Here is a 72089-nt window from a genome sequence, read left to right as displayed (position 1 = left end):
TTATTCACGAGGCATCAACCACAACATAAAGGAATACGAAGAACTGTTTAATGAGTGTACTTGCGCATGTCGGTATTCTCTTGAAAAAAGATACTAGTGACGAGAGTTTATAAAGATTTTCTAGACACAAGATGTCAAACGTATAGTGCTGGCCAAGTAGATAGTTCAACTGGCGCTGTTCTCCTGTGCATATTAACTCACATGTAATTTTTCTACCTTCCACTTGTATCTCTATACAAGAAGTACTTTCAGCGGAACAAACAAAAGTGCACAAAATAGCCTATAGCGATTGAAGCCGAGATTAAATATTAAAGAAACAAAGCTTTTTCAAAAGTAACCAGATGACATAGTTTGCTTATATGTGATATAGTGGAGGCTTCCGCACTATCTGAAAGGCCACCTGACATACATGTAAAATCGTTTTCTAAAAAGGCTGCAAGTATGTGCACGCGTGACCTACAAGAGGAAGTCATCCTGAACGACCATTTTTAAAATGCTCCTTACCGGAAACAGAGTATATGCTGTTTACCGAGGTCTTCCGACGCACGGAAGTACCATAGAATCATACAATATTATTCTTCCTTGACCTCGATCCTACCGATACTACTCGATATGAATACAATTTTTCTGCATGCTGAGCCTGTATTGAGCTCTTAACTTTCCTGACGCTCTCGCTCACATTTTAGACCCTTGGGCAATTTTGTATATTGACCACTTAGAGTAGTTCCTCCAACAGAAAGCTTATAGGTAAAGCTGAGTCTCTTGTCAAATGACCTGAGATTGGCGTCTGGCCCGGACACGAACCATGCCAAGGTCAAGCTGCTTTGGCTTCCCGGCTATATGGAGCGTCGGAGGATTGTAGAAGCATCGAAGGCTTTCGGAGCTGTGCAAAGTGTCTAAAGACAGTAGTGGCAGTACCCTCAGAGGGAGCGTATCGAGCGGACCTTGAAGTCTCGCTCAGGCTTAAGGACGGAGTGTCAGGATGTACAATACGAGAAGTTACCGTATTTGGTGTAGATCGAGGCTTCAGTTATGATCTCTGGGTGGCCTACGTGACGTTTGCACTGTACCCGAGTGTTATATGTACAGCGCCAGCGGCCCGTGCTTCGATGCACACTTTGCACGTGCGTGTACGTAGAAAACGAACTTTTTCGGGGCAAATGTGATTGAGCTTTATTTTTCATATGTTCTATAACTTCACTATTAAACTGATATACCTGCAGTTTCTTTCTCGGTAGGCGTATACTTTTTGCCGACCAATTTTCAGAAATGGTGCACATCCTGTTTCTATGATGGTTTTGATCTTTAGTTGTGAGCCTATGAGAAAATTTGAGAAACAAAATTTTGCTACGTGTGTTACGCTTAGGCCATTTCTATCAATATGCCCAAAAATAATCACGTAATATTCTACAATTGAACATACAACATGTTTGGAAGAGCCCACGCTATTGGTTTTTCATCATTATCGTCAAATTCATTGTATGCATTGCAGTGTGGAGGCTTCTCTTATATCCGATCTTCAACTTATTGAAATTTGTACCAGTTGCATTCAATTGGTCCCCGCGAAGATCCCAAGCATAAGTTTCCTACAGCAGTTTTAACTACTTGTTGTGAGAGCACGACAAACTTCAACGTAACATTCTGCCTCGAATTGGACGCGTAAGCTATTTCTATCAGTGTGTTGGAAAAGATTGCCTGCAATATCCAACACTGCCTCACAATTATTCTGCAAAAAAAAAAAAAAAAAAAACGCAACCTATAAGTGTTCTACTCCAGTTTTTACCACTGAATCTAGAGGACAAAATTCTGAGGATACGCAAGTTTTGTTGTTAGAGGAGATCCTATCTCACCGTTAGTGAGATATTTCATTCCGGAAAATAAAAAAAAAGACAGTTTAAATGATATAATGCAGCATGCGTACACACCCAAAATGCACGTTAGGTCATTCATACGCCCCACAATGCATTCACTATGTAGATCTCTAACACGCTAGGTACGAACGACACTTCGTTGCATATGCGTTCCATGCGCGCCTGGTATGCTTTTTATGCCATTTCCAGCCGAAATGAGGTTAGATTTATAAGCTATTACAAAAGTGCATATACATAAACAAGGAACCGCGAAGGTAGCTGGCAGATGGGAGCGATTAAAACTGCCCCATCATAGACCTAATGGAAGAGCTTAAGTGCCCACCCTATTTTAAAGCTAAAGCCTTTCATAGGCTCATGGTGAAAATCTCGCGTTCTTGAGATATGTCCGCCATGGAGGTGTCCGCACATGAGATGTGCTCCTGAGATTCCACGGGATGTGTCCGCGAGAGTGTCGTCGACGAAATTGCACAGTTCGACTAGTTAAGCGTAGTCGTTATAAAAAGCCTCGTGAGGCACGTGTAAGTCATTTCAGCCTTGCATGTTGAAGAGAGGAGTCCTGAAATGCTGATATCAATGGAAAGAAATTAAAGGAAAGAAATGAAATTATAATAAGTACATAAACACGCAATACAAAGGTAGAAGATAAGAATGAGAAAAGGATTTCGCCATTAGGCTCGTAAGCGGAGCTGAGTGCAATCCTGTAATTTTTTTCTTACCGCCGTCTACGGCGGCGGCGGTTTTTGAGCTGAACGACCTGTATTACGCTATCGCGTAAAAAACTAATGTCAAATTTTGCCTCGTATTAGAAGCTTCGTTTTTTGCATCAACATTTGCGACAGAGTATCTTAGGTTGGAAAAATTAATGTAATATACAATGTACTGTAATCACCTGTGTTTATTTCATTTATTTATTTATTTACAAAATGCTGCAGGCCCTAACTGGGCCCTAGCAGGAGGGGCGAAAAGAATACAATGCAATAAAATATGAATTCATCAAAAGTAATATACCAAATACAAGTGATAAGCAAATTACGATAAGACATGTTCAACACTAACAAGAAAATATACATCAATATGAAACAGGACTATGGTTAAAACGCCAGCAACTTATCAATAGATTCAATGGACATTATTACATCAGAAGGCAGCTTGTTCCATTCTTCAACAATACGAGGGAAAAAAAGAATACTTAAATGCATTGATTTTGGCTTGATACGGAGTTACAGATTGTGCATGATGCTGTCTGATGTTTCATGTATATTTGGTCCTTGTATGCTGTCTGGCTTGTACTGTACCTGTTTTTTTATTAAAATGTTCCCACTATTCGTAATAATCCCATTCGGGATAGACAGTGATCTGAAATAAATAACTAAATTATACTGTAATTCTCTCAAAGTCAAATGATGTCCTAGAGTCCTAAGAACCATTTTATGAGCAGTGCCTGCAGGTTTCTTTAGGGTCTCTGGACTCTAACGAAACCGAGGACGCGTCAGAATGGATGCGTCAGGTGCGAATGTATTCGACGAAGTGAGTCATTAAATCCTAACAGGACGGCAGAAGTCTTCTATGTTAATTAATAACATTGGAAGGCCTGCAATCACTAACAACTGGAGACCGTATCTCGATAGCCAAAGCTCTCAGAGCTGGCCCAGATGAGCATGCCTCTCGAAACCCTATGCTTCCTCAAGAGCAAAACACTGAAGATAAGCGCAATATGTCGCATTGCTTTGTTGAGGAGAGGCTAGTTATACGCAACGCCCTTGCAATATCGGTTGTATGGCGGGGATCTTTATGTGCTTATGCACTTGTAAGGCAATGAAATAAACCTTTCTTTCTGTCAACAGCTGAACATTTGGGCGCAGATTGTCAGAGCTTACTAATGTGAGATGCCAGTTGCGTTTACTGAGGTGAGGACCGAACAGTAATAAGTGAACGCAATGACTATAGGGCTGCTATACATGACTATTTTGCATATGAATACAACCTTGTGGATATCGGGCAAGAAGGTTGCGACAGTAACCGTATAACTCATTTTATTCGTCACAATAGTGATCAGCTTCACTTAACCGGCGCCTCTGCAAACGTGTTAGCCAGTGTGTTTGGGTGCGGCCCAAATTTTTCACTGGCCACTGCATGGTGACCCTTCAGACAGGGAGGCACATGGGCAGCATCTTTCATCCTAGGTAGAGCTGTGGAAGATAGATGACTTCCTGCTGACCGACGAAATTATTCACCATGGTGCATCGACCTGGTTGAAGGTACTACATGACGAAGTGATGATCTCTCAGGTATTTGAAAGTGGGCTTATTAAAACAAGATACCAAAAACCTGGTAATCGAAGCACTGGCAATACGACGTTAATGAAGAGGAATCACCTTCGTGAGCTCGCGCGCACTGTAATTGGAATATTCAAGATGGAGGGGATTACAGTAGGCGTGTGTATCGAGGAAATCAATAATGTGGAGGCCCAGCTTAAAGACGTTCCCATTGAAATATAGAAGGGGGCTCTTGACCAGGTCTAGATCTCGTAGATTTTTAAATGGTCAAACATCTCCTTAAGTCCTGAGTGATGGGGACAAACTTCTCGTGCGCTGAAAATACTGGAAAATCAATATGAAGATTATAGGCACAGTGGAGTATATGGTATTGTCGTATGCCTTCCTTGATAATAATTGCAAGCTTTTTGAGGGCTGTGGTGTAAGAAATGAGGATCAGGTTTTGTTTTTGTTTACATCATGATCATCCGTCATCATCATAAATCACAACTGAATCTTAGTTACTTATTCAAGCCTTTTGCTCGACTTGATGAAGAAGTAGCCACAGTGAAGGAATCAAACGCTCTCTTTGGGCGAAATTGAATATGCCATTTCTGACCTGCAAGGTCAAAATTCTCATGATCCGGATGGTATTACTGGCAAGTTCTAAAAAAACTTTCATTGCGCCTCTTTTGATGAAATTTCCAATCATCTTACGATATCGTATTTTTGCCGCTAAATTTTTATTCCAGGTTCTTGCAATATTTGCAAAACTCCCATGCAGTATTCTGTTAAAAAACTGTAGAAAGGTATCGTCCACTAGGTCGCTGTAATGTATGTTGCCAAAATTGTGCCAAAGTACTTTGTTGCCGCTTGCGGCTGGAGGCAATGTGTTAACCGGCTATCATTTGGCCTTTGAATCAGAGCTCGTATCATTCAAGGCCCCAAGCGCATATACATTTTGCATGTTTGGTACATGAGAGTGTGTCAGATAATGTTGATAAGTAGCTCTTATTCAGACCGACATTGCAAAGACGTTTGGCACACGTTCATCGCGATTTGTTATTGCGTCTTAAAACATGCACATGTTGGTGATTTTTATTTAGAGGCATTTGGCAGCGCATAAGCAATCCTATACAAAGCTTAGTATCACTAGACCTATACCACAGAAGTCATCAATTTGCCGAATTGGTCCGCTATCGAGTGTTTTACCATATAAACCCTTTCCACTGGAGAACACTGGAGCCGTATGTGGTTTCACTAGTATCTTGAAGTAGTCTGCTCCGCTCTTATTGTGGAGAGCTATCTGTTGGTTCATAAAGCTTCATTCTGAAACTAAAATATTTGCGTGTGCTGTTGACAACGTAATTATTATTTTTACAAAATTTTACAAAACAATTAGTTGAGGCTTTAAAGTTCACTATACGGTTTTTGTGAGGCACTAAACAGGGTTGTTAAATTAGATATCTCCAAATTACTTTTGTTTTCGGTCATCAAGGTATCAGGCCAAGCTATTTTAGTGGTCAACATAATTGTTAAGCGGGCGAGTTCTTGATACATAGTTATAAATAAAATAGCGCGAAACACTCTTTCTCTTCTTTCCTCTTCGTGTTTCGCGCTGTTTTATTTATAACTATTTATAACTGAGCATTAAAAAGACAAAGATCATGGCGTCTTGCCCTATCAAGTCCTGGAGCATCAATGGACAAGAAGTGGAAGCTGGGACAGATTTTCTCTTCTTGGGCTCCAAGATTGCCTCGGAAGGAGACTGCAGCCATGAAATTAGGAGAAGCCTGCTTTTGGGAAAGAGAGCAATGGTTAACCTTGACCGCCTAGTAAAGAGCAGAGACATTAGTCTGCCAACCAAGATCCGTATAACTCGTGCTATGGTCCTTCCAGTTGTGATGTATGGATGCGAGAGTTGGACTGTGAAAAAGGCTGACCGCCGAAGAATTGACGCATTTGAATTGTGGTGCTGGCGCAAACTCTTGAGAGTTCCTTGGACTTCCACAAGATCAAATAAGTCGATATTGTAGACCATAAACCCTGACTGCTCATTGGAGGGTCAAATTCTAAAGTTAAAGCTCAGCTACTTTGGTCATCTGATGAGAAGAGAGGAGTCGCTGGAGAAAGATTTTTTTTTATTTTATTTTTTATTTCAGTACCCTCAGGGCCCGAGGGCATTACAGAGGGGAGTGGGGTACAATAAAAGAAAGAAAAAAAAAGGAAAAGAACAGCAATCAGTATTAAAACAAATTTGAACAGTAGTATGGTTGAAACACATAAGCAAGTTACAGCAAAATAAGAACACAAATTATTAGCTATTGACATAGACGTATGAGCGAATTGTATAAGCACATAAAATATACCACGTGAGCAAAACAAACAATTTTACTAGCAGGCAGGAAACAAAGTTGCTGAAATATACCATCATACACGTAATCAGCAGCACGATTCGGGGGCAAAAAGAGAAAAAAAGTTTATAAAAACAGCAGATGAACTAAAAACAATAAACAAATGGCAGTGTGGGAGAATTCAATGTTCTATGTTAACATCAGATTAGCTAAAGCAGATTTAAACGCAGAATGGTCACTCACTTCAACAACCGATGGGGGAAGGCGATTCCATTGTGCCGATGTGCTGGGGATGAATGAGTTGTAGAAGTGATTTGTTTGGCACGAAGGAATACCAACCTTATGACGGTGATCGATCCGAGCAGACATGTAGCAAGGAGGCGTAATGAATTTTCTCTTAAGGATGGGGTTATTATAGTAGATCTTATGAAACAGACAAAGACGGAATATATTTCTACGTTGAGACAGTAGTGGCAGTGATAAGCTTGATTTCATAGCAGTGACACTAGAATTACGATGATAGTTATATAGAATGAAACGGGCCGCACGGTTCTGAATAGATTCTAGTTCGTAGATTAGTGTCTCTTGATAAGGGTCCCAGATGGATGAAGCATACTCCAGTTTACTACGAACCAACGATTTGTAAAGGAGCAATTTTACGGAACTGGAGGAAAGACTAAAGTTACGACGTATGTAGCCTAGCATGCGATTAGCGTTGTTGGTTATGTGATCTATATGAGCCTTCCAGTTAAGATTATGGGAAATAAATACACCTAAATATTTATAACAAGGCACAGACTCAAGGCTACTATTATTAAGAAGGTATGAGGGTAATAAAGTGTTACGACGAGAGACACGCATATACTTGCATTTGTTAATATTTAGTTGCATATTCCCCCTGTTAGTCCATTCAAGGGCATGATTAATATCGGATTGAAGGAGAGCAACGTCAGAATCACTGTTAATTTCACGGTATATGACACAGTCATCCGCGAAAAAATTTATTGTTGAGCATAAGTTATCAGGTAAGTCATTGATATATATATAAGAAAAATGATTTGATGATGGGAAAATTTGATGATGGGAAAGGTTGAGGGTCGCCGGAGAAGGGGTAGGCAGCGAACGCGATGGTTAGATGGCATCTTCGAGGCACTGCAGATGAAGTTATGTGATGTTAGGAAGACGGTGAGAGACCGGAAAGCGTGGCGTGACATGGTCCATAGGGTCACGAAGCGTCGGACACGACTGAACGACTGAACTGAACTATTTTAGTGGTGTGTAATAGGCCGATGCTAATCAATAAGCGTAAAGTGGCCGATATAAGGAAGTATAACATGGAGAAAATTGAGCATGCTGTAAAGAACGGGGGAAGCCTTAAAGCGGTAAAGAAGAAATTGGGCATAGGTAAAAACCAGATGTATGCGATAAGGGACAAGGCGGGCAACGTCATCACTAATATGGACAAGATAGTCAAAGTAGCCGAGGAGTTCTATACAGATCTCTACAGTAGCCAAAGTTGTCAGGACCGTAATGAGATTGGCGGTAGGAAAAAACAGTCAGACGTTCCACCAGTGACGAAGGACGAGGTCAAGAAAGCACTAGAAACTATGAAAAGGGGGAAATCAGCTGGAGAGAATCAGATAACTACAAATTTGCTGAAGGACGGGGGGGATATCGTGCTAGAAAAACTGGCCACCCTGTATACGCAGTGCCTGGTGTCATCGGCGGTACCGGAACCATGGAAGAATGCAAACATTATCCTCATTCACAAGAAAGGGGACTCTAAGGACCTTAAAAATTACAGAACAATCAGCTTACTGTCTGTTACGTATAAGGTATCTACTAAGGTAATCGCTAATAGAATCAGTACAACCTTAGACTGCAATCAAGCAAAGGATCAAGCAGGGTTTCGGAAACGGTACTCTACTATCGATCATATCCATACCATCAATCAGGTGATAGAAAAATGCTCGGAATATAACCAGCCATTATACATAGCATTCATTGATTACGAAAAAGCATTTGACTTAGTTGAAACCTCGGCGGTGATGCAGACATTGCGAAATCAGGGGGTAGACGAGACGTACGTGAAAGTGCTGGAAGATATATATAGTGGCTGCACAGCAACCATAGTTCTGAATAAAGAAAGTAACAAAATTCCCATAAAGAAAGGTGTTAGGCAAGGAGACACAATCTCCCCAGTACTATTCACAGCTTGTTTAGAGGAAGTATTCAGAGACTTGGAATGGGAGCAGTTAGGGATAAGGGTAGATGGAGAATACCTCAGTAATCTGCGATTTGCTGATGACATTGCTTTGCTAAGCAACTAGGGGGATGAACTGCAAATAATGATTGATGACCTAGACAGAAAAAGCAGAAAGGTAGGCTTGAAAATCAATATGCAGAAGACTAAGGTAATGTTCAACAGCCTCGGGAAGGAACAGGAGTTTACATTAGGTAGTGAAATACTGGAAGTAGTAGGCGAATATGTCTACTTAGGACAGGTAGTAACCGCAGATCCAGACCATAAAAAGGAAATAACAAGAAGAATAAGATTGGGATGGAGCGCATTTGGCAAGCACTCGCAGATTATGACTAGCAGCTTACCGGTATCGCTCAAGAGGAAAGTATACAACAGTTGCGTCTTGCCTGTACTCACCTATGGGGCTGAAACGTGGAGGCTAACCAAGAGAGTTCTACTTAAGTTGAGGACAACCCAGAGGGCTATGGAACGAAAAATGGTAGGGGTAACATTAAGAGATAGGAAGCGTGCAGATTGGGTCAGAGAAATAACTCAAGTTACCGACATTCTAGTTGGAAATTAAGAAGAAGAAATGGACATGGGCAGGACATGTAGTGCGAAGAGAGGATAACCGATGGTCGCTGAGGGTAACAAACTGGATTCCAAGGGAAGGAAAGCGGAGCAGGGGGCGGCAGAAAGTTAGGTGGGCGGATGAGATTAAGAAGTTCGCAGGGGTGAAGTGGATGCAGCTAGCACAGAACCGGGTTAAGTGGAGAAATATGGGAGAGGCCTTCGCCTTGCAGTGGGTATAATCAGGCTGATGATGATGATGATGAATAGGCCGATAGAGCACCTTTACTACCTGGCCATCCCTCTGCATTCGGATGAGGACAAACGTAGTGAATTCAACTGTGATTCACGACCCTGATCAATAAAATCACAAACAGAACCTTGGAGGAATTGCAGGACACCCGGTGCTTGCTCAGGCTCAAGCCGGTGACAGTGGTTGGTCGCAAAGCTAACCTATGTCCTCCAAATCCGAAATTTCATGAGAAATAAGATGCAGTTTAAGGACAGATTTTTCGAAACCTTCGTGTAGCACTCAATGAGATCCCAAACGCCGGGACTTGTTTCTACCGCTAGTCTGACGCAGTAGGCCTTTTTCACCTGTTAATGCATCACATTGTTTAGCGTTTATTCGTTTTAAAATCGGCAACACACCTCGCTTTTAGCTGTCCTGCTTATTAGGGCTCAAAAGTGCTCGTTTTGGTTACGCATTCGCAGCTTCTGGACTGGCTCGTAAGGCGTCCTTATGTGGCTTTGTTAAAGGCTTTGCTGGCACCGTCATTTTCCTTACTATGAGCTTTTTTTTCTAGATTACTTTGAAAAACGTGACATGCATGTTGTTATTGTATCTGTTTTATTTTTTGCAACACATTGGTAAAGAAAGCCTTAAAAGGAGTTTCTTGACACAGTGTTTGAATACACATTCAATATATGTGATTCCCTCGAGCCCTGAAGGTAAAACAGAAATAAATAAACAATCAAATAAATATTCTGCGGCGAAAAGGCAATTTTTAATTACAGATATCAATGCTACCTTTTAACAGCTGGCTTCACGCTAAGATGGTTTTGCCATCAACTCTGAATTGCCTCCTCTGTAATTCCCGAGAAAACGTTTATTACTGTTATAACTAGTTACAGTTATAATATGCTATGTTCATCTTGGATATATTATAACGAGCGGTTAAAAAGAACGTTGTCGTAACACCTACGTTATTTACTTTTTTCCTGTTGAGAGAATGCGTGTTGTGCTTTGGGTTCTCTTTGTGTGCATGGGATCATCACTCTGCGGAAGAGCCTTATGTTAGACCGGCAGGTCGGATCACCACATCATCGAAAGCAATATTCTGAGAGCTGTGCGCTTTGGTGCGGGAGTATAAGCTGCGTTGACGAGCCCTTTGACTGTCTGCCCTATTGATAATTTTGTGTTGCTCTTATGAATTTGATATTTGTAATGCATGTAACTTGGGGAGACAGTGACTTTAGATCTAAATATGTATGAAATTTTTTTATATGCATGAATTGCCGTTCATAAAAAAAATTGCCTGTGTATGCTAGAAGCAGAGTGTCTGGACGTCGCCGCAAAGAACTTAACGTTGTGACGGTAAGACAAGGGTCAGGGGTTCAGTACAGATTAACTGCCCCCATTTTGTTTTAAATGTGGTTCATTTACTTTAAATGCATACACTTCCTAGCATGGCCTGGATTGAATTGTGAGGTTTAACGTCCCAAAGCAACCAGGCTATGAGAGAAGCAGTATATGAAGGTTCCGGAATTTCTGACCACCTGGGGATATTTTACGTGCACTGACATCGCACAACTCACGGCGCCTTTGTTTTCCGCGTCCATCAAAAAGCGGCCGCCGTGGCCAGGATTCGAATCCGCATCCGTGGGCATAGATGTTGAGCGTTCTAACCGCTGAATCACCGCGTCGGGGTCATAATCATCATCCTGACTATACCCACTGCAGAGCGAAGGCCTCTCCCATATGTCTCTAATTAACCCGGCCCTGTGCTAGCTGCATACACTTGACCCCTGCAAACGTCTTAACCTCATCCACCCACCTAACTTTCTGCCGCCCCTTTCTACACTTTCCTTCCCTTGGAATCTAGTTGTTGCCCTAAGCGACCATCGGTTATCCTCTCTTCGCACTACATGTCCTGCCCATGCCCATTTCTTCTTAATTTCCACTAGAATGTCAGTAACTTGAGTTATTTCTCTGACCCACTCTGCACGCTTCCTATCTCTTAATGTTACCCCTACCATTTTTCGTTCCATAGCCCTCTGGATTGTCCTCAACTTAAGTAGAACCCTCTTGGTTAGCCTCAACGTTTCAGCCCCATAGGTGAGTACAGGTAAGATGCAACTGTTGTATACTTTCCTCTTGAGCGATACCGGTAAGCTGCTAGTCATAATCTGCGAGTGCTTTCCAAATGTGCTCCATTTCAATCTTATTCTTCTAGTTATTTCCTTTTCATGGTCCGGATCCTCGGTTACTACCTCTCCTAAGTAGACATATTCACCTACTACTTCGCGGCGGGGTATGCCCTGGCAATGGTTGACTTATATTGCAACTGCGTGATAACAATTTTAGAATTGTGAGATGGGTTTTATTGGAAAGCGTTGGGATCAAAGGGGCAGTGACGGCAGCGGTCCGTGGTCAGACATGTCGATCCCGGAGAACACACATGAATCGATACCAATGTCACTCAACAGAACGTTCAGAAGTTCTTCCTCTTCGCAAGAATTTCCTTCATCGTTACAATTGCCCCGGGGAGAAGAGAAGCTATCCTGGCGGGTTACAGTGTAGGCAAAATGGAAGGGTCACAATAAGGCTAAGCCACTGAACTTGACCACCCTCACGTCCTCCCCGGGAAGATAAGAAGATGGCGTCGGTCAGAGGTGCCACAAAGTGATTAAGGCGCCGTGGAAGGCGCCGAGGTGTCTTCCAAAACTTGGTAGGGGCCATAAAACTATAAGAAGTTTCGAAGAGAGACCCGGAGTACTGGATAGAACCCTGAGCAACACGAGGCTCCCAAAGGAAAAGTGCGGGGTCGTTTGATGGCTGTCATGACGAGGTTTCGGATGGCACTGGGTGTAATTTGTGAGGAAGCGGGCGATTTGGCGACATTCTTGCATGCCGTGCTGCTTGCGAAACAGCAACATACTCAGATGCGTCAGGTCGGTAAAGAAGAATGGTAGAGAGCGGATCAGTAAACTACAGCCGTAAAGAAAGAACGGAGAGAAGCCGGAGTCGTCGACTTGCTTTGCGGTATTGTAGGCGTATTTGACATATGGAAGGATGAGATCTCAATTTGAATGGTCGGATTAGATTTAGACGGAGAGCATATCACCAAGGGTACGGTAAAATGGTTCTGTGAGGCCGTTAGTCTGAGAATGATAGACGATGCCGGTTCAATGAATGATATTGCACTCGCTTAGCAGAGTTTTGACAACGTCCGATAAGAAAACGCGTCCTCTGTCACTGAGCAGTTCGCGAGGTGTGCTATGACGAAGGATGAATCGCTGCCAATATTAGGGAGGTTATGCTAGACGTTAATGCGGATGGACAGGCGGGGGTTTCTGCATACCTCGTCAAGTGATCAACTGCGACGATGGCCGAGAGGTTACTGGCGGCAGTGTACGTAAGCGGTCCGTATAAATCAATACCTGTGCGGTCGAAGGGGCGCGGTGGGCAAGATAGCGGCTGCACGTCTCCAGCAGAATGGCGAGCTGGGGCGTGTTAAGACGTTCACAGACCAGGCATGAGCGCATGTATTTGAGCACAAAGTTGTACATTTCACATCAGAACTAACAGAGCCGAATCCGGTTATACGTCTTGGAGACTCCTGCGTGACCGCACGAATAACAATGTGGGGTCATCTTCGTTGTAGTTGCGGCAATAAAAAGATTGTTACGAATGGCGAAGTGAGAAGACTGGCGGCGGAGAGCACATGATGGAGAACCGCCGTAGAGTCGTAGAGGAAATCAACCAGAGATGCAATTCACGGTTCAGTGCACTGCGCTGAAGACATATGTCTCTTATGTGAAGTGATGGTGAGAATTCTTTGGATGTTGGCAGGCTGGTGACGTGAACCGAAAGGGGGCAGCGAGAAAGGACATCGGCATATCGGTGCTCGAGTCCGATGCGACGGCGACCCGGAAGTCACATTCCTGTATACGAAGAAACAATCTTGCGAGACAGCCGGAGTTGGCTTTAAGAGACCATAACCAGAAAAGCCCGTGAGGCATCGAAGGGCACTTATGGCGCAGAAAAGTATAGACCGGCGTGTTCAGAACGATGTCATCACAGGCAGAATCACATGAGGTGCTTACAAGCATGGTGGAGCAGGGAGGAAGATCGGTGTCTTCGGCGACGAGGGCTTTAGTTCAGTAAAAAGAGGAAGCAGGGCCTGGGAAGGCATCGGACAAAACGGAGAACCCAACTTCAGCGAGAGCACAATCACAGCCTTGTGACACGAGAGGAAATCCCAATCTAAAATAACAGAATTTGAGCAAGAAGGTAGCGCGAAGAACTTGATTGATTGTGTATATTGTGTCCTAGATCTTAACTCGAGAAGTGCGTGCTGCGAACGGCGTGATCGGCTGAGCACTGGCCGTGCGCAGCATGAGCCCGAAAACTGGCTGCTTGACTTTTGTAAAGAGCTACAAAACTTTGCTTTCATTACCGAAATCGCGGCACCGGTGTCGGCTACAACCATCACAAAAACGCCCTAAAAACAATAAGATTTGCGGGTAGTCGTTAAGTTATTCGATATTTCGATGGGAGCGCAGTTGCTCAGGAACTGCGGCACCTAGTTTTCCTCTTGAGGAGAATTAGGGCGACGTCACATGACGTCAGAGAAATGGAGCGGCGGCTGGAGAAGGTTGAACGATCAGGGGATAAAGTACGCCTTGATGGTTGGTCGACAGGCGCGGAATACTGAGACACTGGAGGCCAGTACCCCGAAGTTTTCACAGGCGGTGCTGACACTTGGAGATGGCGGCGGCGATAGCAGACGATATGACCAAGCAATCCTTAAGTGTAGCATATAGGGCGGTTCTAGGGTGTAGCGAGAGAGAGCTGTCTACACAATATGAAAGAGCACTGAACAAAGGCAGGAGGGGAGCCTCAGTTCTCAAGCCGAGACAACGTTTCGACAAGGGGACACTTTGTCTGGGTGGTTGTTGCTTATGGCGGTTGCCACTCGTGCACCACGGATTGCTTGCTCTTCCAGCCGGTCATAGAAGAGGCGCCGACGCTTCCACAGGTAAGAACATTGAGGGAGAGGAAGATAGCGGGGGGTCGTTCTAGGACGTCTGCGTAATTCCGGGGACCGCCGTCAGTTCTTGGACAATGTCGGCGTAAGGTACGAGACCTGTGACAGGCCTTGAAGAGCATTGGCGTAAGTCAGGGGTTCGGTGACAGGTTACGGTGGATGGACGGATGGAAGTGCCTCAGTAACCTGCTCTTGTATATCGTGTAGGAGAGCCAGTGCCAAATATGACGACGTCTCTTGAGGGAAAAGCAGAAGAGAACGTTGACGAGCTACTTCACGTACGAAGTCTGGTTTGCTGCAGCATAGAAGTGTTGCCAGCTGCAGGCATCAGTCCAGGAAGCGATTCAACGTTGGCTTGGTGTTACCAATACCCGCTGCTTGTGCAGCTCTTCGAAGCTCTGGCAGAGCATGAAAGCTTCGGTAATCATGTGCAAGTCGAGAGCTAAGGACATCTGAAAGGCATCATTGACGATATACCTTTCAGGATGTGTTTTATCTGGTCGGCTTCGGACATGTCCACGTTGACGCCGTTGCATAGGTCAACGACTTATATATCGCTAGTAAGGATCTCGCCGACCTGCTGCGACCGTTCAGGAAAGCCCTATTCGGCACAACGTTTTCCTACATTCGGGCTGTGCGTGTAAAAGCGTGCGACCGTGACTTCTTTTTCATTTATTTTCCCCTCCCCTCCCAGACTTTTTCACCCTCATCCCTCACTCCTCATCAGGAGTAGCATGCTAGGGGCTCACCACCAGGCAGACATCTCCTATTGCCATTAAAATTTCTCTCTTACAGTCGGGCGACCAAAGACATCTGCGAGGTTCGTTTTGAAGGTGGCCCAAGTTTGGATGTCGCCCTCATAGTTTTCATACCACGGTCTAGCGACACCGGTTAGATTAAAAAAAAAAAAAAACGTTGTTCAGCTTCGTCTCGTCCTCCCATCTATTACAAAAGATTCATCCATCCGTATGATGTGAGCCAGTCTTCAACGTCATGCTCATCGGCTCCGCTGAAGACAGCTAGGTACACTGGCGAAGCGAGCTGCTACAGATGACAGCCGAGCCCACTTGCACGCCTCGGTGTTGAACGTCGTCGGGAATTGCAGGTGTCGGGAATGTGCGACCACGTAGCTCAAAGGCAGATTTTGTTAGCCCATATCTCCACCAAATGTAGTATGGGGTTTATTTAAATGTGTTGGGACCAAAGGGGCAGTGACGACAACGGTCCGTGTTCAGACAGGTCGAGCCCCGAGAAAACACACGAATCTATAGCAATGCCGCCCAGTAGAATGTTCAGATGTTCTTCCTTGTCACAAGCATATTCTTCTTCATCTGGCCTATCCGTCTATTTTTTAAACGTTTCGCGGGCACCAGCGTGCCATGTTCTTGGCTTGTCCAGACCTTTTACACAATCGCGTTAGAAGCTAAATCTGAATTACACGTAAAATCAGTAGGTCGAAACAAGCACATCCTACAGAGACAACTTAGAAGGTTTGGGACTACTGTAAAATTTGTTTACCTACGAGTTGATGGGAACATTGTAAGCTTCGCTGCATAGTAAAAATGTTGCTTTTTAATGATCTCGAGGGGTTCGCGACGAGTAGTCAACAGTTCCATAGGTATCCAATGGGTTGAGATTCTTAAAGGGATAGAAACATTTGAAGTATTGTATGACGATATGATGATATTGATAGAAATCGAGTAAGTTTCCGTCAAGGAGAAAAATATCTCATGTGAGGTTTGGCCCCCGTTCATGACGTTTAATTAAGACTGCACTAAAAAAACAAAACCATGCATTGCGTTTTTTTTAGAACAAATCTTAGATTACTACAGCCCTACTGAGGGAGTATTTGAGGATATATTTATTGGTATGGGGTTTAGGACATAAAAATAGTTCGAGAACTTCTAACCATTTCTCTAGTATATCTCGTACGGGAAGGGTTCCGTATGCACGTATTATCTCGCAGCGAGCAATTATTTTGGGGAACCTGCAGGATAGCATAGGAGCCTGGTTTTCTTTTTACATCCCCTGTGGTCGAAATACTTCAAGAGCGCACTGGGTCAGCCCCAACAGCTTAATTACGAAGAACATCAATTGAATGGTCTTTGCTGACACGTCCCCTATCGTAATCTTAAGTTCTCGCTAGTGGCCGAAGAACAAAGTTCGAATGTGCTGTGGTGACACGTTTTCTGTTCCATTTGTGAAACCTGCACTGAAACGGCATGTTAAATCGAAGTAGTTTCTTGAATTGTAGGGCGAATTTGTTGGTAAGTACATGTTTCAACCCGATTCTTGCCCCTATATTTCAGAAACTATCAGCCGATAACCTCTCGTTACATCTGTATAATGCTCACGACAAAGATGTCAGAGTGGAGTATTATATTTTAAAAATAGAAGGTAATTGCAACGTTATCTCTCTTTGGCATTTTTTTTAACGTAATCAGGTGTTCGCAGTTAAATAAAATAATTATTGTCAACACACAAGAGTTACTTATTCCAATATGCGGGTCTGAAATTTAAAGAATGTATGCACACAAAATTATTTGTGTTGCGGATGTATGATTAGCTTGATGACACTGCATGCGCTCTTATGGTTTGTATAGCGTTTCTGTAGCTTTATTTGTGTGTCGCCTGAACTTGTTTTTAGATATTGTCGCATGACATCGTGTAATACTATTACTATACAGATATAACCCGGCCTTCACCAGGTCAAGTATCAAGGTTGGAGAAGGCTAAAATATAAAGTCGCGAACGTGGTTGCATGTGAGGTACTGCTCAGATTTAACATGCTGCTCGAGTGCATACCTTTTCATGGCCAAAGGTCTTTCTGACGATTGGTCACGCTAGGCCTTCCCTGCATGTCTTCTTTACCAAGTCCAAACCGAGATTTTAATTTATGTACAGCACTTTGCCAGTGATGAAAACATTCTCCAATAATGATATTGCATGATTTGGGCAAAAAACATTATGCGGCTGGAGTGAGCGCGCTCTGTGCGCCTTTTAAACACAGCTATGCTTAGGGAACTGGCGTATCTGTTCACTCGCTAACACGTTTTGTGTTAGCTCGTTACGTTACCTGTTAATCAGCTGAAACGAGTCCGTGAACGACTGTGTTACGAAAAAGATTTGCGGTGAGGTTGACTCACACAATCATTTAAATTGTCAATTTCTACCCATGTCGTCTCTCACGTGGGTCTTTAACTAGGGCCGCAAACCATAATGATAGCTTTCTCGCCATCCTGAATTTCGAGCCTAAACTGAATTCAATTGAAAGAGAATGCGGCACGAGAAGTTTATTCCATTCCTTTTTTTAACTGTGACTGCGGCCTTTAAACAAATTAGTCGGTTTCTGGAAGTCGGTCTTCTTGGTGAGCGAAATCCAAACAGTTGTAAAATCTTCGCTTATTACATGCAGCAGCGTTAGAGATCATAGGATTGTTTGGAGCAGTATTGTATAAGATGCCTTGCTAAGCAACTCGGGGGATGAACTGCAAATAATGACTGATGACCTAGACAGGAAAAGTAGCAAGGTAGGCTTGAAAATCAATATGCAGAAGTCTAAGGTAATGTTTAACAGCCTCGGGAAGGAACAGCAGTTTACATTAGGTAGCGAAGTCCTGGAAGTAGTAGGCGAATATGTCTACTTAGGACAAGTAGTAACCGCAGATCCTGACCATGAAAAGGAAATAACAAGAAAAATAAAATTGGGGTGGAGCGCATTTGGCAAGCACTCGCAGATTATGACTAGCAGCTTACCGGTATCGCTCAAGAGGAAAGTATACAACAGTTGCATCTTACCTGTACTCACCTATGGGGCTGAAACGTGGAGGCTAATCAAGAAAGTTCTACTTAAGTTGAGGACAATCCAGAGGGCTATGGAACGAAAAATGGTCGGGGTAACATTAAGAGATAGGAAGCGGGCAGAGTGGGTCAGAGAAATAACTCAAGTTATTGACATTCTAGTGGAAATTAAGAAGAAGAAATGGGCATGGGCAGGACATGTAGTGCGAAGAGAGGATAACCGATGGTCGCTTAGGGTAACAAACTGGATTCCAAGGGAAAGAAAGCGTAGCAGGGGCGGCAGAAAGTTTGGTGGGCGGATGAGGTTAAGAAGTTCGCAAGGGTCAAGTGGATGCAGCTAGCACAGAACCGTGTTAAGTGGAGAAATATGGGAGAGGCCTTCGCCCTGCAGTGAGTATAGTCAGGCTGATGATGATGATGTATAACATGAACGCCCGAGCTAGAGCCATAGTCTCTAGCGGTATGAGTATAATAGACTATTAACTTGGTAGTGAAGCGTCTGCTGTGCCAGCTCTATGCCTTAATATCCGTGTGCCATGCAAGGATATTTGGGAATGTTATTTCTGTGGCTTAAATGACAATTACTATGTCGAAGATGTGTAAGTCCTGACAATTAATTTCCAGTTCCAATCACAGGCTAAGCGTTGCTAACGTTTAGGTTCCTTCTTTTGTATATATTATATTAGGCCATGGCTGCTGTATGGTAATGTTGGAGCAATTTAATCTTATCGGCATCATTTTTTATTCATTTACAGAGTCTTCATCAAGGAAGCTAGATGCATTTTGATGAAATTCATATCAGCAGTTGTGGTCGGTTCAGACGGACATTTTTCACCGAGTGTATAATTGTAAAAATATACTTTTCGTGGTATGTTTTACAAACAAATGGTCTTGCTCACCTTGCGTTGCACTGATCCGACAGCTGGCAACCACTGAAATGTACTTGAGCTTGTTAGTATGGGGTCTTTTATTGTGTAGTTTCGTTACCGAAAAGTGGGTGCCTTTGGACATTTTCATTGTTTTGGTCCTAAAAAATAGTAATAGATCAGTCGTTAACATAAACATCAGTTTGCTGACGCGATAAACAACTGATATCTCGGAGGTATAGTGTTTTATATCAATAAGTAAGGGCGTCAGCTCTAGCTGGTACATAGCATGAACTATAAGCAGTCATTTCTTTTTTATTTCGGCAAAGCAGTGTTATGGTTACTGATTTTTTTTTTTGTACAATAATTGTAAGCGTGGTGCTGATAACACCCAAGATAACCGATACGTGCTGATTTTAACGACCTGTCCCTAATCAATGACAGTCACCTTTGTGTCCATTCCGCACACTTTAATTGCATATATTTATTAACCTAAGGAGAAAAATACTCTAACAAGATTTCAGCAACCAGATTTGAATCAAAGCTGCCTTTTTACTTTCAAGGCATTTTCCGTCGTGGAATAAACGCGGTGACTGAGCAACAGAACATAATAAGTCAGGTGCACAGAAAGGTGAGTCCCGAGAGTTGAGGTTTTCGGAAGTTTCCGGAGCAGAGGAGGGGGGGGGGGGGGGGGGGGGGGGGGGGGGGGGGGGGGGTTTGACATGAGACTGGTTAGTGAAAAGTTATGAATCCCGAGAAAAAGACGGAAATTGCGGAATTATTTGTTTGCCAGACACTGAACAAGTGTTTTTTGTGTTTGTGCGTGGGTTAGAAAGAAGTAGCATTATGAAGCAGTGAAAAAGAATAAAAAAATTACCCCAACATCTTGGACAAGAGGAAAGCACTATTACGGCGAGTACACAGGACTAGAAAGAGCCAAGCAAAGACACGTAAAGTTTTATGCTTATCTAAACAGCCGTTGCCTAAATATAAGAAAACAGTTAATAACTAACGAAAGGAGATCAGGTCGACACTAAAAAAACACCATTGAGCTATTTTTTAGCAGCAAAAGACTAGATGAAATAAACGACTCGAAGATGTATAGGAGGTTGCAACTTTTGTGCATGGGTAGAATCAGAGTAGTTGGAAAAGATATAGATCGATCAATTGAAATAGACTAAAATGTGTTAGAAAAGAAGTTGGAATTTTGAATAAGAAAACGCGAATAGTATATAGACCGTCAACGTATAATTATCAGCAGCGATTCAAAGGACGATCGATGTTACGAGTTAGTTCGCGACAGTATACACTCGACTCTGAGCAGTTTTTTTTTTTTTTTTTTTTCGCTGGTGCGCTGGTGCTTCTTTATTGCTGCGTGTTTAGGAGGCGGGCACTGGGTTGGAGTAGAAGGCGTCGGCTGGTGCGCTGGGTGCGGTTCCGGGCTCGTTGGTGGACACGCTGGCGCGGAAGCCGCCTGCGTCGGCCACGTAGTCCACGCGGCGGTAGACGCCGAAGGCGTCTGTGTAGCCGTAGGAGCCCGTGCGCGAGTTGGTCTCATCTGCGGTCTCCTCGTGGTAGTGGTGCGAGCCTTCCACAGGGTTCACCGCGTCGTAGCCGAAGTGGTACGGCTGCGCCGGCTGCGTGTTCACATTGGAATGGGTACGAGCCAAAATCAGTGAACCTTAAGGCAAGCATACTGTGGCTTCCACAGATTTGTTTTGTGACACATACTGCATTTTTGTCATTATCGGCGTTATCAAAAATAACGTACTAAGCAAACCACCCATATTCCTGAAAATTTTATACACGTCAAAGGTGCGTGATTCCGTCTCCTCAACGGTAGGGTCCCGCAACTTCTTCCTCCTCACTGGTTGCCTCTGAGCGGGTTAAGAGGCGATTGTTACCGAGAGGCATCTCTAAACGCAACCTAATGGTAACATACACTCACTGAACGCGATGAAGCTAATGATTGCGGTGAAGCTAATTGAATAGTGTTACCGTTGTCATGCTGCCACCTCGTGGTTCTGTTCGCGGCTGGTGTTGCGGCTATTAAGAATTAAAAACATCACATAATACAACCTAAAGGGGAACAGCCCCCCCCGGAAAGATCTTGGTAGCATATTCCAACGTTGCGTTTAAAAGAAGGATCCCAAAAAACTTACACTCACAGGATTCGAACCGATGTTTTATTCGCTCAATGCTCAAGTAAGTAATATCAATATATTGCACCATTGAAGCAACGCGTACGGAAAGCTTTAAATGCGCTCTTATTCATTTTTACTATATTTCCGCTATCTGTCGCCAGGTGACACTGCTCAGAGAATCCAACCGTTGAGAGAACGGAATCTCGCGTCACAGGCGATGCTGCCACTCATAAAGAGACGAGAGAATAAACTGGGAAATGGCGCTTTACAAAACAAAGCCCAGGATTGCGTCTTCGAGGAGTGCTTTTTCGGAATGCCTTTCTTTTAAGGTAATTCAGTAATTATTGCATCAACATAGCTCAGCATACCGTATTTGCCAAAAGTAACAAGGATGCATGTTCCGCTTTTCAGTCAGATAGTAGAGAATTCGTACCACTTCTGGAGCTGTAAATCTGTGCAAAGTAGAGGCAAGCTCCTGTCCTCACTTCTTAACAAGTTGTGATCCTCTGGGAATCAATGTTGGCTTTACAATACAAGCGAAAAGTGAAACATGCAGCCTGGTTACCTTAGGCAAAGACTATCAAGGGTGCAAGAAGCTCCTGCTTAACGAGATATAAGCTGGCGTTTTTTCTTTATCAATAAGTACTGCTCATACCTAAAAAAAAAACAAAAACGAAGAACGTTTTAAAAATACCGTACTTCTGGTCCCAAAATTGCCAAATCAAGTTAAATATAGCTGCAGGTTCTGCCCCGTCCTGCGTCAGAGCGATGCAGATTTTACGCATGGAATAAGGGAGAAAAACGAGTATGTATGGGCACCATAAATACAGCTGGTCGCAGCCCAGTGCTTGAAGCTATTTTCATGTCCACTGATTCTCACTTCCATTACATACGTCTTCAAGAGGCCGCCCAAAATCACAGTTTCCGCTAAAAACGACAAAAATGTGAGGAATAGGAACTATGTGGCCTTACAATCCTCGGCGCAGAGTCTATTAGAGAGATTTTTCTCACCGTGGTGATTAAACATATATCATTCGTATATTCTGGCGCGATAAAGTTTATCTGAGAGGAAATGACTCATATATCGCCGAGAAAAATCGGTTTAAAATCTTTCCTCAAGTCAAGCCAAGCTCGTAACGTCCTTAATGAAAAAAAATCTCTTTGCCCTTGTTTGAGGTGTCTAAGGGTGGTAAATCAGTGAATTCAATCTGCGCTTAAAAATCGCTGTCGAAAAAAGGTTTGTAGTTGCCAAATCGGTCCGTATGGTGACTCTCCTATTTCAACTACTTTTTCTTTTCTATCTTGCACAAGGCACATTTTTGGTTATGGAAGTTCGTTTAAGATTTGAAGATGGCCGTCTATGGATACAAAGCGACAAAATTTTCCTGGTGGCGGAGCGGTTAGGGCACTCGACTGTGAGCCCAAATATAGGATTGAGATTCAGGTTGTGGCAGCCACTTTTCAATGCAGGCGAAAGGCAACGCCCGTGTATCGTGCGGTGCCAGTGCTGGTTTAAAAGTCCCAGATGGTCGAAGTTTTACGGAGCCCTTCACTACGGCGTTCCTCATATCCTGACCCGCTTTGGAAGTTATACCTTATATACCGGAGCCAAACCAACTTTTCCTGAGTGTTCATTTTAGGGCTGCCTTCTTACATCTCTTTCGAATCTTCGCGCGCAATGCAGAAAACATGTACCATTGCCTTACAATTTTGCATAATCATTGCAGTACTCAAGATTGCTGAAACTTGCACGAAATACCAAGCAGAAAAATGTCTCTGCTTAATATGTAGAGTACGAAAACTTTGAAAGTCTTAAACGTAAGTATATTCAGCAGCTACTAATCCTTCTCCACTTTAACATGTGATGTTTTTTAATACGGAGGCAGAGGTGTCACTAACCATGCGGACGCAACACAGAGTTATACTTTGCACTTTCATTCCGTTTGCGATGTAGAAGTAAAAGCCTTGGCAATAACAACTCGGAGATCATCAAGCTGCTAGGTTTTAATAACTGCGACGTTTTCATGTACTTACGAAGATGGGTTCCCCGGTGTAAACAAGCTGCGACATGGCGTAGGCCACGACGCTCAGGAACACGAGCTGCGAGAAAAATGGGAAGGAATAATTTAGTGGCATCGCACATTAGTTAGCCCCATTATACGCTCTTGTAGCCTCTTTTAAATCGGCATATCGTACTTGAAGTTTTTGAACTTGATATTTTTTCCAATAACTTCATGAATCCTTTCATTGTATTGCCGATCCTTTGCTTGACGTTTTATTTCGATGAATAGCTGGTATGTTTGAAGCACTATTTGAACATCAGTCCTTGATAATGCAATGACTTAAATCATACAAAGAAACGCGGTCGCCATGATGTCTGCCCTTGAAAATGTTTACAATATGCATTTGGCGGGGAAGGCCTGGACACGTTCAACTGCGGAGCATATAGCGTACATAATAGGTGTATTGAAAAAAAAAAATAAAGAACTAGAGATACGAGAGTTGGCTATATTTCACGGCAGAAACTAACGAATAGATAGAGAGAAAAAAAGAACAATGCATAGCTTCACCTTTAGGTAACCTGGACTTGGATTTAAATTTAAGTACGGTTTTTACACCCATCGCGAGGGGAAAATAATTAGAAAATGTTTATTCAACTCGCTGCTCAATTTCATGCATTGTATCATTTAAATAAAGATGTCTATCTTGAGAGAAAGTGTGTTCAGAAGTCGCATGAAGTACGAGCTCACTAGCACCAGCCTCCCGGTCTACTATTGAATAAGGCTGTAGGGCTCCTCATGGGAAACAAAAAGTTAAACATACATGGTTTCATTTTTTTGGCAGCCAGAATTTTCAATTTGTATAGGATATATTAAACTATTACTGTTTACGAGGGACTCGGATAGTGTTTAAGCGCTGTTTTGTTCCTCTTGTTCGTTCAGGTGGTGCGCGCAATGCCAAATTTTCACCTGCTGATCTTGAGCAGACAGCGCATAACCCTGCTCTTTGTTTTCTATCAGATCAGACAGTATATTAACATGAGGTAATATACCTGATAGGTAACGGAAATAAAATTTTAATTCGAAATAACTCCTGGAGCGAACATGTCGGCAGCATTTTATTGAAAACAGTACTGTGCTTCAGCAACGCTCTGTAGAAACGAGCAACATTTGGGATATTTAAAAACATCATATATAAATGGTTACAAAATATTGCGTCGCTTCACTGTTCGGTTGTAAAATGCTCTGGTGAAAACTTCCTTGCCCTTTACAAGCGTACCCTTCCTTTTTTCTCTCTCCGTGCACCTCAAAACATTAAAGTAAACAAAAATTAAGATAAAATGGTTCTCGGAAGCATTCCTTACTTGGAAATAGTCACTCGTATAAGGTTTACAAAGGAGCATGATTTGTGCACAGGCAGGCTATACTGGGGCTGATCGCTTCCGGAGAGGATATCATCCAGGATATATCATGCCATGCGTATACTGTGCTTCATTGTCGTATGCATGTATTTTTGCCCTTGAACCGACAATTTAGGCCACACATGATGGCTACACCTTTTCATTATTTTTCCTTCTCATGAACATACAAGTAAAAAATTCCGTTATTATTATCATTTTAAGAAATGAAAATTTTTAAACGAGAGTAGAAAACTGGGCAAGTGTCCTCGTCCCTGTGGTGCCACAGCAAGATGAAAATTTTTAAACAATACGAAGGAATGCCAGCGGAGAACCTTCACGTAGGTTAGTAGGTGAAATATAGGTAATCATTATTATTTTGGCTTCTAAACCATTTGCTTGGAGCAACGGTTCATGACAGAATGTGCGTCGTAGGCTGAAAAATTAAAAGCCATAGGATTTTCTTTTTCAATCACGATCGGTGCAAAGCCATTCAGCTGGTCTTAGCCATCGTCTTTTATATTTACATTCACTGCCAGTAGCAGCTTTTCTAAAAGTGCATAGCTTTAATAAGTGCTGACCAACGCTTTTATAAGTCCTGACCGATTTGTTTAGCATATCGTTCACTAACTTGCGGCATTTCAAACGTGATTAGCTTGGGCAGCATATTTGCAAGGTACACCACACACATCGCTTTCACGATAAAAGCCTCCCTTTTAAATGTTGCTTTCTAGCTGATGTTAGACGAAAACATTTCAGACCTAACCTCACGCAGCATATTATTATGCCATGAGCTGCTCTTAGACGACGTGACCGTTTCGGTACTTCATTCGATTGTTGCTACATGTACGACGTATCTTCAAAAACTTTTGCGGATGACATAATTCGGCCGATGACGCTATGCAGCAGAATTTGCTTCGGGATTTGTAAAATAGGCAAATTCGCGTGCATAAAGAAAATCCTTTTCCATTAAAGCAAGCTCCTCAAAAATAATAGTTTTCTCCATTCTCGTTGTCACGCTCAGTCAGGCTTGAAGCATGGCAAGACCAAAAGGAAAAGTATAATTCCATGATTAAGTTGTTTTGCTGCCGGTTACTGATAGATGCGAAGCGGCTTATTTAAAAAAAAATTATTTGTAAACTTCCAAGAGTTTCAACGAAATAATCCCTGAGGCGGCAGGGGATTCTAAAGAACGACTTCTGTGTCTGCTCAAAATGCCTAACTGAACTTGAACATGGTGCTATTAACCACCAGCACCTCTGCAGGTCCTACCAAGAGAAAAACAAGAATCGATGCGATGAAAGCGCAAGAACACCGTTCGCTGACAATCAGGATCTGCGCTGTCACATCACGGCCGGAGCGTCAACGTCACGGGTGCTTCTACAAGGAGGCAGCACTGGAGCGGAGCAAGGCACAAGCAGGTCGTTGTTCACGCCGTCGCCGAAAGCCGATACCTTGCGGAGATGCCATCGACTCACCTTTCCAAGCATTGTGTACGGGCTGGCTGTTTCGCGTTCACTGCACCAGATAACTTTGTCTTGGGATGTCCGCAAAACGGGCTTTTATACCCTCGTAATGGCTCCCCAATGCCGTCGCCTCTCTCGAAAACGCCCGGGTTGCCGTGAATACGCCATCAATATTCCACGCATCCGGCGTGCCACATATCCCCTTGACTTAATTTGCTCTTGGGGAGGATCACTTGCTCTGAGGATTACAGGCAGCCTTGCCCGGGGGGTGGGGGGAGATTCGGCTGCATTAATAGGCCCCCACGATTCCTAGACTATTTTCTTTGTTTCTCTTCTCTCTGTCTCGTTTACGACGCACATGCATACAGACACGCTCACAAACTCTCTTTCACGTTGGCTTTATCTTGTAGAGACGAGACAAGAGCAGAATCCTGGCAGCATCCTCCTCCGCCGCCACCACCGCAGAGGCGCAGGTCAATTGTTATGTGCGTGTTGTCAAGACCGCGATCTTGCGCAACGACTGAGTACTCCCTCTTACCCCTTCTTCCGAGAGCGCGCCCTTTAATCTCGCCGTGCCGTTCCGCAACTTTTCCGGGCGGCATATAGTGTGCTGAGCTAGGCGGAGGTTGTGCTGTATCGGGAGTAAAAACCGCCTTAACGCTGCCACCGTCGTTGTCTCCGTCTACCTCTGTTGCGGATCGCCGCTTTTACCCTGCGCGCAGGAATATCGTAGTACGTGCCCGACCGGCGATAAGCCGAAACGCCACTGTTGTCGCAGGAACGAAGATTTGGAAATGTATACTACCAAATCTTCGTTCCTGCGACAACAGTGGCGTTTCGGCTTATCGCCGGTCAGGCACGTACTACGATATTCCTGGAGATTTGGAAATGTATACTAGCCCCGCCGGGGTGGTGCAGTGGTAAGACGCCCGACTACTGTGCCGGAGTTCCCGGGTTCGAACCCGACCGCGGCGGCTGCGTTTCGATGGAGGCGAAACGAAGTGGCGTCCGTGTGCTGTGCGATGTCAGCGCACGTTAAAGATCCCCAGGTGGTCGAAATTACTTCGTAGCCCTCCACTGCGGCTCCTCTTCCTCTCTTTCCACTTTCATTCCCACCTTCCTCCCTTCCCTTACGGCGCGGTTCGGGTGTCCACAAAGCAAGTGTGACAGTTACTGCGCCTTTCCCTTCCTGTGAACCAATTTAAATTTATTTAAATGTATACTAAAATATGTGTTATCCTCCTCCACCACCTTCTTTCATGGGAAACGCCCGAAGGAAACCTGGCGAGTGCAGTGCCGCTACCATCTAAGGGGCCCCCATAATCTTGATGACCAGGCGATACAAGCCGAGCTGTGCGAACAGGAGAAAACGCTTGCTTTAATGTGTTTTCTGAACGAAAGAGGTAGATTCCTCACCTGTACTTTTGGATTCCGTAGCCTTTTGTTCTCAAATCTGTATTGATTCATCAGTAAACAAGCATAACATAGAGGACGTATTTGGTTGTTCTCGTTCACGTGTGAAGGGAGGTTTTTCTTTTGTACTTGAAAAGGAAACCACCGTTGAAATTCAGAATTAGACACTCAGATTTATTCCGCCAAACAAAATGGGTTGCAGAAACTTTGCTAAATTGAGCATTCTTTTGCGTAGGTCACAAAAACTGCCCCAAGGTCTCTCTCTCTCTTTCTCTGGGAAGAAATACTTACCTAAAAATTTAAGGATACACAAAGCAGGTCCGCTGAGGTACTCAAAGATCCGTCGAAACAAATTATTACTAAACTCGTCATGCTTTTAGATTAGATCTTCGCTTGTCATCACTGAAGAAAATACAGGGTAGCGAGACTGGCTTCCGCCTTTCGCTGCAACCCTTCGCAGCTTAGAGGCCCCCCCTTGAATCCTGAAAGTAATTGATGGAGCGGAGTGCCAGCTTATAGATAGCGCTAAGCATGGAGAAGCGGGCCTTCTAATTGTCTAGTAATAAATCATTTCCAGCATTCATAACGTGTCTGCAAGCGGATCTTTCATCGCGCGTAATAGCACGTTGCCCAATTATGAATTATTACGGAGGGTAATCAGTAATGTGGTGACGAAATCGAATGGGGGATGTTGAAAATGCACACCACGTGCACTTGCCCAAAGTAACTCACGCCAAACGGGACCCCGTCTTTTACAAGAATACTGCGGTTTATTCCTCTGAGACCAAGGCAATGATTCTGCGCCAAAGGCGCGGATAAAAGTGCTGGACAGTAGTGAACACCAGCATTTCCAGGTGGCTTGTTCTACACATGAAGAAAAATTCTTTAAAATGGAGCACACTTGAGCAACGGGAATGTGTCAATGGCTGATGAGTTTTGAGAGTAAATTTCACCGGAAAAATGATATTGACCACTACACGTATTTATTTGTCAGCGAGAAGAGATTATTCATTTGAAGTAAAAGAAAGCGAGCGCTAAATAGACGTGCTTTAGATGTTTTATCTTTGATTACTACAAGAGAATGTAAAAGTCTTTACCAGAAGGCTGTATTCTTAATGCTTCATAAATTCCTTTGTTTCCCTTTGTACTATTCCGGATTTCTTATTCATACTTCTTATTCTTATTCTTGATTTCTTATGGTCAGTTCATTAAGCTAGTGCTTCTTTCCCGAGACAGTACTGCATTGTTTAATGTTGAGATATTTGGCACCTGCTAATGTGCTGATTTCTTTCTGTTATCTCCTCCTCCCCCTTCTCTTTTTAATGCAAATACCAGTACGCTTCATGCAATGATAAATGGATAAATATAAAACTTCACCTGCAACAGTCAATTATAGAAAGCTGCGATAATGAAAGTTCATATAAGCAATATATTTTCATTTGCGGAGGGGTAAAGACATTAATACGTCAGCGAGATAAAAGAAAATAAATAAGTACTAAGAAGGTTTCACAGAAACCCACTATCTTCTGATGTCTCAGCATGCTTGTTACAATATTAGATTGTTCTGCCTCATTATTAAGCTGGAATTCTGGGTATCCAAAGGGCTTTATTATATTTACTTGCTTAGATATATTAAGAAATACGCTTTTTGCAAAACAAGGAAAATTTTATATGCTTCTGCAAGCAACAACGGCAGGTAATAATAAACTTAGAGTCTACTTCGCTCGTGGTATGTCTGGCAATCGCTTCACATCCAAAATCTCGATGAAGAAACAAGAAACAAATTACTGCCACAACTCACATCATTGTTATCGTGTAACTTTGCTTGATGAAGATTGCGTTCTGAACTGCATCACATGTTATTACCGCCTTTGTTCTGGAAAAAAAAAATGAGATGAAATTTGCTGCGGTTTCCCGTGTTTTGTATAAGCGTCGTCGCAGCTTTTATCCTATGCAAACATATCGCTCAGAAAATGTTTTTTTCTTGTGATCGTTGGAAGCGAATCCCACTTCCTTTAATACTATAAAGTAGATATTGAATGTTCGATCTTTACTCAACATTATTTATCCCTAACTAGAGTGAGGACGATATGGTTTTTGAAATAAGGTAGCTAGATGGAGCACTCGATGTCTTGCGAGCTTTCCCCTTCACAAGCCCATATATTTCAGCTATAACTTACGCTGCCAAAAGTAAAACATGTGAAAAGTGAACCACGTGTGGCATGCAATTTGCCTGCAAGTGCCAGATACTTTGTGTGCCTTTGGAGCATAAACAACCACATAGCTTCTTTATAGTATAAATATTACTTTAGAGTAAGGACGTCTGGTATATACCTTTCAATTGTGGCAGAACTGGGGCAATCGTAAGTCATTGCTGTAGACACGTTGATGACAATTATCTACGCCTGTGATGCACAAGAGAATATTCCTTTTCTGCGTTTTCCCCGAGGAATTAAATTGCCGTGAAACCCGCATGAGCTACGTATTTGAAAGTAATTGTGAAGATGCGGTAGAACACTGTAACGCCATTGTATGCTGATAGGTATGTCTATGTTTCCACTAAGAAGCAAATGTATGCTTCTGGAGTTGTTCTGGCGCTCAGAACGAGCAACTAAAACAGCAATAGAAAACAGTAGGATGCATGTTTGAAAGCAGAAACAAACTGCATGCCCGTCGAGAACGAAATACATAATTGTTATGGCGCAGTTGCACAATATGTGCAAGACTTGGGCTCGAAGATGTTTTTCCGAAATATGACAGAAACCTATAGGAGTGCTACACTGTCAAACCTCAGTAAATATCCGCGCATGGGAAGACGAAATTTCCGAGAGCTATATATAATTATAGTCGGTTTGCAGGAAAGGAGAGGCGCAGTTTTGTCACACTTTCTCCTGCAATTGTTAAATTCTACAGTACACCCTCGCTCATGTCGCGTGGTCTTCCTTAGAGTGCGTTCGTTGCAGTGCACATTCAAATATGGGATTGGCGGTATGGCATCGCTCCTATCGAGTGGCGCTCTCATAGCCACGTGGCATTCTGACACAAGCCGGAAGCGCCTGAAGCGGAAGCGACGCGCACAAACGTTCTAGGTTTTTAAGGCGAAGTTCATTGTATGCTCATGAGTGTGCGTTCGTCCGCAGAAAGTGTCATACTCTACCTGTCAGTCAAATGACGGAGAGGTTCTGTTTAACCTTTTGGAAAAAAGTTTATCCTCCACCGAGAATCGAACTCCTACCCCTCCGATCACAAACCGAGCGCGTTAACGGACTAAGCCATGTCGCGCATTTTTATTCTTTTTTTTTTTTTTGCATGGGAAAACTTCCGAGGACCAGAAATTACAATAGGTCGTGCCTCACATCACTAGGCTGCATAATGTAAGACAGCTAAAACCCAGTGATTCCCGACCATAACTAATGTCAAAATTCAGGGAGGCACACACAAGCATCGAGATGCGGTAACGAACTAAGCGGCTCCTCCAGGGCAGCATACACTCCCCTCAGCAAAGCGCACTGCTCTCGGAATAAAGACTTCGTTGACCGCAGTAGTTCAGCATGACAATTCATTGTGCGATATTTTCATAAACTAAATATCCCCATAAACGTGAGAAAATTATAAGGCACATCACAGTTCTTCCGGGCGGGCAAAACACGAATAGTACTATGGCGTTATTTTGATGTCCTTCTTTAGAGTCTGCTGCAATATGCCCAGAAAAACACAGCATCACGGCACTGAATAAAGCAGGGGTCAACAGTTTCTAGCGTGTTACACAGGCAGCAGTTCATCGGCCATGGCACAAATATCTGCTTGGCGTGAAGCCATGACGTAACAGGGAGAGTTGATGTGTAAAGTTTTAAGAGAAAACGTTGCAGACTGAACACGCACACGTGCGCTTAAGACGCTTTAAAACGCTAGTGACAAGAACCTCCAGATAAAGTTACCGATACAAAACTATGGAGAATAAAGACTCGGTAAGAACCCCAGTCATCTGCTGTTTGGATAGGCTAAGAGGTAATTTAAAGAAGAGTGTACCGTGAGGAAATTTAACGTACCCACAACCTCCTTAAAACACCATAGAGTCCCTTCTTGTGTCTGTTCAGTTGGTGCGAATAGATAAGGAAAGTGAGAACGAAGACGCCTAATAAGTGCGTATACTAAAGATTGATTGTTTCCCAATTTGAAAAAGAAAATAACGGGAAACTAGCTGGTTTACGAACAAGTGAGCAAGACCTAATAGGAAGAAACGGATTATCACGACGCAGGTTATCATGACGCACTGTATAAGAGTTGCAAATATGCTGTGCATTTCCCGCACTTTCTTTCTCGCACAATGTAGAACTTGGAGGACGTACGAAGCTTTGCAAGCAAGAATGCTTTGTGCGAGTAAACACCGAAACTTCCCGACCCATCTGAGCCTGAGTGTTTCGCCTAATAGCTATGGTTTCTGAATCACAATATGCCCCACTGTGGCGGAACAGGCAGAGCTGTGGCGAACCTGATGCAGAGGAACCTCTAGGTTATTTAGGGGTCACAATCCCAACTTATGCCTCCAAAAAAACTCGGCCTCGTACCCTACTGACCCGTCCAAATCATTTGAATTTGTCTAAATTAGGAGCCGCACCAGATACCGCGCAATACCGCTCAGTTAAATGCAAAGCCTCAAGTACACTCATTTTGTCTGAACAAAAAGGGCGACTTAATCAGCATAGGCCAAAATCTTAATTTCACATTGAGCTAGGGAAAGTCTGGAATAGTATCAGTGTTCATAATGCTGAGACAGGATTCAAAAGTGGTTCAAGATATTGGGCGAACCGCAAAGGCGACAACGGACCCACTTAGCGAACAGATGATTACAGTGGAATAGGTTTTGTTAGCTCTTGGTTACCAGTTGGCCCTGTATAGGACTCCTTATAGCACAGCCTTATGCCCTTCAGCAAAAAATCACAGATTGATTTGCATGCTGCGAGATCGCGAGCAAGAAATCGAGACGGACCTTATCAAACGCCTTAGCAGGGTCAATCCTAATTGGAGCTACCTGGTCAGCTTGATCTGATACTTTTTTTACTACTAATAGTGCAATATGAATATGGGTTTCTATACTGCTGCCTCCAATGCCGCACGCCACACCACGCGCGGGAGAAGCATATCTTAGTTCTCCTTGTCTAGTGTTCCTGCCGTCACCATGGTAACATGGCATGGCAAAAGGGGTGAGCTCATGATGACGTTATGCCAATGCGGTTGCCATGGAGTCCGCCACCGCTGATGTCATGGCGCATCCTAGCAACGGCGGGACGCGATAGAAGAGGGAGGCGGCGTCGAAATACGCACGCACGGATGGACGGACAAGCATGAGCCTTTAAAAGCTTTCGCCTTAAAAGAAGACCTGTTTCAGTTGGCAGTGTCAGCGCTTGTACTGTCTTCCTTCTGTGCTTTTGTTATTACTGCGCTGAATTAGAGTATCGCAATGAACATTAGCTTTGGTCTTGAACATTTATAGGTGTCTTTTTGGTTACATTGGACTCATACTGCAGAAAGAAAGCAAGAAATAAAGTTTACTTACAAAAAAAAAAAAAAAACACGCGAAATAAAGCTGATCCTGCATTCATAATAATAAGCAAAAGGAGGCAGAGCTATCGAACTAGAATTATATAGCCATCTAAAAGTAGGTCTGCTTCTCTGAGGGTTGCAGTCCCCCCAAAAAATAGTTTCACAAAAAAACTTTAAAATTCGAAGCAAATGCAATAACGCAAAATTACAAGGTGTCCAAACTAACAGCCTTCACTACAGCGAGGGTAATTATCATTGTTATTTTACAATATTAATTATTTTGCCGTTCTGACATTGCTGGCGTAGAGCACCATTGGAAGAGAGGACCCAAAACAAGGTTCTCTTGTTCTTACTCCACCAAACGCAACTCCGGAGCCCGAGTACTCATGGCAAACGGCTCTTCTCTGATCTTCTTCCACTACCCTTCTAATCTTGACAAAACACTTTTACAGAATGCTTTCTGTATACACACATGTGGTAAATTTAAACCAGCGCTAGCCGTTCACTCCGTGATGAGAAAACAAATAACACGAAGTTACGAGAGAAAGAGGAAAATTATTTTTTAAAAAGTTAAGAAATATATGGTACTAAGTCTTATGGACATTATATAATGCCTGTATCCTAACTAGATGCGCGCTGTTTAGAACATTTGTCCCGGGTCACTGTTTCGGTTAACGCGCATGTCAGCAAGTTTCTCATGAGTTACGGGTACACTCTTCTCACTCGGTTTGAGCGATCAAACCGGAATACATCCCTCAGCATATAATGACCGGTCATCATTTTGTATGTCACGGGCAAACAAGAAGTAACCTGGAACGTACATAAGACAAAACTAAACGTCTCTTCCCCGTCATTATAATCTGTCTGACGGCGCGTTTGCGGGGAGAATAAAAAAACAATGCGAGGCGCTCTTGGGCAAATGTGCCTTACGCTGGTTGTGCCGCTTTGAAACCGTTAAGTGCAGGAGTTCCTAAAGCACCGCTTTGTGAATCAAGTAAAGCCTTGTGAATCTGGCCGGCCGCAATCGTTTGGGAACCGCCGAGGCGTGACGAGGTTTGCGCGGCGGCACCCTGCGAAGCTCGCGGCAGGGGTCCGACGCAGGCCTCGTTGCTCCGTCCTCCGTTGTTGAGCGTCACGACGTGCGCCTTGATTTCCGATGCCAGGATTATTTGCCTTCGCTTGTTGGATGGGGCGGCCCGGAGGCTACGTGGAACGGCGGCGCACGCGACTGGGTCGTATACACAAATTATCTCTGTGCGGAAAGAAAGGCACAGCTTACATAGTTCAGCGCACACCTGGTGTCATCGCTCTACTGCTTGACTGCTTGAGCTAACGCTCAACAGGTCTACATTTGCATCGCTATGCTCGCTAGCAGTGCTTCGAATACAGAAGAGTGCGCCTGATGGAAGATGGGCCCAGATTACTTTTAGACAAAGGGTGATGCTCTCGCAGAGATGACCCGTGTTCACCTCGGAATATGACGGCAAGATTTGAAGGCAAGAGCTCCGATGAAACGAATTTTGGTTACAAAGAAGACCCAAGGACACGATAAAAGCCACACATGTCAGGCGAAGATTAGGCCTTCGTAACGTTCTGTAGTCACGAGTTCCGACTTGACAAAAATGCAAGGAATAATTCCATTGCACTGTACTGCACTGCTTGACATTTTCTTGGTGCAGACTTCTGCATGCTCAAGAACACTCAGAAAAACTGTGAACATCATATGATGACATAGTTAACTGTAAAAAAAGATGAAGATTAAGAGGGACGCAGTTGTTGGAGGCCCGATAAACTTCTACCGCCTGGGGTTCCTCAACCTGCATGACCATCGCACGATATATGGAGGCCTTGTCTTTCGCCTGCAAAAGCAGCGAAAGCAGGTGCGCGGTAGGCAAAGGGCTGCATTTCCGAAGTGATAATTTGTCTGAAGCAATAATGCGAGCTTGGATTTCTATTTTTCAGCAGCTGCGACCTTGGTAGTCGCAAAAAGATAGGAAGTAATGTAAAATTTTGTAACCAATTATTCTTAAGGCTGCGCTACATGCATGTACGCGAAAACTCACGCGAACGCGAGAGCGACGGAGGCACGCGTCGCGCGAAGCCTTCGTGCAAACAGAAATACACGTGTCGCTTGGCTCGTCGCTCGGATCTGCCGAAACTGAAAATTTCGCTCTTTCACCCGGAAGTGCGCGCGATCATCATGAAATGGATACGCGGCAGTGAAGTACACTCGGCGTACGTCGCTGCCGCTCATTTCGTGCGCTTTGTTTTTTGCAGTGTTGCCTTATGACGGTGCTTATTTGCCGCGACAGTTTCTAGCTTTGTATTAATAATGGTGCAAGGATTCAACCAACGTCTAATCTCAACCAAAAAAAAGAAAAAGGTCACGTGACCACTTGTGTAGCGCAAGCTAACACATATTAAGCGCCTCAAACTCAATACGATGTGCTTTAAATGCATTTTGTTTTGCATGTTGTCGTAAGATAATTCAGTTCTTGCAACTGTTCTGACTGTTGCATTTGCAAATAGTTTTGCGGTGTATTACATCATAGAAGGATGCGCATTATGCCAGCAACACAGCGTTGCCGTCGGTTCGCGCTGTCGCGTGCATGCATATCTTCCCAAGTAGGCGACTGAGCGAATGATGATCGCTTTCGCCGCGCCGCCTTGACGCGTTGTCCTCTTTTTCACTCACATGTAGCTCAAGTTTTTAAGGTGTAGCAGCAGCGCGCGCGGTACGTTTGCCTTATTTTCGCCAACCGGGAATGCGATACGTTTCTGGTAAATTTCGCGCGATTTGTGGTAACAATCAATCGCCATAGAAGGCCTCCTTTTGAGCAACTGGATGTTTCTTCACATTTTAGACAAGACAAATTGTGTATATGTTCAAAAACTTCTTTACCAGGCTTTACAATTCAACCGCGTTTTCCCCGCCACAATTGGCAATTGCAATAGTGAAGTATGAAAATAGCGGCATGAAAAACTGCCGGTCGTGCAATTTGGCAGAATCAATAGGGACTATCCTTAGATGTTGGTTAATTAATATGAAATAAAATGAGCGTGGATCAATAGGCAATTTTAATAAGCGGCATTACTTCTTTCTTACCGGCCGTGTACGGAATATGTGTACACAACTTGTCCGCAGTGGCTGTGTAGAGCTTATGCCGATATTATTGCGCTGGAATAATTGTAGTTCCGAGTTGCAACATGTTATTTAGTATATTTGTGATCATATTTTATGCTAATTGTGTTCTAAATTTATTACATTTGTTTTTTTTTTGTGATTACACTTTACGCTACTGATTACGTCATATATTGTTCAATTGCTTATGAAAGTATATATCTGCAGGAATTATTTAGTTGTTGTTAATTAGCTATCGATGATAAAAAATTTCACTTCATGCTACAGCATGAAATCCTATGTCATTGGCTAGCTTATAAGGAATATAATTGCACGTCTCTATTGATTTCGTAATAAGTTAAGTGCGATTAAATGCGAGCATTATGCTACAAATATATGTTTGGACAACTTGTAGCGAGTACGATTGCCCTGGAGTAATTTTCACTACACTAATTGCACTAGACATGCTGTCAGGCAAGTTGACGTTGCATTGCGCTGTAAATAGGAAGCGCGGCAACTTAGACAGGGATGGAAGCGTGGTCAAATTTAGTAGAGCGGGCTGTGTACGTCTTCTTTTTTCCCTTCAAGTTCTTCATACCGTGCACTGCTTTTTTTTTTTCAGACTTTTTGGAAAGTAACGGCCCGGTCCGCTCAGAAAGGGTCTTTGATCGCGCGATTTAGTCGTCCATTGACTGAGCGCAAAGTAACATGGAAGGGGAGGGACCTTCAAGCACAGAAAAGACTCCTCTTACACGCGCTTTCAAGATAGCTCATACTCAAGGATAATAAAGTGGTTCGTTTCTTATCCTTCCCACGAGCGTTATCAGGTGCATTGCGCACAGGCCATCCACATAAATGGAATCTGTTAATGCAGCAAACTATGAAAAAAAAAAAAATCAAGGTAATATGAATACTAAAATCTTTATCTCTGGAGCCGCTAGGGTTCCACGGCGTCAAGCCAGCGCTTTGAAGTCGCGCAAACGCCTGTAGGCCGCCGGCAAACGCGCCGGCGCGATAAAGCCTTTGTCGTCTGCAGCGCCAGTCGCCGCGCAAAGCCAGCGGCGGCGCCGCGCGGCGCTCCGGAGTTTTTAAACTGAAACTGGTTCCAGTAACGTTGCTTTGTACTCTGTGATTTGCTCAGATTGCTATTGACTGTTTGTCCGTTCTACTCCTGTTTTGTGGCGATGGAGGAAGTAACCCTGGACACACCCTCACACTAGTGCGAAGTGACATGCCAGATGAGCTTAAAGAGATAAGAGGTGCTGGCAAAGTAAGTTATGCTACGCTGTTGAAACTAGATAATAAGCTAATAAACAAGATAATAATAAGAGTTAGTGTTACTGTTAATTCACGAGAATAGAAAACACAAAAACTCAAAGAAACCATAAAAACTGCGGAGGAAGTTTCAAAATGACAAGCTTTTAGACGTTGAATACCGCGATCGGTATTTCACTATTATGAAAGGGACTGACGAAAAAGACAGAATCGAGAAAAATGAAGGTGTCTGCCAGATTCTTGAAAGAAAAATTTAACTTTAGTGAAAGCTGATTAAAACACATTCATATGACTGGTATAGGTCATGAAAGAATCATACAAAACATGCGATTTTCCGGCTGTAAGGCTATAATGAAAATACATCCACCCCTGTATAAGAACTTCACAGAGCTAAAGGGTTCCAGGATATACATATCAGAACTGTACTTGTCTGAATGAGTTGATAGTGCTTCAGGTAACAAAATTAAGCTTTTTCACAAGAAGGTGTTCCTGAAAAATAACGCCTATGTATGCGACCATGACACGACCTGGAAAGTCTTACTGCGTAAAGGTACTGAACGTAAGCAAATAACTGACGTTCTTTTCCTACAAAGGAGCCTGCTCAGAACCTTTTTCGTGTTGTTTGCCTGAATAAATTCTGCTGCGTGCATATAATATGACTCAAACTAACCGCATTTGTTCCACACTTGTAACAGATACTGCCTCCTCAATTTTAGACCTTTCAGTTCATTCTGTTGGCAGTCAAGTTCTTAAAACGCTAGTTCATGCAGAGTTGCATACAAGCGAATTCCTACCGCCAGCTAAATTATCTGTTCTTCATTAAAACGTTTCTCCCTTCCTCCCTCGAGATGGTATTTCTATCCACAGCATGATTTACTGTACATGTGTTTTGTAGCGTAAAGCTAAACTGCGCGGGTCAAAGTCGTGTTTTGCGTGAGTGCGCGCCCCCCGTTATGCGCATGTGCGAGAGCAGTCCCACTTCGTCGACATCTCCTTGTCCCTTCCGCGACGCAAGGGAAGGAAACATTTTGTCGTCGTCTTCTCGTAACAATATTCTCCAGCATCAGAAATAACTGCACATGGATGTCCTGTTTTGTAGCGTAAAGCTACACTACGTGGGTCAGAGCCGGGTTTCGCGTGAGTACGCGGCGCCTTTTATGCGCATACGCGAGAGCTGCGTGACGTCACGAGAGGCGCAGGTGCGTAGCCTCCTCGCCAAAGTCGATGCGCGCTCCTCACCACCGCAGCCGCCGGCTGCGCTCCTCGCCAATGCGTGACCAGTAGCCGGAGCTGCTACTACGTATGCTTTATGCTACGTATACACAGGCACAGGAGAGCTAAGCCACAGCCAATTTTTTCACGCGGATTTGGATCTTGTTACCTAAACCCGTTGTCATAATTTATTCCGTTGAAGATGATGTCTAAATCACGCATGATTTGGAGATCTGCCTTTTATCGTTCTGTTAGCATGCCATTGATACTGTATCGGGTGAGTTTATATCCTGCTATCTCTACTATAGATACCAATTTATTTCAAGTGGCCTCACAAAGGTTAGTCGAAAGAACTCTTGGATAGCAGAGTGGTTCCGGATAAAATACAGGGCTAAAACACTATAGGAAAGTGAGGCGCATCAATATTAAGGCAGTTACTGGAGTATTGTCACCCTCGAATGTAAAATGCAAGAGTTGCGAAAACATTATTTCACTGAAAACGTTAGGGCAAATAGCTTAAAAGTCCTCCGAATATTTTAGCAGTACCTAGGGAACTGCTTGAATTTTCGGGGTTTTTTTTTGCTACGGCCACAGGCTCAAACCTAGGGATTCAGCCTGTGGCCGTAAGAAGCTTCTCAGATATCACATGCAATTAACGCGCTCATTTTCTTCCAAAAAGTGCATTCTACGTCACATAAATATTGACATGCCCCTTCCACAGCTAGTGAGTCAGACACGTTCTAAACAACATTAAAGGGCACATCTAAATTACTGTTACGACTTGGAGCAACGAAATCAACCCGTGTGTTGATTTCTTTGCTGAAATGAAATTCTAGCCGTATTTCTCAACAGGTTTGCACAGCTTACAGATATATTTCTTATTGTTATCTTCAAGCATAGCTTAATATTTTTGAAAGTACCGACCGACTGTATTTTGACTCCTGCATTTCCAGATTTTAAGAAAGGTGGTATATTAAAATTCAATAACTATTTACCTATTTTACGTAAGTTTATTTTTTACGAGGTTTTAGAGCATATTCTGAGGAAACATAGATGCCTTTTTAGATAAGCAGACTATTGTAAACAAAGGTACAATACGGATTTTGACGGGACTTCCCCATTAACACGCAGTCAATTGCAGCTGTAATTGAATTCCCTAGATATCTACATGAGAACGTTACTGGTGGAAATATCTTTGGACTTCTAAGAAAGCTTTTCGTGATATCTCATAATACATTATTTATAATGATAAAAACAACGGGTATTATTTACGAAATAATGATTTCATCTTATATTACTTAGTAAAGAGCAAACAATATGAAGAGATAGACGGTGCGTGCTGAGGAAATTCAGATGCTAGCTTACTCGGAAGTGCGCAGGGGTCGGTATTACTACCGGCGTTATTTATTATCAATATGAATAACCACTCTGTGATGTAATTTGAATTAGTTAGGCTGATTGCTGACAACTGTGTTATATTTAAAATCATAAATTCTTTTTCAGCTAAAGTTGAACGAAAATAATTAACTTATTAGTAAAATGGTGCGTCCAATGCGATATGGCTAATAATTTTGAAAAAAAGAGTACATATGTGTCTTACTGATAAAAAACAAGCTGGAATTATCTTCCAACGTCTACAGCAACGTAAATTGGAGACTAGAGGAATATAAGCATTTATGCATTACATTTACAAGCAGACTTCAATGAACAGCACACACTGATAATGTATGCCCTTCAGCTTATAAGAAAGTAGGCTTAATAAAACAGAATTGAGGAAGATTAACAATTGAACTGGGAAACAAGGTGTACGAAGTCATGGATACACCTTCGCTATAGTATGCGAGCTTTATGTGGCCTTATGTGAGGCCCTCCCATGTCGAAGGTGAAAATCAAGGTGCCCGTGTGCTGCGCTGAGCTGTGTTAAAGAACCCCGGGTGGTCGCAATTTTCGGAGCTCTCCACATCGGCGTTTCTCATAGCCTCAGTCGCTTTGGGACGTTAAGCCTCGTAAACCAAACCAAAGAAATGTCGACATAAATATGTGCAAGAACATGAAAAGTTGGCTGCCCGTTCCATCCCGCAATAAATACCGGTACTCTCCATATGCTATTTTGAACCATGCAAACCTGGAGTGCTTGAGGAATCGCAGAAGATGGAAGTAAATTTTTTAGAGGCTTTTATAATAAAAGATAGACATTCAACCTCAAGAATGTATATTTAAATCATCATCAACTAATAAATTAATCTATTTATTGATATAAACACTGTATCAAATCTATTTTTATTTGAACGCGTGTCTATCAGAATCCTTGTCCCTTAGCACGATCTCAGACTAGAGTGCATGGCCAAATGACTACCCTCTCCGTTTCCCCGACGAGTGATTTTAATCATCAGTGGATGCTGATTATCGTTTGGTATGTTCTTGACATTTTGTATCGTTGTTCCCATTTAACCCATTTAGCTGTACACATTGTCCACTTCAATGTGTATTTCGTAAATAAGAATGCTGTTTAGGGTCGCAGGATTTTGTATCCTTCTTTAATGTGGCATAAAATAAACATTCGGTAAATAAAACATTTTATTAACAATAACAGTATACTTCTAACCTGCATCGTAAATCCTGCTAGTCTTTTCACTGTGATAACTGTCTTCGTGAGTATAATGTTAAAGCTAAATTTTCGCTTTTCCGGCGCCAACTCACAATATATATCCCTCATAATATTGTGATATGAATTCATTACTTCAAGTAGTAAAGTTGTTACTAAAGAAGGCAACGTTTGTTGTGCCTACAGATAGAGGATGGAGAAGGAGAATCAGGCAGCACCCTTTCATATGCAGTTAGGTTGAAACATCAATTTGTTATTTTTGCACCGTTACTTAAATGTTTGGACATACTACGAGCAATATTCATCGATGTACGCTGCCATTTACTGTTATTCTTAATATTAGAGTTTTGAGTACAGAGGTGTATTATTGTTGTGGTTGAACATGCTGAAATAAGAGCATCAGTCTGCAACTTTCAAATGTGTCTTAACGATGCACATCAGGTAATCCAACTAAATGCCTCCACAATTGAAGCCTGAGTTACCAATTTTTGGAATTCGGAAAGTTATTTTAGTCAGAACGATAACTTGCCGCACTGCCACCTGTTGACCAAAACCAATGCGTTAATTCGCAACACTGGAATATATCTCAATTTCATCGACGCTGGGATACAATTCCCGCCAAGCTGAATAACAACCTTACAGCCAATTCGAATTGCTACTGCATCAGTGTAACAAAGCCTTGACCGACGTTGTAATCAGCTGCCTGCAAATATGTAACCTCCATTCTTGGAGAGTGCTGCAATGTATAATTCGTCACGCGCGGGAGGAGCAACTCGAGCGCAATACTTGCGTTGAGCGTTGCAACGTGTAGGTTGCAGTGCTTCAAGCTGACCGAGGTACCAGTGGCACACTTTCCTTTCCACAGCCTTATCGCGTCTCCCTTTTCAAAGAAGGCGTGGGTGACCTTGTGTGTCCTGATCTGCGGTGGTGGCACCATTCCTGAGGGTGTGCTGCTGAGGACGAATGTTGATATACTATAAAATAGAGATCATGGTGAGACCTGTAACCCTGAACACTGCGGGTGGAGCCGCCTGGACGCCATATTCTATGAAGGCTTCATCGAAGTTGGTTCGCCCAAGTAAATGAATAAAACTCTGTGAATTAGTGCGAGCGTTTTATTTTTAAGTTTTAACGGACATGTAATTACATTGATATCATTACTGAGTGCGCGGTAGAAGTAGGCGGTAGGATAGTTAGAGAGGATACCGGTAAGCTGTCTAAGGAGACAAAAGATTTGATTAATAAACGCCAGAGTATGAAAGCTTCCACTCCAACAGACCAGATCGAATTGGCCTAGATTTCAAAGCTAATCAATAAGCGCAAGGTGGCCGATATAAGGAAGTATTACATGGAGAAAATTGAGCGTACTGTAAAGAACGGGGGAAGCCTTAAAGCGGTAAAGAAGAAATTGGGCATAGGCAAAAACCAGATGTATGCGATAAGGGACAAGGCGGGCAACGTCATCACGAATATGGACAAGATGGTCAAAGTAGCCGAGGAGTTCTATACAGATCTCTACATGTAGCCAAAGTAGTCAGGACCGCAAAGAGATTGGCGGTAGGGAAAACAGTCCGACGTTCCACCTGTGACGAAGGACGAGGTCAAGAAAGCATTAGAAACTATGAAAAGGGGGAAATCAGCTGGAGAGGATCAGATATCTACAAATTTGCTCAAGGACGGGGGGGATATCGTGCTAGAAAAATTGGCCACCCTGTATACGCAGTGCCTGGTGTCATCGACGGTACCGGAACCATGGAAGCATGCAAACATTATCCTCATTCATAAGAAAGGGGACGCTAAGGACCTTAAAAATTACAGAACAATCAGCTTACTGGCTGTTACGTATAAAGTATTTACTAAGGTAATCACTAATAGAATCAGGACAACCTTAGACTGCAATCAAGCAAAGGATGAAGCAGGTTTTCGGAAACGGTACTCTACCATCGATCATATCCATACCATCAATCAGGTGATAGAAAAATGCTCGGAATATAACCAGCCTCTATACATAGCATTCATTAATTACGAAAAAGAGTTTGATTCAGTTGAAACCTCGGCAGTGATGCAGGCATTGCGAATTCAGGGAGTAGACGCGCCGTACGTGAGAGTGCTGGAAGATATATATAGTGGCTGCACAGCAACTATAGTTCTGCATAAAGATAGTAACAAAATTCCCATAAAGAACGGGTGTTAGGCAAGGAGACACAATCTCCCCAGTACTATTCACAACTTGCTTAGAGGAAGTATTAAGAGACTTGGAATGGGAGCAGTTAGGAATAAGGGTATATGGAGAATACCTCAGTAATCTGTGATTTGCTGATGACATTGCCTTGCTAAGCAACTCGGGGGATGAACTGCAAAGAATGATTGATGACCTAGACAGGAAAAGTAGAAAGGTAGGCTTGAAAATCAATATGCAGAAGACTAAGGTAATGTTCAACAGCCTCGGGAAGGAACAGCAGTTTACATTAGGTAGCGAAGTACTGGAAGTAGTAGGCGAATATGTCTACTTAGGACAGGTAGCATCCGCTGATCCGGACCATGAAAAGGAAATAACAAGAAGAATACGATTGGGATGGAGCGCACTTTGACAAGAACTCGCAGATTATGACTAACAGCTTACCGGTATCGCTCAAGAGGAAAGTATACAACAGTTGCATCTCACCTGTACTCAGCTATGGGGCTGAAACGTGGAGGCTAACCAAGAGTGTTCTACTTAAGTTGATGACAACCCAGAGGGCTATGGAACGAAAAATGGTAGGGGTAACATTAAGAGATAGAAAGCGTGCAGAGTGGGTCAGAGAAATAACTCAAGTTACCGACATTCTAGTGGAAATTAAGAAGAAGAAATGGGCATGGGCAGGACATGTAGTGCGAAGAGAGTATAACCGATGGTCGCTTAGGGTAACAAACTCGACTCCAGGGGAAGGAAAGCGTAGCAGGGGGCGGCAGAAAGTTAGGTGGGCGGATGAGGTTAAGAAGTTCGCAGGGGTCAAGTGGATGCAGCTAGCACAGAACAGGGTTAAGTGGAGAAATATGGGAGAGGCCTTCGCCCTGCAGTGGGTAGAGTCAGGCTGCTGCTGCTGCTGCTGCCGCCGCTGCCGCTGCCGCTGCTGCTGCCGCTGCCGCTGCCGCTGCCGCTGCTGCCGCTGCCGCTGCCGCTGCCGCTGCTGCCGCTGCCGCTGCTGCCGCTGCTGCCGTTGCCGCTGCTGCTGCTGCTGCTGCTGCTGCTGCTGCTGCTGCTGCTGCTGCTGCTGCTGCTGCTGCTGCTGCTGCTGCCGCTGCCGCTGCCGCTGCTGCTGCTGCTGCTGCTGCTGCTGCTGCTGCTGCTGCTGCTGCTGCTGCTGCTGCTGCTGCTGCTGCTGCTGCTGCTGCTGCTGCTGCCGCTGCTGCCGCTGCTGCCGCTGCTGCTGCTGCCGCTGCTGCTGCTGCCGCTGCTGCCGCTGCTGCTGCCGCCGCTGCTGCTGCCGCTGCTGCTGCCGCTGCCACTGCTGCTGCCGCTGCTGCTGCTGCTGCCGCTGCTGCTGCCGCTGCCGCTGCTGCTGCTGCTGCTGCTGCTGCTGCTGATGATGATGATGATGATGATGGACATGTACGTATATGACGATTCTCCTTACATATTTACTTGCTTCGTGGAAATGCCCTTTCGGACTTTTGGCAAGAAGATGGCACCAGCTTTCATACAGCATAGTCTGTATATAAAATTTTACGGGAGATTTCATCCTGGGCCGGGTGACATCGAATGCTCAGCAGGAGAACTGTGATGATATGGAAAGGTATAGAGTCAGAAAAATAGAAAACATTACGTTATGTTCGCATGTTCCAGTGAGTGCATTCGAAACCGAGATAATCAGGAATGTAAGTTTATCATATGCCACTTCTAGATTTCTGAATACAGCTTGCTTGTGAATGAAGAGCGTCATGCATCTATGAGTCTGTTAGGATTTGTGCGAGTTTCAACTATATCCGGAGGTAGCTTAAGAAAACTAGCCCGATGTTTTCCTTCCCCTGATGTCCGTTTTACACAACAGCATAGTTACAAGTGAACAATTACACGGCGTAAACAGGTAACCAATACACGCCTTTTATTTGTGCGATACTTTGACAGCTGCTCGCCGGTGAGGCATATAATTTGATGCTATCTGTAAGCTCTACGTTGCTGTTTTTTTTTTTTTTGTCAGCTAAGGTTAGTTTTATATTCTAGGCCGATCCTCAGGAACTTACAACTTGGTTTTGGTAAATGATGAAATAGGTCATTGTGTGCAACAACGCTGTAGACATATTTTGCATTCTGCGCACGTTAATTCTGCTCATGTTAATTAGAAGTATTAACATTATAGTGACCATTTAGCAGCTGAAGTAGAAACTTTAATCGGGAAACACGGTTGTGGTCACTGACTGGGGGCAATCCGCTGCGTTTCACTAGCTAACTGGCAGATGCACACAAACTACCTTATGATGTATTGGCTCTAGTTTGTGAATGTTGGTTATTGTGAGAGTGTGTCAGATAATTACGGCATATTCTAAGAGCAAAAGCATGAAAGAATTGTACGCTAACAGACGAACACTAGAAGGGACAGACTTCGGTGAGCGCCTCAAAAAAAAAAAAAAAGAAAAAAAAAAAGAGTTCGCGCATTTAATTTTCTACAACAGTAACTATGTGTTTTGTTCAGGAGAGGTTGTTAGTAATCCATAGGCCCAAATATCTATACTCTGTTACCTCTAAAGCCGATACGTTGCTAGTACCGTACACAAAGTGAAGAGGTTTTTTTTATATGTAATTTCTTTCTTTTTTCGTTTTCAAAATTAAGACACATCTGCCATTCATTACACCACGCAATCACTTTCGCTAGATCATTATTTAGACACACTTGTTGGTCAACTGAGGACACCTCTTTCTACAAACTACAATCATCCGCGTACAGCCTGACACGGACTGAAAGACCTGTAACAATGTCATTAAAAATGAAATAAATAAACGTGGACCCAATACAGATCCCTGGGGGACGCCAGGCACAACCCTATGAAGTGTTGTTTAGAGCGACAAATTGACACCTATTCTAGAGGTATGCCTTTATTCATGTAAGTATCTGGTCGTTTTTTAAATAATAGCTTAGTTAATTCATCAGTTTGTTATGGGATACCTTGTCAAATGCTTTGGGAAAGTCGATAAATATGGCATCTGTTTGCTATCCCTGATTAATCGACTGAGCGAAGTCATGCACAGTCTCAACTAACTGCTTACTTGTGGAAACCCCAGGCCTGAAACCATGCTGAAAATCTGTAAGTACTTTGTGCTCTTCCAAGAAATCTAATATATGTTTGTGAATTATATGCTCTGAACTTTTACATGATGTCGCCTTTAGTGAAATCGGTTGGTAGATCTCAATGTGCCTTTTTTCTCTGGTTTTGTGCGAATGTTTTATCGCGGCTGTCCTCCAGTCATCCGGTAAAGAACCTTCGCTTAGAGACCTTAACGTAGCGACTCTGCATAGCGCTTCAAAAAAGCTTTTGTTATGTTATCTGGGCTTGGCGGCTTATTAATGTCAAGGTTCAAGAGCAAATTAAGAACACCAGTCTCCGAATTAACAACATCAGATATGGCAGGAACCGATACCGAAAGTGACGGAGACAACCACTGGTCCTGTGTAAATACCAATTGGAAGAATTTGTTAAACGCGGAACAAACAACACCCTCATCACGTACACACTTCCCGTTTATTATGAATTCATTCGTGGAAGAAGATTTTGGTTGTATTTGACGCCAGAATATTTCAGTCTTTCGAGAGAGGTTCTAATGAACGAAGTCAGCATAGGTCCATAATATTTTTTTTTTTTTGTCGCAGGTTATTTTCTGCTTAAGTTGTTCGGAAATTTCTTCCACGACTGGTTTTAATGATAAGTTCCTGCTCAACTTCTTCTTTAATCTTTTAAGCCTTCGCTGCAAGCGTAACGTCTCCTGAGAAATCCATGGATTACGGTACACGGATTTTTTTTGTCACCAATTTTGGGAATGAAACAGTTAATTCAATCAGAAACTCTTTTTATAAACGAAAGCCATAATTCATCCATGCTACCGGTGCTATTTTTAATGTTATCAAAACATAAATCAAGTGTCTTCAGAATAGATGCAGCACGTAAAAAATTAGGAAATAACTTACCACTAGTTTCAGAATTTGGGTACACATTTCACAAACTCAGTAGTACAGATTTTTGACCGGTTATCCTCTTTGGGACGTCACAGTTTAGGAAATTGCGGATGGCACCGCTTACAAAAACTAAATCTACAATTGATCCTACGGCACCCTGCAATCTTGTAAAATTATTTACTACTTATTGTTAATTATTATAACAAATCGGACTTGTTTATGTATGTTTTACAAAACACGGCTTCAATATCATGTGCGTCAGGCATTCTAAAAAGTTATAGGGATGATTTGAATAAAATTGCTACTCCGCCCCTCTTCTATCACGGTCGGCACAAAAAACTTTATATTTTTTAGGAACAAATTCACTATCAATATTTCACTGCTCAACTAGGTCTCCGTAATCATGGCAAAGTCCACGTCATGTGAAAAAAGCAAACCTTCAAGTTCACTAATTTTGTTGAGGACGCTGCGACAATTCATGTTAAGTATGAGCTTGCCTGCTACTTTTCAGGTGTCACTTTTGATTCCTCGTGATTTTATGCCGAGTTTTTCTTGCATTATCCCATGCAAACATATCACCGGTAATGCTCAAATTGTCAGAAAACAACATAACTTTTGCTCCGTTGCTCTTTTCCTGAGATGTGCTTTCCCATAACTTTTTTCGGACGTCACGAATTCGTTTCGAAAAACCTTCACGAACTTAAAAATCCGTGCAATCGGACATGCCTTCATTATCGAAGCTTTCTCTCGGTAGTCGCTTAATTTTTTAATGACACGACAATTTCTTTTTATTTTAAACCTATTCTATTTCACCTTTCTATGCTATTTAAAATATTTCTTAGTTAAAAAATTTCAAACTATTTCTCGCGCGAAATCTACTTCGGCGACTTTGGGCTTTCCGAAACGTCCCTACAGTGACCTTTAAACATTTGCTGGTGTTCTGTCGTCCGGCTGCTGCCAAAACAGTTGTCGGTTGCCCCACACGCGCATGCATCTCCGCGCGACCTCCGAACTATGACCGCTGCCCAGCGAGATGGCCGTGACTAAAGCCGACGCGTCCAAGGGATAACAAAGATAGCGTTGTACACAAGACAAGGACATCCGCTTGGCACACGAGCGAACGTTGCGGAAGGAGGCATAGCTTTGTACGTTATCCCCCGCTCAAAGCGTGATGCTCTACAAGTCAGAGTGACGCAGGCCTCTACTTTGAATGCGGCGGTTGTTTGAACTGGTGGCCAGCGCTAGCCTGTGCCCAGGAGAGCAAAGGCACGGCGCGCGGAAGACATTTGGCGAGCGCTGTTCGTGCGACCAGGTCGTCCTGTGACGCAATTGCAGAGGTGTTGGTCGAAGATTGTAGCGTGAGGGGTGGAGGAGGGAAAATGAAACTGCCGCAGCGCAGGTGACAGGGCCTCTATACTCCGGAAGAAGTCTTGGCTGCGTTGCGGCCGTGCCTTTGCTACCTGCTGCGTCGGCCGCGGAGGAGAGTCAGTGGTCGGTAAACCTGCGGCGCGCTGGCCTCTCACACGCCCTTTCGACGAAGCGGCGCGGTCCGGAAGAGCTCGTGCCGCGCTATCCCGAACCGCTATGTCGCCCTTGGCGACGGACAGGAGGCTCCGCGGCAGCAAGGTAGCGTTGTGTCAGAGCCTTTGTCTTCTGCAACACTCATGCTTCGCGGCAAATTTCTGTTGAGTCGCGGAGCGTTGGCGACTGTCGTCGTCCAAATCCACCCGTACTGTCCCAGTGAAATATGCCACTTGCGAGTACGTGACACTCTGCTGAAAGTCGATCGTGCTCGACCACATGCTGGTCATCGCCCGTGGAGATCGGCGGTCGCACGAGAGGTTGGGATGTTTGCGAATCGCTCTCGTGACAAGTCCTGGATGATGGAAGGCGCTGAGTTTAAGGAGAAAGGAGTGGCGGAGAAGAAGAAAAACAATGAATAAAGAAGTTGCTATTTTACATGCGAAATGGCATGCGCTCCGAATGGACAACACGGGTTGGGAAATGTCAGCTTGATTATTGCAACAACAGCTGTCACTTGCGACAGCATAGTAAAAGAAAATTACTTGCTTGTGCTCTGTTCTTTAAATAAGTGCGGCCTGTCATTCTGCATTTATTTACAAGCATTGTTAGGAGCAAAGATGAGCGAGAACGTCGAAGGCACGCCACAGGGTTTGGTTAACAGTTTTAACGGTTAACGCCACGGTTAACACTTTTCCATAAGCTTTATCACCATCCACTACTGCGCAGTGATTTGTTTCAGTCACCTGATGTCATTTTTCCATGACTTGATCATGCTTTCAAAGTTAAACGCGCTAAGTGTCATTTATCATCTTATGCCAATTCATTCATACCTCGCACTATCTTTGAATGGAATAACTTGCCATCGCACATCGCTACAGAAACTAACATAAATAAATTCCAAGAGCTACTTCGCTGTGACGGAAATGTGTAGAATATTTGGTGTTGTTTTTCTTTCCTCTTTTGATGTTATATAACGGTTCTTATTGTATTTGTTGCTAATTGCATCGTGTTTTTCACAATTGTATCCCCCCCCCCCCCCTATGTAATACCCTCCTTTGGAGGGCCTTTAGGGGTAACCTGAAAAATAAATAAATGAATGAATAAATAAATAAATAAATAAGTAAATAAATAAATAAATAAATGAATAAATAAATAAATAAATAAATAAATAAACAAATAAATAAATAAATAAATAAATAAATAAATAAATAAATAAATAAATAAATAAATAAATAAATAAATAAATAAATAAATAAATACCTCTCTTCTTTTAATACGAGTGATGCTCAATAAGCCATATATTGTCGCCTTGTTTATTAAGATGTGCAATTGAGATTCGTAATTTTGCACGGAATTTTGTTGTGTGGAGCATCCTATTTCCGAGGATTCCGATAACCGCTTTTCAGACCGTTTTGTATACGACTTATACGTGTTTCCACGCAGAGCGACCCCCCCCCCCCCCTTCCTGGAGACCCTCGGTTTGTCTCCAACAAACTGGTCCCCACAGTACTACGTCGTTGTTGGCAGATAAGTACAGTTGTTATTCCGTCATAGCAGACGGCCATAGGCGCAAATGTAGCAGATATTGCAAGGGGCTACACCAAAAGCTGATGTATCCTGGGAACTAGTTAGGAAATTCAATATATTGTTTTAAAAGCAACATTTCTTGTTTTATTCACTTCTTAGAAAGCTAGGTCCTCGCAGAGAAAGCTTTACGGGCTATTTTTAGCCGATGGTAAAATTTGTCAGCGAATATGCAGCAACGTGCTTTGTAGTATGATGCATTTCTTCTTACTATAGCGGCCGCTCTACAGTTGCCGAGATGTAATCAGATGCAATAGGTTCGTAGCTCTTCATCAGAAATTCATACTTCCTTTCATACATTCCACACCCAGACATTGTAGAAATTTCTTGGCGGCGAATTGAGAATGCATAGTTTTTACATATTGTGTAGCTCTATGTTAACAATAAATATATCCCTAGATCTTACATTGACAGTTAGGTTTCTACTTTTTTACAGTTAATTTTTAGAATTACTCACCACTTCTGTTTTACGGAAATTTGACCCATCGGTTGTGAGCGCTGGACAGATTTCAGAATTTAAAATTTTCGTTGTTATTGGAAGCTTAGATTGTTACATAAACATCTTAAAAAATTTCCCAGAATTATGTAAAAACACAACCAATAGAATATCTTTGGAAAGTCCTAATTTTCATAGTCAGCGCCGGGAACGTCACACTCAAAAATTTGGGATGCATCGGAAACTTAATCCACATCACCATATCCATGAAAATTATTTTACAACGTTTTATCGTTGCCCTCAGTCACTATCAATAACAATCAAAACTCATTGGATTCTACAGCAGTTTGTACTACTCAGTTCGAGCGCCGTAAAAATTTAAAAATAATATTTCGCCAAGAATCGGCAGCTAGTAACATTCCCATCAACGTGTGCATGCTATTACCTTGTAATACGGCATTACCCCACAAGTAAAAGGTGCCCCGAAATCCTGGGCCTGTACACCGAACACGTGCAAATCGAAATAATCGACAACATAATGCTATAGAGCAGACGCAAATGCTGCAGCAGAAATATCGCAGCAATCACGTAGAAATAGCTTGAACGTTCACTCCGATGCCCTGCAGCACATTAATATCGACAGGGTCCATGTCACCAAGGTGGCAGGTAAAAATTATAAAGGTCGCTCAAACAGACTCTGATGAAGTCAATAGCCAGATGCAGAGCAAGTGCGACGGTAGTTACGTGAGGTCTCTGTTCAAATCAGAGTATGTACATAGGCGAATGTTAACGATCTTAACAGAGAGTCTGATTGTATACCTGGAGTACCTTTATCCTTTTTCACTCTCTTGGTTTCACTCCATGCTTGAGCACGTTTCGTACATGTGCAATCGAATTACTGACACGTGTTCTTGATTCAGACATATTTTCAGAAATGAAATGCGCTTCAGCAGTGAAAAACAGATTTTTACCATTCGCAAAGAGGATTGATAGGGTTCTCCAGCGCACCTTTTACATTGGAAGCTTCGAATTTATATGCTGCACTTGCACATACGTTACGATTCGGACTCACGCGTTCACAACGAAACGATAGATATCCTTCAAAGAAAGTTCCGCTTGGGAAAGGACATTTTTATTTACCGGTGTAGTGGCTCTCCTGTTACTTGCGAGCGAACTATAGGAGAAAAGAGACTGCATGCACGTGTTTTACAAGTTCTTGAAGAACTGTGTGCGCTGAATTAAATGACGGAAAGGTTCGTATCTGCCCGCTCTAGTGCCATGGAATGAGTAAATCATGGCCGGCGAAGGCAGAGAGAGAGACAAAAAACGGCAGGATTATAAGGTAGGCGCCCAGCTGGCTATCTCACGCACCGGAAAGGAGATAAAAGGAAAGGGAACGAAGCTGCGACTATGAAATCAACTTTGTATGTGTCCGCAGACCATCGCTGTTGGTGTACTGAAGGAGACATTTTGTATCAGGGTGTAAACATAAATGTACTAAAACGCTATAAATTCTGCAGCGCAGTCATAATATTATTCGTCGCGTATGTAACGTGCCTCTGAGATAGGCCAACGGGTTTACATTGCTCTTATACCAGTGTTTCGTTAAGATATGCACGTATACATGTACTTTTTCTAACTAAGCGGAGATCTAAATTGCTTGTAGAATGCAATCAACCTCTTTAAATTCCAACCTGCATTTTAGTCTATTTAAGATGTTTTACGTGGTAAAATATAAAACTCGTTCAATCGAAAATGAGTTTTGTCGCCGTTGCCGTCGCTATAATCGCTATAACGGAGAATGGAGAAAAAAATGAGTCGATAAAAAAAAATTCAGCGAAAGCTACCAAACGGCTTGTCCACAAAGTCCGACTTGAACTTTCTCGTCGCCGATGCACTGGCAGTAGACGGTATGGCGTGATCAGCGATTCGAGGCCTCTTCTTACGGTCTTCCTGATCTCCTTGCTCCATTTGACTGGCTTCTTCTTCCCCTCTATCCTCTCTCTTTTCGTCGTCTTTTTCGTCCTCTTCCCTTGTGCTGTCTTTTTCTTTTTGCCGTCTTCCGAATCTTCTTTTTCCATTTCACCGGCTTCTTCTCCCTTTTTCCTCTTCCCCTTTTCTTCCCTTCTAGTGTGGGTCACCGCATCTAGTTGCCATGGTTACGGCGCATGCGTAGTACCGACTAGCGACGCTTATCCGAAATGTGCCGCTGACTATCCTAGCGTAGCTTTCGCTACGAAAATACGAAAGTGATTTCGTATCAAAATAGCCCATCAACTGTTCTTTTTAAGCGGTTAAAGGGGTGTCACGTCATCTATACTCCCACTTAGGACCCATCTGTTGTTAAAAAAAAAATTCATGCATAAAATGTTAAGAAATATATCTGTTTTACAAGCCTACCATGAAGCATTTCTTATCCCTGCGGAGTGCAGACATTTCCACCTCGCTCGTAGCGTGGATCAGTATTGGATCTGTGCCAGCCTGGCATTTCATAAACCGAAGCAAGACGGAATAATGAGCGATGAAGGCGTCTTTATCAGAACGTCTATGTGGAATAATTTGATATTTTCCAAAGCACGATCAAGGTGAAGCGAGTCGGTGTACAGAGAGCGGACAGAGAAAGAGCGGCTGCACACGCCCGCTGCGTTTCAGGTCATGGTCAAGAATCGAGTACTTTTGAATGTTGATTTGCAAATGCGAATGGAAAATCTGATAATCTTTAGAACAGCGCTGTTGGAGAGCGTGATGGTGATGGAGGCGATGCTTAGTATCACACATCGTTTTTTGGAGCGCGGAGGAGCTGCCTGAGCGGGGTGTCGAAATCTGAGCGGCGGAATCTGCACGTCTCATGGACAGTCCCAGTAACAAGATTCATCAGCACACCGTTTAATATTATTGAAGAACTAGCGATGACATGTCAGTGTTTTTGATAACGCAAGTGAAAGGGAGATTCCATTATGAGTTCCTCTATACTCCCTGTTTCAATGATTTTGAGGCCTGGAAGTGGATGTTCACTTTGACCGTTGAGAGAGACAATTGGCTAAAGTACGCTAGACTGTTCACCAGGCTAACTTTCCGAAGACAAACTGCCCTAGGGGAAATTCTTGGATACACATGTTTATGAAATTCTACTGTTTTGAGTACTGCAGTGCATGCTTTTGTGGGCAGTCAACCTTATCCTTTGTCAACAAATATTCGTTAAAATCTAATTAGCAGGTCTTTTCGCACAACTTTAACAAGGCAAGGTGCAGCAAGGCTTTTATCTCCCCTCCCTATTCCTCAGATTTAAGAATTCATTCTCTTTAATATTTTATTTTGTTAACATCGGACAAAAGAAAGCGAACTTTGACCGCTTTTAGTAGCCTTTAGAATAACCTTGAACTAGGTATTTCAGCTTGCTCAACTTTCAACTGTGAACAGCACGTATACAGCGGCAGTCGTCGCAAGAAAGTGGAAGAATGCGGGGAGCGATCGCGTCAGCGACTGCTAGCTTCGAGCCCCGCTGCCTGACCGCGCGGCATTCCGGAAGGCGGTGTCCCCAGCTCCAAGGGCGCCGCCTAACGATGCTGACCACTTTCTCTTTCGTGGGCGCCCCCCTCGCTTTGGCGCCGAAGCCTCCGCCGCCGTCACGACGCGCGCCCGCAACGCGCCTGACCCGAATGGAAAGCGCTCCTCGATAATAACTGAGCGAGCGAGACTCGTTCTGCGTTTCCTCTGGCTGCGATGCGAACGACGTTTCGTCTACACGCGTCTGCGGTGGTCTTCTACTGTCCCTATCACCTGGTTTGCTTTTGCTGTCGGCAATGGCATGGCTCTTTTTTCTGCCCTTACCACAGATATAGAACAACGTCATATATGGGGATCGGCGAAGAATTGGGGCAGGTGAGCGCTGTTGAGCTATATATTTATACAGAGAAAAAGAGAATAATGGGAAGAAAGGGGAAAAACAAGAATGACAAAAGGGAAAATAAAAAAAAAATGTAACTCCCTACGGACCCGTAGGAGAGTATTATTGGGATGGAAAGCACAGCAAGACAATGACTTTATTCCAGTGAGAAATCTTTAATAATAGAACAAACAGTCCTGTGGCAGTATCTAAATATGGTGGCGCCAAATTTATATCTGGGTACTGGTCAAACAAAGGTCAATCTACAACAGTGGTTAGCCCAACAATCGTCTCCTCTACATGGTGAAGAGGCTACAAAACGGCAAGAGATGGTCTATTGATTCCGGCTTCCCGCGTTGCCCTGAAAGCTGGCACTCTTGAAGACATCTTTTCTTTCTTCTATTCTCTGTTTTGTTTGCTCCAGTGCTCGAGTAACATGGCTAGTTCAGCTGCGTATCGTTATCGTTAGACCTGAGAAGTTTTACTCAATCGTCAGTTGTTTCAAGGAAAGCCGTTGTTTCATTCTATACAAAGTCGTACTACCACATTACACAACGGCTCTAGGTGCCCTGTACGCTTTTAGCAAAGCACAATAGGCTATTCTGCCTTAGTTGGTTCCAATACCCCCGCTTATTATTAATTTTGACGAACGTGTCGAGGAATATTTTAATTTATTCCGGCACATATCTCTTTATGAGGGTTATGTGAAGTGTGTTTATTTCTTCTTGGTATCCCGCCACTGAGATTACCTTTACTCAATCTTTTTAGCTTAGAGGGGCTGCGACTTCCGGTGTCCCACCATTCATGGCAATTTGCGATCCAGATCTTTATGAATACGACCGCAATGAGCCTTGGAATAGCACCGGCAAGCAGTCGGCGAGATACTTAGTCAGCGCGGCTGAGGACAACACATTGCTTTAGATATAGGGGGATTTAAAAGCCAAGAGATTAAACGCGACCCTCATTTATATTCTATGCACAAGCGCTAGTGAGGCTATTTCCTCGAATTTGCCTTTGGCGTATTCCAGAGAATAGTTGTGTGCGCACTTCGCAAGTTACTCTTTGTGTAACTCGGAAAGTAACTTGCAATACTAAGGTAGCTGGGACCGAAGTAGGTTTGATTTTATTACATCTAAGTCGAAAGCCTTACTAGCTCCAATGCACTAAAATGCGTCTGACTGTTGCAATTCTAGTGGTATTTTTCGCGTCAACGAACGATGGAAGCCACAGAAATGCGTTGGAGTGCACCGCTTTTATGTGACGCCGGATTACCCTGCTTTCGTATTAAAAAAAAAAAAAAATATATATATATATATATATATATATCCTCGTGAGACCCAGTGTACAATTTATTGCACACTCGGTCTCAGCGTCGAAGCCCTGCTGCAGCTGCAGTACGCGCTAAGTCCTCCTGTGCAATGTATTGCACAGACATGTGCTGCCATCTGGCCAAGATTGAGAGAAGTCAATCGCGCGGGAGCGTTTGCTGGGCAGGTTCGAAAATGGCGTCCATACCGACGACGTCGTTTTATTCAATGCGACCAAGTAAGTTGCCCCTATTTACTTAACCCTTTGCTAAATGTTCTGAACTTTGCAATGAACAGGTTCAGGAATGTACAGGCATCATTTTGAGCATAATTTATCGTGAGGCAAGCGCTTATTTTGTTCGTGGCCACTTTGAACTTTTTTGTGTACATTGTATTGCACACTGGGACTGAACTACAACACATGGGGTTGTTTTCATTCTGTTCACCGTAAGTGCTTTCCTGCGTGGGAAGACGTTATGATGATGTTTAGTTTTACTCAAAAAGTTATTTCCAATTGATATGTAAGCAACGTTTGTAATTTAGGCTTTCTTTGGCCCCTGCCAGGGTTGAATCTGAGCAGGGCAGAGGCGATTTTGGAGGCCATCGCCTCCCAGGACGGGTCGGATCTCGACTTGTCGGATGACGAGTTGAACGAAAAGTCAACTCAAGCGCCACAACCAGATGTTTCCTGTTCAGGTAAGTTTCTTAATACAAGTTTTTACAATGTAAGTGCAAAATGCGGAACTTGACGCCGTTTTTTTTTTTTTTTTTTTTTTTTTTTTTTTTTAAGACGACTCGGACGAGGAAGATTCCGGCAGCGGGCCATTAACAAGTGTGGGGAAATTCCCTCCTTGGAGGCATGCTCCGTTTGTGTCATCTCTACCCGATGTTCCGGATACTCCGGATACTGAGCCCGATTCTCGAACGAATTGGACAGCTCTGGACTATTTCAAGCAATATTTTTCTGAAGAATTTTACCGCAATATGCACGAAAAGAGTGAGGTGGGCTACCATCAAAGAAAGGGGACTCTGCTCAATAGCAGCACTGCCGAAATGAAACATTTCATAGGTGCAACGTTCATGATGAGTTGCTTAGGATACCCACAGATTCGTCTTTACTGGGCAAGGCAAACACGAGTTGCTGCAATCGCTGATGTTGTGACTCGCGATCGCTTCTTCTTGTTGCGAAAAAACATAAAAGTTGTGAATGACTTGGACATCAGTGATGAGGAAAAGAAAGCCGACCGGCTGTGGAGACTGCGACCGTTCATCGAAATGATAAGGACGGCTTGCCTCCAGCTTCCAAGAAGCCCGTCAGCAAGCATAGACGAGCAAATAATACCGTTTACAGGCAGAACTACACTAAAGCAATACGTCCCTGGTAAACCTCATCCAACAGGGCTGAAGAATTTTGTGCTCTCCAGCCCATGTGGAATGGTTCTAGACTTCGAAATATATCAGGGAAAGTCTGCGCTCGCAGCTGACCGATCAGAGCTTGGTGTGGGTGCTTGTGCTGTGCTTAGATTGTCACAGTCCATGCCAACAGGCAGTTCTTTATTTTTTGATCGCTACTTCACTTCTGCACCCCTGCTTCATCACCTCTCGAGCCAAGGCCTGCGTGGAACTGGCACCATAATGAAGAATCGCGTACCAAAGGATTCTAAGCTCCCTGATGACAAAGCTTTGGTGAAGAAAGGCCGCGGATCCTTTTGCCAAACTGTCAATGTGGCTGATGGCATTTGCCTCGTTAAGTGGGTCGACAACAAGACCATTACGTTCGCTTCTTCACACATTGGTGAGGAGCCAGTAGGAGAATGCAAAAGATGGTGCAAGAAGGAGAGAGTCTATAAGGATGTACCTCGGCCAGCTATCGTAGAAGAGTACAATAAGAATATGGGAGGCGTTGACCTCTGCGATAGAATGGTGAGTCTCTACCCAAGCAAGGCAAGGACAACGCGCTGGACTCTTCGTTCTCTTTGTTTTCTTGCGGACGTGGCTGTCGTTAATGCATGGTTGCAGTATAAAGAAGACTCTCAACTCCTAGGAGTTGCCAGCAAGAACACACTAAGTCTACGGACTTCAAACTGATAATTGCTAATGATTTGCTGAGAGCAGAATTGGATGTGGGCAGCGACGACGATGAGCCGCCAGCGAAGCGCCCTGCCAGTAAGACAACACCATTGCCTCCCGTCTCCTTCCGGACAGCCGGAGCAACACACATGCCCGAACTTTCATTGCAGAAGTCCGCATCAAGATGCCGTAACCCCTCCTGTTCTGAACGCACAAAGTTTCGTTGCACTCGCTGTGACGTTTTTCTTTGTATAACTTCTTCAAGAAACTGCTTTAAACAGTTTCATGCCTAGAGATATCATTGAAGGGCACAATAAAAGCCTTCTTGCCCACTATCCATAATCTCTCATGATATTGTTTTTTTCATCCACTGAGTCCCAATGTGCAATATATTGCACATGCTTTGTTAAGCAAACAAAAAATACTTCATCAACAAAACTTTTTTATCGTGATAAGATAGCCTCATTGGTCTAATAAATGCGTTTTCTTGATCTGCATACAAAAATTCGTCACTCAGGTTTCACGAGGATATATATACGATGCTTAAGCTTCGCTTTTAACAGTTCATCTCCTTAGCGTTATCGGAGCCCGTTCGCATCACCTTCAAGGAACCGTATTCGACTCTACGGGTTTGCACAAAACTTTTGTCGTTTATTTACTTACTTCTGATTTTCGTGTTACAACCACAACGCCGACGCCGGCCTTTCTGCTACACGAAGCACTCAACGCTATCGGGTTAAAAATGGCATGCAGCGTTCCTTCCTGCAGCATTTCGGCTGGGGACATACTATTTCGCTTCCCATATAGCATGCTAGTCACTTGGAAGCTACTTTGTAATAGGGATTCGAACGGATGACATCATGTACCTTCTATTGCGTGCCTTTAATCCCCTCAACACATCCCGTCACCTAACCCAGCGGGCGTCTTCAGAGGAGGAGCAGAGAGGGCATCGTCAAAGAAACCGAAAGAGTACAGAGGGCATCGTGCTAACGGTCACGTGGTGGCCCACGCGAGCGAGCTTTTGGCTTGATACACGCAGGCGATCCTTTGTAGCTCTGTTTAATTTTATTGTTTTCTTTTCTATTCATCGTCTTCCCTTCAGACCCATAAAATTATATCCCGAGTTTTAGAGTCGCAGGCTAGTACCCGCATTCTGACCAGAACGCGATCTTTGTGCATGCACGTGATGCCTCCAGGGGTCGTGCAGCATAAACGCTCGTGTCTGTGTTGGCGGTTTCTGTGACATTATGAGAACATATGTCATGACCGAATAAACAAGACCTTTTTCACTGGCAGTGGGTTTTGAAACGAAGCCGAGGCAAACAGATAAGCTTCTATGGCCACTGAATTTCACCACTGCTCCAAATCGGCAGCCGATTCCTTTAGCTGCCAGTCTCTCACGCTGCTCTTCAGACGTCGTTCGCTTCCATTTCCTCTGAAAAGGTTACACTATGGACCAGAAAAGGTTGTATTAACTTTGTACGTGTGGTTGTATTTTGGCACGTAGCGTCGAGGCGGCACACGAAAAGAACGACGTTGTTGCCCTATGTGTGAGTTTGCTCCGGATTTTATAGCTTTCAGGGGCAAACCTGCGTCACAGAGTACCCTACACGTGCCTGAACAGGTTAGCACGTCCGGGTTGTCTGACTCAGAGATTTTCCAGGCTAGAACAACACCTGGCAAAACTACGGTGACGGTGGAAGTCTAGAGATTGCAAAGTCGTCAATTAGCAGACCAATGCAATCCTAAATTAGGGCAAGCAGTGCTACTCCTCGATATCCCACACTTAGCTGAGCTAAACTGCCCGTCCATTCTGCAAAATCTAATGCACGAGCATAGTATCGGTGTACGCATTTATCGAGCTCCCATTGAGCGGAACATTCAATATATAGAGCTGTGAGCCGTGCACCTGCAAGGGACTCTTCTCGTGATGACGCTCCGAAGATCACTCTTCGGTAGCTGAGCACGGTATAAGCTGCACAGCCTTCTGCTCCTGCTTGGTATTGTCACCTGTGTTAAACTGCTTGAAGAGGTGAGCATGGAGGCTGACTGAAAGTGGCTTTCGGTCTGGCGGGACTTACATTCGAGGACACACTACTGTCATGCGGCAAAGCTCAAGTTCAGTGCACCGGTTGATGGGCAGTAAAGCCGCCTAGCCGATCGAAGGCTTGCGGCTACTTTCGCGGGGCTTGCTCCGCTGCTGAAGGAATCAAGAAATCAAGGGTGCCCTATTTTAACTGAGTCATTATTGTAATGTATAAGGGCATAATGAGACCTCTTAATATCAGCGAAGGATTCTCCTGATGTCCTGTCCGCAGCAGTTTTGATGATAAAGCTAAGCCTTAACGGCACTTGGGCCAAGCAGCGCAAGCTCGGATGTTACGATTTGGTCATACAAACTATTTGCAACACGTGCTTGCGCCCATATAGAACGGCCGGCACGAGGAGGTGCGCTCAAAATAAAGAAGAAAAAGAGAGCAGTTGTGGCCAATCTGTAGCGCTACCGTTTGGCACGCAGAGGGCCGCCAGGCTTCGATCCCCCACACTAGGCGATGTGTCATTTTATTTAATGAACAATTTCCATTTTTCTTTCTAGATTGTTTAATTTTCGGTGGACGCCACCACCTATTACAACAAGTTATCGGTGCAATGATTGTCTGAAGAATATGATAATAAAACCAACAGACATCGGATGAATGCAGGAAATGGGGTTCTTAGTGTCAGTGTACTAAACGCAATAAGTTCTGGCCTTGACAATCGTGGCTGGTCATTTCCCTGCAGTTCCTTTTTAGGTAAAACACTTCGTTGTTTGTATTTTCCTTTATTCCAAAGAATGATGTGCGTAGTGTATACATTATAAAACCGCCAAAATCTTGGCACAGAAAATTTTATAGACTTGAGAACTCTTCGAATGTGAGAACAGCAAGGTACTCAAGAGAATGCGACGAAGCATGCATATTTCTGTGTTGTCTACAAAATGCTTGCCGAAGATTCGCTGCCTATGTTTAAAATACGGGACCCAATAGCGGACACAAAGTGGCGCGGCGGGGTCAATTAGAGCTGACCATGGATAAAAGTGAGAGGGGGGATACACACAATAATATAAAGAGGTTAAGTAACGGTGGGCATGAACTACTCCACAATTTCAAGCTGCGCGCGTGAACTAGCGTGGAACGAGGATTAATGCGTATCATCAAGACTCGATTAGAAGCAAACACGGAAGACCAAGGACCATTTCGTTCTTCAGTGTGTTGTGTCATGCGCCAACTGCACAGGCGTTTAGAGCATTCACAGCGGTTAACTCGTACCTCGGGAAGAGCTTATCCGAGTAAGCATGTGTATAAAAAGCGGGTTGCTGCGGGATCCGAGCGCTCGCTTGCGAGCTCCTCTCACCACCGGGGCCCCTATCGAAGCTCATGCATCCGTGGGCGCCACATCAAGTTCGGATGCCGGGGGCGGTGCCTTTTAATGCACGCTCGATCCCATATGCCGATGCCGTGATTAAGAACGCCGGTTGCCCAACGCGATCTGCGAAAGAACAGGGGAAAAAAATAAACACACGTGCAGTTCTCCCGCATTTGCAATGTTTATCTCGCATTGGAAAGAAATTACCTCGAGCTATCATTGCCCCAGATCACGTAACGGACGACCCTGGCAGCCTTGTGTCGAACGCCCGCCCGTGCTTGGCTGGGTGACTCGGTTGTGCCTCGAGACCCTTCGTCATCCAAATTCGCTTCTTTTTCATCTTTTTCCGTAGGCTCTCAGAAGGACACGAATTTCTTCAACAAAAGATCGCGTCGTTTGCAGCGTACTTAGGAAAATAAAAAAAGGAACAATGCTGTTCGGTTTGGTTGTTGCAGATTGAATTCGAAATTGCTACCGGATGCCCATGAAACGCCCGGATTCTCTGCATTCCATGAGGGGGGCGCTCAAAATTAACGGTTGTTGGGACATACGGCGACATTAGGGAGTATTATGGCTGCAATGGAGTTGTTAAAGGGACGTTTATTCACTTGTGAGCGATGTCTGGACTTTATGTTCAGCTTTGGGTTGTCAGAAGCTGCGTACCAAAACCATTATAGCCAGTGAGAAACATCCATAAATGTTTAAAGGGGGTTGATCGATTTATGCCTGTGGCGTTATATCGCGCGCTAGCATTGCGATTTTAAGTGAGCTTCAAAGTACACTCGTCGTGTAAAAAGGGGAGTTTCGCTTCAATATGCTCGCATCTTTTGTCTTGGAAAGGGGTGGGCGATTTGAAATAATGGCCAGCTTTTCATGCTTACGGTAGCCGAAGCCACCTCATGTGGTTACAGCGGAAAGTGTTTAAGTTCACGTATGCGTAAAAAAAAAAAAAAAAAACAAAAAACTTCGGTGCCTGAAGATGATGAAGAGAAAAGCGCTTCACAAATAGAAGTCAGTACGGTATTACGTGCGTCCATGCCGGTCTCTCTAGAAAAGTTGCAATATGAACTCTCACATTAAAGAGAACGAAACTCGTGCTCTGCCTTCTTATAATACAACGCAATATATTACGTTGTACGAATCAGTCACAAAAATGTTATGGAAACATATTGTCACGTAGTGGTGCAAGGCCGGTGACACCAAAAGAAGACACAGGTTTGATGGTAGTGAAATTAACTCTTTATTGGGCTGACTTGAGCCCGCAAAAGAACTAAGCAATTCGGCGGCGGTGATAGTAACAAACGTGCTCGTCGATCGTCGAACAAAGAATGCCCGTCACACTCGTTAAACTCTCAATTTAAAGGCTGCTCAGAACAATCTAGATAACGTCGCAAACAGGTACCATCACAAGCTGGAACATTGTGGAAAGACACACGAGCGGCCAGAATCTTCGAGACAGATCTCGGTGCATCTTGCTCTACAAAAAAGCGGATAAAGGTGTGACTCGCCACATCGAGCATTAACAAACAAAGAATACGGAACTGATAATAATAATAATAATAATAATAATAATAATAATAATAATAATAATAATAATAATAATAATAATAATAATAATAATAATAATAATAATAATAATAATAATAATAATAGTTGGTTCACAGGAAGGGAAAGGCGCAGTATCTGCCACAGTTGCTATGTGGACACCTGAACCGCGCCGTAAGGGAAGGGATGAAGGTGGGAGTGAAAGTGGAAAGAGAGAAAGGGGAGCCGTAGTGGAGGGCTACGGTGTAATTTCGACCACCTGGGGATCTTTAACGTGCGCTGACATCGCACAACACACGGACGCCTCTTAAATTGTGACGCGCCCTGAAGAAAAAGTAAAAGGAAAATCAACCATTTGGGAGAGAGAGGCAATGAATTAATCACTTGGAAAGGCACTCTGCTACTCTGCACTGGAGAAGGGGAAGATAGGCAAGAGGTACGTGCATAATGGTGAGAAGATGTATGAAATATAGATAGGCACGGTAATAATAATAATAATAGTTGGTTCACAGGAAGGGAAAGGCGCAGTATCTGCCACAGTTGCTATGTGGACACCTGAACCGCGCCGTAAGGGAAGGGATGAAGGTGGGAGTGAAAGTGGAAAGAGAGAAAGGGGAGCCGTAGTGGAGTTTCGACCACCTGGGGATCTTTAGTGCGCTGGCATCGCACAGCACACGGACGCCACTTCGTTTCGCCTCCATCGAAACGCAGCCGCCGCGGTCGGGTTCGAACCCGGGAACTCCGGACAGTAGTCGGGCGTCTTACCACTGCACCACCCCGGCGGGGCACGGAACTGATACGCGATCCAGAATCGGAGCGATAAGGCCGTACGCCGGCAACTGTTAAAAAAAACAACAAATACAGTTTTGAGGTTTCGCGGCAATATATTCGGTTAGCAGCAATACTTGTTAATTTTTTAGCCCTCACGAGTTCGCACTGAACATCTTAGCGAGTGGATCAATGACGGAGCGGAAGTAAAAAGCTTCTTCTGCAGGGCTGCAGGCCTGAAATGTCAATGAGTTTTGGCCGCAGAGCTGTTTGTTTTAAACTTTTCTCGCGGTAGGCGTCAGAGAGGAATGTGCATGTGTCTTGCGGTCATGTGCATGTGTCTTGTGCACACCCACTTTCCCTCTGAAGTTGTATCAGGGCCCAGTGGAATATAGCTTCAAACCTTCATTTCATTTTGACTCCCTGTTTGTCCAAGAAAAGCCTCTTAGAACATACCAGAGGCTGCTGATGTTGCAGAAATTATTTATTAATACTTATCAACCACGACGGCTGCGTTTCGATGGAGGCGAAACGAAGAGGCGTCCGTGTGCTGTGCGATGCCAGCGCACGTTAAAGATCCCCAGGTGGTCGAAATTACACCAAAGCCCTCCACTACGGCTCCCTTTTCTCTCCTTCCACTTTACCTGCCACCTTCCTCCCTTCCCTTACGGTGCTGTTCAGGTGTCCACAGAGCAAGTGTGACAGATACTGCGCCTTTCCCTTCCTATGAAACAACCAGCAACCAATACTTATTGTCAAGTCACTGACTGAACAGTCCTTGAGTAACTTAAAAGTTTTTTATTGTAATTGTTGATGCTTCTAACTCTATGCAAAATTAAACGTAATTTTCCGCCTCGACTTCTGAGCGGTTCATTTCAACAATAAGCCACATTAAGGACAGAACGCAACATTATGGTGTTCTTGAGAACCTAAACTAGCTTAAGAATATGATTCTAGCGTTCTCCTCAAAACTTTGGCGCTCTCTATACTGGATGCAGAAAGAAACCATGAAATGTCTACTGGTGTCAAAAAGAAGTCAAGGAATAGTTGGAGAGAATTAACTAGGGTTGCAGTACTCAAGCGTTTATGCTCCCAAATACTCCAGCTCCTTGATGTTGAGTAAAGAAAAAGACAAAACGATAAGACATGCAGGCAGCTTCGCTAAATTCTGCCTTTTTAAACGCCTGTTTTAATTTTCAGGCACATGTAGAGTCTTTTAATATTGTTTTTTTAATACATTGATAATTTAATCTGAGTCTTCCGATGCGTTTTACCCCTGCTCGTAGAGAATGGGTAGTTAGGAGTTCCACAGAAAAACAAATATTGCTCTTCTTTAGAATACTCGTGTGGTAATCGGAAATTGTTAAATGTATATTATGACTATGTTGATGCTGATGGTGTAAATTTTCTATAATTAATGAGGTCTTGCTTTTACAATTTCTGCTGCGTTGGCATTTGTAGTTAAGACTTCAATATAAAAGTAGTGGTGTCCGTTCTTAACAATAAAAAAAGCTAAAGAAAGAACTTACCGAGAAAGGATCTACATGTAAAATGTTGCAATGATACAGTGTTACAATATTAAAAAAAAAAACTGCGATTACTGTTGTAAAAAGTAAAAAAAAAAAGACAACAAAAACGATTTTCAGAACTTTTAGGCCTGTGTCTTTGAGCAACGAAGAATTTGCGCTAGTAAATAACCCTTTGATATCAGGCAATGTTTGTTCAATGCCACGTAGTCACTTGCCAAAGAACATGTTTGCGAAGATATAACAAAGACAAGTCACGTATTTATTGATCAGAAAATAAGCACAGTAGCTACCGCAGTGAAGCTAAACCGAAAACAACTGCACCAAGAAGGCAAGTAGATTAACATAATCGTGTAGACAGGCTATGAGTAACACCTGAACTCAGAGATGACTAGTCTGTAGCGTCAGAGCGAAATGGCAGAGAGATGGAATCGTTGACAGCAAGAACAATATTACCACACTATTGACAGGAACTGATTTTAATGAACGTTTGCTCTGATTGATTGATTGATTTATAGGAAGGGAAAGGCACTGTAATTATCTCACTTGTTTTCTGTGGACACCTCAACCGCGCCGTAAGGGAAGGGAGGAAGGTGGGAGTGAAAGTAGAAAAAGAGAAAGAGGAGCCGTAGTGGAGGGCTACGGAGTAATTTCGACTACTTGGGGATCTTTAACGTGAAAAGATTGCTCTTGCCACGTTAAAGATCCCCAGGTGGTCGAAATTACTCCGTAGCCCTTTGCTTTTGCAGATTAAAGGGGCCTTCCTTTCGGGAAAGTAGGACAGGTGAGAAGGATGAAGCTGCTGGATGGAGAGAGCGACAAAGGGGTAAACGTAAACTTGGAGGAGCTGTTTTTAATGCATGGAGGCTGGCATAGGTGTCTAGCAGCTTACTGTGTAGTATAGTACCTTGTTATAGCTACAGATGTTTCGTTCATGTTTATATGTTCTGAAGTATCGCGTAGGTACACTCGAAGCAAGCCTCTTTGCAGTTGGTCTCAAGACCGAGCAATAATTTCATTCTTAAAGGGTGCATCATTTTCCCACGTTCATTGAGCCACTTTGCGGCAAAATGGAACCTACCGAAGTTTGTGCCTTAGTAATATTTTACTTTCGTTGATCTTAAACTGACCTGCTCTTATAGTCAATCAGTGTGATTCTAGGGAAACAGTTTCGTTTTATTTGGCTTTAGTATTTCTGCAGAAACAAAGCCAATGGAATAATTTGGAAATTTATGCTACGGTCTGCCCAACTTTTTTTCCCTTTACTTAATTGAGCTAACTTTAGCTCTATCGGCCTTTTTGAGAAATTAATTTTTATTTGAAATTGTTTCACAAGTTCTGCTACAATGCGAATGCACTAAAATGTTCACTGCCTCATTGGGAGCTTCTTCTATTTACTTTCCGCTTTTAAAGAAGTCAGCATTTAGAGGCCACATTTTCGTTACCGTCTCTTCCCTCGGGGCCCGTCTATCTTGCGTGTAAAGGCAGGCCAGTGCAGTTCGATCACTTGGGTCTCGTAAAAGTGATCGATTGAACCGCCCATAGAAAAGTGGCATGCTTGCGGTCAGGACTATGCGGGCGTATTCTTTTCTTCCCATCTTAGCGGGTCGCCTTGAACCGTAAGCACTGAGTATTCCCTGTTGATTACATGGGTACCACTTATTGTCCAGAGGACAGTTCCTATTGCTCTATTTGTGTGTTATTTTGTAGCAAAGCTGCATTTACCTTTGTCGGAAAATGAAAACAGTATGGCTGTTTCATACAGGTTGACGTCTTATTGCATTTGTGAGCCTGTGGTCTCGAGAACATTCAGTGATGACCTTGACACGTGAGGTGAGGGCGCTCTCGTACGCACTTTGTTCGGCCGTTTGCCATTTGCTGAAGCGGTTTAGCGAACAAATCAAGCTTCCCATCCCAGTCACCTTCACCTGACCTGCCTGAAGGGAAAGCGCTTTTATGGGACTGGGAGGAGGAGTGGGACGTTTCGCATGCTTGCCTTGTTGTCGTATTAGGTAGATATTAAATGATAACTTCTCTTCTTTATCCCAGCCAGACGCAGACTCAAGGCCCGCAGATCCACGTGGCAGGCGTAATGTGCACTGAATAAGTGACGAATATAGTTGATCATGTGATAATAGTGTTTGCCCTGCATGCAGACTGCACATGTTTTACTGATTCTGCGATGAGGAAGCAATCTAAAGATGCGCGACCCTAACTGAAAACTCTGCTTCATATTACACAACTTCTGAGCTGGCTGAGCGTGCTAGTACATGCTAAGGCTCGCAAATGCATATGCATTATCAGAAATTTCGCTCAATGCACGTGTGATCAATGTAGAACTGAGCGCTTCTCCACGAACAACCTTTAAAGCTATTAGTAATTATTAATAATAATAATAAGGGGTCCGTCACACTTGTAGCTGTGGACACCTGAACCGCGCCGTAAGGGAAGGGAGGAAGGTGGGAGTGAAAGTGGACAGAGAGAAAGAGGAGCCGTAGTGGAGGGCTACGGAGAAATTTCGACCACCTGGGGATCTTTAACGTGCGCTGACATCGCACAGCATACGGGCGCCTCTAGCGCACGTCTATTAGTAATTATTTGTATTACGTTTGCCTTACTTGGACTTGGACTTGAAAGCATGAGGTTCGACTTCTCGACTGCCAAATTGATATTTCCTTTCGGACTAAGGCAACAGCTTGGTCTCGAGGATTTTGTTAACGTCCTCAATGCCCCCTTTTAGCGAGCAAACTTTTCCTCGGCCCGTATATTCAGCTTGTAATATTACATTCGTCATTGATGGTGCCGTTTAGCGGAACACCTTTTCAGTATGAGTAGCACTTATAATGGATTAAGGAAGTGTTTATTGACAGCTCTCACTGCCAGGATACGAGGTAAAAAATGCAGCGCGAAGTTATTAGGGAAGAATAAGCAACAGACTCGGGGAGTGCATCTCGTCTTAATTCTTTCGTTGTCCTTCGTCTCTCCCACCTGTTTTTCTATAATATCGGGCTACTTTCTTCCGCGTTTCGTTAGTTGGAATTGGCTCTGATTTCACTATCGGGTACAAAAGTCTCTGGACCGTACGTCTGGAGAGTTTCGACTAGAATCGTGACGTAAATGAATTATCACCGTATTTTTCTAGCACACATGAAGGAACTAAAGTCCTGCTTTCGCATCGACAGGTATGGTCCGAGACTCCTGGCCGACGCGAACTTTGTGCTTTGATTGCAGTTTGCGTGATCTACGTAGAGACGTTTGTCCCCAATAGTACATACATTTAAAGAATAACACGCGTCTTCCAATGGGCCGATCCCAACTAATTCGCGCATCAGCTTGTGCCGCACGCCACTAGGTTTGGAGGAAGACGGTATCTCAGAGAAATTACTCCACACCAGGAAGGAGAAATAAATGGCGGGATAGTGCAGATGGCGGGTACGAATATTTTGCCGTGTCCACATACTTTCACTTGTCTCCTGCGGGGAGTTCAAAATCTAATAAATGCTCATACGCAGCATTCGCACGAATCACATAATACACATCTAAATCAATGTACGTACCTGAACAAAAACCAAGAGTTCATTCACGCCTTCTGATTCTGTATTCAGCGTATGGAATTGTGAAATTTAAGAGCTCTCCCTCATTGCTTTCACCAAGCTTCCACGGTTATCACCTCCCGGCTTCTTATTTTCCTGTACTTTCTCCTTTTCCCTCGGAGTCAATTACTCACATTGTGCTGGTGGGAGGAGGCCTCAGAGCAGCGTACAGAAATTCTTGTTTTTTTCCTGCATGGAACGGGAGCCTCCACGCATCTCAAGGTAATTCTTTCCCTTCAAAAGACAAACAAACGAGCAAACAAACAAGCGCTGGGCCCGTGCTGAAGCGAGTGCTGGTGCGTCGTATATCTTGGGAGCAACTGAATAGAAGGAAAGCGAAAGAAAATGCAAAAGCCAAGTGCTTCGTCTGGCCCCTGCTTTGCATTCGAAAAGGCGGAAATTTTCCCCTACTACATCAGAGGTCTGGCATAGAATAAAGGGTGCACATGTGTGACAAAGCTTGAGTTTGTTTTTTTCGCAACAGCTGCCTCGGCGAGGTATGCTGCACTGCGAAGATTATAGGTCAGAGCAGCCACAGTACATACGTTGCGTCGGGTTGAATAGTTAGCGAAACCTTTGTACAAAACACACCCTCCTCATGTCCAATGGAAGTGTAACAACAGCGATCCATGATGTTCGTATGCAGCGGTACGCAAATCTTAGCGGCCCACGCAGCAGAGTCGTGAACGCGAACGCTGAAAGCGAGCGAAGTAATACAAAAAAAAAAAAAAAGGACGAGAGAAACAAAGTGACCTCGCACTGCAAGAAGTAACTGAGAACCGTTTGCATAAAAGGGCGGTGTGAAGGAAGGAAGATGAAGAAAACATTCCTGAGCCAGCGTGGAACGATACAGTCGGTTACCACTTGCGTAACTCGTGCCCGCCGAGTCCATAAATCGTCCGAGCGAAAGCGAGCAGCGAGTGCAAGGCACGCGAGCTGGGCAGAGGCGTTTCCACGCTACGTCGATACGATGCCGGGCACGCGTCCTCGGAAGAAAAGCCGTTCAGAGGATGCGAGAAGTCACCGCCGCGTGGCTATGATGAATACCGGCAAATGCGCCACCAAGCAAAGCAAAAGCGCCCCGAAGGATCGGGCGACGCTTTCTTGCGAAGCCTTCACTCGATGACCCTCTCTTTATTTCGGCGCCCGCCAACTGGAGCTGGCGCACAAACGCATGCACGTGGAATATGTTCACGCGCCCGCGCCCGTACTTCATCAGCAGTGTGCACTTGCGGGTGTCTTGCTTGTGAGTGTCTCTTTTTTGTGCGTGTTTGGGAACGCGCGTGTATATCGCGAGGGCAATCAAAGTGGAGCTCGGTGCCGGCGTCTTGTGACGCTCTCGCGCCGAGGCGCGCGATTTGCATAATGGGCATCCACCGACTCCTCCGTTCGCTATAGTTCGTAGCTGGCGCTCGTGGGCGAGTGCGTGTCCCCTCGCGAGTTGCTTGTCTAGTCATTACACTTTGTTTTTTTTTTAATTGGTGCAGCCTTCCTCCCCTTCCCCTCGGCGCGCAGAACGGAAAAGGCCGAGGGCGGCGCCAACACTAACCGAAGCGATGAAGTGTGTCTGGAGCGGTTCTTGGGTTAGGCCTTACGGTTGGCTTTGGGAGATTATCTGCCTAGTATAAGCCGTGTGCGTCACGCATGTGTGCTTTCGCTTCTGGTTGGTTTATTGATATGCTGAAACTTTTTTTCCCTTTCCTTTTGCACAGAAAGCCTCATGCTTCGATACCCCCGATGCCTGCTGAACTGGTCGCGATTACACTTCCTGTGTGCAACAAGTGGTAGAAAATAGGAGGAAGAGTGTATAGTGTATCCGCTTGAATAGAGAAGGTTAACGGGTTTGCAGCAAGAAAAGTCTTTATAGATATCCTAGCTACATAAGTCGGTCCATCCTGTTTGTAGATAAGACAAAGTTTGGCTAGGATTACCTTTGCCACTATACCTTTCTCGTCTCTGCTCGTGCCCTTGTCCTTATAGATGTATGCAAGCGCGTTCTTCTTGTCTAGAAAAGAAAAAAAGGAAAGAAAGGAAGTTACTGCACCTGGCAATAGAAAACAAAAAGCTGGTTACTGGGTGGCTGCCGTTATAAACGGAGTTGAACCTTGAAATAGCATCAGTGGAAACAACCATTGGACTTGCGAGTGAGTGCTGTGAGAGCTGTGTCTGCATTTATTTGTAGCAAGTATAAGCGAACTGACACAGGGGTAAAAACGACTAATTATCTTGGCCGTGGTACACTGAAAGCGAGGAATGCCGAATACAGGGTGAATATTTACCCTGTATATGTTACAACATGATACCAACTCACAGCTAGAATTTCGTTATCACTAATGCCTTCAGTACCAATCTGGCATTTTGATAACGGGAACAGTGATTCGGTAATGCGCACCATGAGAAACACGCTAAATTTTTTAGATTCTCTTAGATGACTGAGAACGTTTAATTCGCTTGTTCATAGCATGCAAAGCTGCAAACTTCAGCAAAAACGCGCATGCAAAACTGTTCTTGTATCTTATTATTTTAGCTGTAGATACCTTGCTTGGGTGCACTTTCCTTCTAATGATTACTGCAATTGATGTGATGTTTTTATGCCTGCCTTTCTATATTAATGCTTACTCTTGCTGTATTCAAGCGCCTGCCAAGCATGTTCCTATATAAAGCAATCAATAATTGATTCTCTAGGTGCGTGAAAAAGGGGTCCCCATCGTCTGGAGTCAATGAAAGCGCATTTAAGGGCAGGATGTATCGTCCTGCAAAACATATGTGCATACTAATAGAAAAAAGCTTATCCAAGGCAAAGCACACTTTTGTCGGTCGTACAGTTTTATTCATTTTCTCTTCCACTCTCTCGACTTCTTTCGTAAGACGTGTACAAAGTGTCAAG

General features: G+C 43.7%; 1 protein-coding gene across 1 annotated transcript; it reads right to left on the bottom strand.

The window, feature by feature from the left end:
* Positions 1–19944: 19944 nt before the first annotated feature.
* On the bottom strand, positions 19945–26491 carry LOC146199150 (cuticle protein 10.9-like). The gene is made up of 3 exons (XM_084594615.1): positions 26252–26491; positions 23411–23476; positions 19945–20869 (listed from the first exon to the last, which is right to left on the bottom strand). Exons 1-3 carry the CDS (start codon positions 26261–26263, stop codon positions 20612–20614), a joined length of 336 nt encoding a protein of 111 aa, XP_084450741.1. The 5' UTR covers positions 26264–26491; the 3' UTR covers positions 19945–20611.
* Between the last annotated feature and the right edge of the window lie 45598 nt (positions 26492–72089).

This window comes from Amblyomma maculatum, chromosome 2, assembly GCF_055883805.1.
Source record: "Amblyomma maculatum isolate TAMU_Amacu chromosome 2, ASM5588380v1, whole genome shotgun sequence".
Classification (NCBI taxonomy): Eukaryota; Metazoa; Arthropoda; class Arachnida; order Ixodida; family Ixodidae; genus Amblyomma; species Amblyomma maculatum.
This window is presented reverse-complemented; position numbering and strand designations above follow the sequence as displayed.

Bases quoted from the DNA above. Each gene is read 5' to 3' on its own strand.
- LOC146199150 (XM_084594615.1), bottom strand. The intron at 20,870-23,410 runs GTAAGTACATGA...GTGAACACGCAG, and splicing joins ACACCGGGGAACCCATCTTC to CCGGCGCAGCCGTACCACTT.